The sequence below is a fragment of the Haemorhous mexicanus genome, chromosome 1 (assembly GCF_027477595.1).
Source record: "Haemorhous mexicanus isolate bHaeMex1 chromosome 1, bHaeMex1.pri, whole genome shotgun sequence".
Lineage (NCBI taxonomy): Eukaryota > Metazoa > Chordata > Aves > Passeriformes > Fringillidae > Haemorhous > Haemorhous mexicanus.
The window spans coordinates 127,058,934-127,131,022 of record NC_082341.1 but is presented as its reverse complement, the minus strand read 5'-3'; the positions used below and the strand labels follow the sequence as shown (position 1 = coordinate 127,131,022).

Below are 72,089 nucleotides of genomic sequence, written 5' to 3'. Positions count from 1 at the left end.
AGAAAGAATTAGAAATAATTTCATATATTTTCAGATAGATTAAATATAGGAAAAGAATGGATTGAAATGAAACCCTTCACTACCATAACACTTTTTTGGTCCTTGAAACTGCTGGGTGGGCAATATGAAACTCAATCAAGTGTGACTGGCAAGAGGTGTCAAGCCTTGTACTGGCATGTAAAACTAGCCAAGATTTGGAGAATATCATAACAGACTGGGAGTTGGGAAATGTGGTTTATGTCCTAACTGCTCTGCTTTCCACCTGTGTCACGTTGTAATATGAACAATTTTCTAATAATGTAATTTGCAGAACATTTTGGTTTCTCTTAAACTTAAAGTTGTCCTCCCTGCCCTCAAAAAAAGCCCCCAAAATCTAGGTAGCACCACGGATATTCTCAGGTATGATTATTTGGCCTTGAACGCTTCCAGGCATGGGGATATCCAAGTGACTGATACTGATGACTGATTGAAAACATCTGTTCAATGGCAGAGGAAATTGGTAACTGACAATTGTAAATTCAAGCATGATATAAACCTCTTAAGCCCTTTTTGCTCTACAGAACTTTTGGAATTCAAATGTGGTTCAACATCTTGCCTACGTGTGTCTGGTCCTGCAAAGTTTCATATTTATTCAAAGGTGAGTGATGTTCTGAGAACATCTTAGTTATTTATTTAATTTACCCTTTACCATTTATTCAAAAGGTAAAGATGTTCTAAGAACACACATTTGCAGTTGTTCAGGTGCCTTTTCAGTTGGTTACATGCATGTCCATCATTCCTCTATTCATCCAGATTTTGTCAGGTTAAATTTGGTGTTTTTTCCCCATATACTCATTCCGAGTGTCTAAAGAAATAAAATGATACAGCCCAATACATCTTTTTGGACAAGAGAAATTCTATACCTTGCGTGAGGCTAAATCAAGTGAATACCAATCTCAAGCCAATTATGTTAAGATGAATATCTTGGGTAACTGCAAGAGTTTAAACAAACATAGTAATTATTTCTCTTACTGGGGATACTGAGCATGTTTACAAACATGGTATGAGAGGTACGGCTTGCTATAAATGCTGGTTTTGGGGTTTTCTTAATTATTTTATGCCCATAATAATAAGAAACTCTTTTAAGACAATTAAAACATAAAGCAGAACTTGTTAATAAGTTAATAATTAGCTATAACTCTCTGCACTATGTCTCCATTACATGTATGTGAAGACAGTTCTAATATGAAAAGAATGATATCTGGGTCATTCACCAGATCCTTAAACACTTTTTTTTATTGCAGTATTTTTTCATTATGGTGAACAATTTGCTATATAAATATTCCCCACAGAAAGCTATTTAAGAATGAAATTTATGGCAATATCATTATCCCTTGGTATAGAGAATATGTTTACCTGTAGATACACAAAAGGAATTGATTATTTAGAATTATGTCAACATTTATCACTGAACCAAGTTAGTCTAAGACTAACTAAATACTTAAGCTCAGCCCAAGAACAGATAATACAAGGTAAGGGGCTTTGGACCTCACACCTTTGTAGATAAAGGGATTTCATGCACAAATCTAAATATACATTAATTTTGCCCCACAGTCATTTAAACTGTATAATAAATCATCTTTAGAGAATACAGAAAAGAAAACAACTGCTGTGATAAGAATGGAACTTATCAGTCTTTACCAACAATACAAAACAAGAGGCAGAGGCACTCTCCAAGGCAATAGATAGTATAAAAATTACAGAAATAGGCAAATAAAAAGACATAAACTATTGATTCACTCTTTTCTCCCATATAAAAACAAGAAAAAATGTTTTGAAATAAAAACAAGTTTTAGCTTTGGGATGTTTTCCATACCAAGGCATACAAACAGGCATGCAAGCAATCACTAGGTAAGTAAGGATTTATGCTGAGAGGTGTGAAGAGTAATAAATGCAAGTCTCACAGAGGGCACTCAAGTTTTAAAAATGTATTTCTTATAACTTGTATTTCCTACCCTAGAATCTGTTTAGTTGTAGTCAAAGAAAGACATAAAACAGTGTGAAAGACTGCTTTTGTAAAATTGTCCAGTGTCAGGTATTGAATAATAATTTTTGTTATGTCTTTTAACCTTAGCTGCAGCACGTGAAGAGGCAAAGTGGATTCACAGAGGGAGATTTTTCTAACAGTCCTTTAATTCCTCTTATGGAATGAATAAGATTTCAATGATGTTTTAGTATATATTTCATTAATATAAAAAGGGCAAGGGGCAAAGTCAAAGTTTCACTGTTTGATTGTCCTCTCCAATCAAAATGTTCAATAACTGCAATGAAGTGAATTCTGCTATCACTGCTCAGCATTGTTCATGGGACAATAAAAGGACCACAGATGATTGTGTTGCTTATTAAGACCAGCATTGCAAGCAATTCTGTCTTGGTGTCTAAACAGGGGTGAATTCACCTGCGGGCAACCTTGGCCTTTTGTCCTAGCAATTATATTATTATAAAATATGAGCTTTATAGATGAACTAAATCTCATCAAGAAACTTCACCCAGAAAAACCAGCACTGCTGTGCCTTGTTCAGAATTTTTGTATTCCAGAGCTGGTATCCAGGTGTGTACTTGAAAATTATCTTTGATTTTACATCTACAATAAGCATAACACAATTTAAAAGCATAGATGCCACAGAGCCTAATTTAGAAACTGCTGCTTTTATTAAATTTAGCTACTTTTCCCCGGCAGCTTTACATCAATATTGACTTCAAAGTGATAGTAGCTTTCATTAAATTGAATTAATTTCTCCTGTAATTTGAAAAGTAATGAGGCAGTTACTAAATGAAGCTGTTGACAAGAACAGAGGCTATTAAAAATTACATGGCAAAGTGTGAGTCATAAACAGTGATGGCTAGTGTTCGAGGGTGGTTTCTGGATAAAATTGCACAAAATCCACAAAATAAGGAATTTTTCAAAGTCATCTCCTCTGTGCAGCTAAGAAATATGCTTTCTACCTGATTAATTATATTTCTATTCTGTTTCAAACAGGTTCTAAAATGATGCCCTGCTCATTGTATCTGAGTATCTTCCAGTTGAGCATTAGCTGATACAATTAGTATCTGCTATCAGAAATTTCTGGTTTGTGTCATTTGTTCTTTTATTAGGGTTGGACTTGATTATCTTGGGTGTCTTTTCCAACTTTAACAATTCTACAGTTCTGTGATTCTTCCAAGAGAGAGAAGAAAAGTTTTCTAGAGAAGCTTTTTATGTTTTAGTGTGTTCTGTAAGCGCCTTTCACTTTCCAAAGGAAAAGTTTTTCAGTTTGCAGACAAGCACGTAAATATGATGTTCTATAAAACTGATTAAAAGCACAGCAAACAGTATAGGAAGAGTACAATGTACCTTCTGTATTCTTCAACGATTTACACATAGCAGCATTCACAATAACTGGAGCTTTCCAAATCCTAAAGCCTTTATTCCTGGAGTTCATTTTCCTGGATTCTGTAATACTTTTCAGAGCAGCAGTAATGGGAAACTGTCCTGTTTTACAGGAATACAAAGAATTGGCCGCTCAAAAAGAAATAATCTGAGCATGCTCTCCTTTGATCTTGAATCTTGAGCATGCTCTCCTTTGATCTTCTTCTGCTTTGTACATTGGTAATTTAATGCCGAAATTGACTTTATCTTTGCAAATGGTCACTTGATTTAGTATATCAGTCCAATATAATGGAACTTTGTACCAGTAGCTCATGATCAATTGAACCAAATGGAGGAGTTCCCCACTGGTACTCTTTGGATGTTTCACTTTGCAAATGGTGCAGACAACAGTGATCTGTGATCTGAGAACTGTGATCTGTTATCATTTCAAATCAAATGTCTGTATCACATTTTTGCCTGCAGGGAAGTTTCTGCCAGTTCCCAGTTCTATTTCTTACTATATATTAATAATGAGAAAATTTATGAAAAACTTTATGCACACATTGGAAACAGGCCATTCTAGATAGGTAGATGGCTTCAATCTTGTTTCCATCAAAATGTGCATCTTCAGAGCTACAGTAATACATTTCAGAGTATATAGAAAGACTCCAAGTGGAGCTATAAGGAAAATTCACATCAGAAATAACCCTTCTCTGCTCTCTGTCACTAATATAGGTGTGCCCTTTGTGAACATTCCTTTTATAAAAACTCAATTTATACATTGTCTAAACAATTCACTCTGTTTCTGAAGAGCCATCATTCTTCTATAATCAACTCTATGTGTGAAAAAGAATTTTTAGAGATTAAGAATATATATTTGCCCTTTTTGCATGGATAAAGAAGAAATCTATTATGGTCAAGAACTACTGTCTCCTGGCCAGGAATTCTGGGGTTTTTTTTGTGAAATTCTAGCGCTTTCTGTTTTGGTGGACAGAACATCATGGGCACCAATGGAGAATGTGCCTCATGTGAAGCAGTGCAAGAGCAGCAGTGGCCTGACCAGAACTGGTTTTGTTGCCCAAAAACTTTAGGGCAACACATCACCTCTCCTGTGACAGGTGATCAACATAACTGATGGAGATCAAAGTGGTGAATTAATTCCTTGTTTTGGTTTGCTTTCTTTTGTGGCTTTTGCTGCCCTTACTAAAATGTCTTTATCTCAACCCTCAAGTTGTCTCACTTTTGCTTTTTGGATTCTGTCCTTAATTCCACTGCAGGGGAGTGAGTAAGTGGCTGTGTGGTGCTATAGCTGCCGACTGGTGTTAAACACAACATACACAAAACAAATCTAAATTTAAAAAATCAAAGAAAAATAGATGCTTATTTAGATTTGCTTACTCTTTTTTGTGTTCCCATAAAAATATAAAGTAACAAAAAACCCCCACTGCTCAAAAGCAGTGAATGTTGAGTAAATCACTCAATTGCCCACATATGGATTCAAATACGTAATTTTCAACATTTCTTTTAGAAAATGTGAGTGTCAGTATCTTACTTTAAGAGTTTAAAGTGAGGTCAATGTCTTGCTCAAAAGCAAGGATCAGCTGGTGCTTTTCCATTAACTACTCTTAACGAAAATCTAAGAGAAGCAACTCACCACAACTGCCCCCACCCCAAGTATTCACATTACTGTTTAAAAGCCCAATTTAGTGATGTGACTGCCACCTCAGACCACTCAAAAATATTTGAACTAAAAGCAGTAAATGTCATACTATGAACTAACTCTGAAAACCTTGTCTGTTAAACAAGAAACTTGTTCATTACTTCTAAATGACCCTATATCACAAACAGGTCTTACTATAAGGTATTACATGCTTGGTATTTGTCTCTAAAAGATCTCTGAAACAGGCACTGAGCGCAGTAGTCAGTAAGTATCCTTATTTGCTGGGCTGCAAGGAGACTTACTTATGAAAAATGGTTCTGAATTACATGTTTCATAGGTGATAGCCAATTCTACTCCAACTATATGAATGCATATGGCAATATTATTGACTCTTCTTTCCCAAAGACCATGTTAAATGTTTAGTGTACAGCCCCATATCTGTAAAGGTCCATGGATCTGAGAGGAATTTCAATGATATTCCAGTAGCTGGCTTGTTCAGAAGCGCAAAGCAATAGAGCTGAACACAACTGAATGCCTGCTCAATGCACACTCTCCAACCTTATGGGTTAAAGTAGCAAAGAGGGGAAAAGAAAAACTAGTAGTAGTGTCAAATCTGTCTCCCAGTTACTTCACCACTTCAGTGCAATTTGGTGGTTTGCTTTATTTATTTACTGAAGTTTCATCAGTCTTAGAGGGGTTTAAGGACCGGAACATAAACATTATTTGAGAAACTTTACATTCCTTGAGAACTCAACAAGCATTTTAAAAACTCCACCTCTTCTGCTAGCTGAACATGGCATTGAAAGTGACTGGTTCTCTTGAAGAAGGGCCTGGTTGATACTTAATATTTTCACATTCCAAGAAGTGACTGCATCTCCCATAGCATAATGCATTCTGAAAAACCTGACTCTATGTCATATATATCCTCCCTTTTCTTTATTGTCATAAGTCACAGGAGGCTAGAGTGTAGATAGAATGAAGTGGAGAGAAAGGAAGGAAGTGTAGATTTATATATGGAACAAGTTTCCTAGTCTTGCATGAAGTACAAGAAGATAGTAGAAGGTAAATATTAATATTAGACTTGGTTCAGTTTCAGAACTAAAGCACTTTTCAAGGGATTCTGTTCAAAAGTTATATCCTGTAGAAGTTGTAGCAGATAGAATGGAAACATTTGATCTCCAAAAGCAAAGCACTTACTTTTACTGAGAAATCTTTACTAGGAAATTCTTTATGGCAGGGAAAAAAAAAAAAGTTTTAGAACTGATGCATTTTGAAACTGCTGCAGCTACACATGAGCTTGTTGCCTTTTTGTGGGCCTCCATATTAGCACAGTCTCTAGGGAACAACTGAAATCCTTTCATAGACAGCTTCAAGATCATTACACCTGTGGTCTGAGGCATAGGGGATGAAATCTATCATGGTGCAAGAAACTTTGCAGCCCCACTGTCACCATGCCCAGCCTGATAATGCCCTGCTCCTGGATGGGTTTCCAAGCACTGCCCTGCCCCCCAGGGAGCCCCACTGCCCTCAGCCTCCTGGATCAAGGGATCTTCTTGCTCACAGGTGGCTAACAGTCTAAAAGTCCAGAAGTGGATGATTTCCAGGTGGTTGGATTAAAGGGAGTGGTGAACACCAGTGGCAGTCTTTTGACCCACCACCAGGGTGTGATACCTTTTCTAACTGGAGGAGTTATGCTTGTCCAAGGGAAGGCGTGTCTTCAAATGACACACCTGATGGACATATTATCCCGTCCCAAGCTTCTTTAAAGGTATTGTTTTTGAAGTAATTGAAGATAATTTTAATTATGCCAAATTCAGGAATCTTATTCTCAGATAAGGATGGGAGAAATACATTAAGATGCTAGCAATTAAAATATATCAAGATAAGTGTTTTGTTGTAGCCCATAAAACTTTGCCCAGCCAAGATCCAGTCAAATGTCAATTTTCATTTCAATACCTTTTCTTCTTAAATAACAAGTAGTAGTTTATGAGGCAACTGTAGATTTTTCTCCTGTATAAAATTTAAGGTGTTTAAAAAGATTATTATAAAGGCTAGCACACTTTTTGCCCCTCAAACATTGTTAGTCTCATCTCACCCCATTGACAAATGATTTTGCCTTCATTCAAATTTGCCTATTCACCTTTACCTCTCATATTAATACATCTGGTTTTGCTGTGCATATACTTTGCAGCTCTAATTTTATTTTTACTGAGCCTGGCAACAACAAAATCAAAATTATATTAGATTGCTTATACATACAAATAGAAAGGAAACCCTGCCTGTGGGGACAGAAATAATCATCTGCTAATTTAAACTATCCCTTCAGGATCCTCCAAATATAGAGGAGGTTAAACAATAACATATGGACAAAAGACTGTGTGAGTGATGACATTTTAGAAAAAGCAAATGTTGGCATGGGAGTATAGTCAGTAATGGAAAACAAAATAGGAAAATAGGAAAATTTTATTTCAAAACTGATCGTGAACTTCTACTTATTTTTCAAGCAGGGCAATTTTTGGTTTTGCCCCTTGAAAATGGTGTATGCAATATACATTATTTTCCATCGTATGTCTGCATTAAATGATGGAGCAGGTTGCCTTCAGAGGTTGTGGAGCCTCCATCCTTGGAAATATTCAAAAGCTGTCATGGTCCTGGGCAACAGGTTCCAGATGGCCCTGCTTGAGCAGGGGACCAGAACACCTGCAGAGATTCCTTCTCAGCTCAGCCTTCTGTGATTCTGTGAAATGTGACATTAATTGTGCTTATACGAATTATAGTATTCCATGTAAAAAGTTGTTACTGAAATTTGACAACCATCTTGGCAGATGATAGTATAATATTTTTCCAGAGTTCAAATGGTTTGATTTCAAACAAGTAAATGCCAGGCCAATTGTTAGCACATTTTACTTACTATCTGGTTAGAAAATGGCTCTGCTTATCCATCCCAACAGAATGCAAATATTGTCTGTCCCAGATTGCAAGGCAAGATGTATTCTATTTGCCTGCTGTTTGAAGTGTGGCAGTTACCTTCTGTTAATTGGGAAGTTTTTCTTTATCTCTTCCACAACCAATCCTCCCTTGGGGGAGACATCTGCTATTAATAGGCTATTGAATGTCACTGCATGACTGATAAGAACTATAGCATCCCATTGCGAGATTCTCAGCCCAGAGGGAGGAGCCAAGCATTCCTACATGGATATAATCTGAGATTGTGGGACAGCAAAATCAGCCTTTCCACTGGATTTCCCAGAGGAATAGCTGCCTCTTCCACTGGACCTTCAGAGGAAGGCCGTACCCTTTCTACAGGATCCCTGCTCCAACAGAACCACACCTGCTCCTCCAGGAGGACTGCAGCCACAATTCCAATTGGACTGCTACCAACACCCTGACCAACAGTGTCAGGTTGTGTTCTGACTCCATCAGTGTTGTTTTGATTTACTGCATTGTTTATTTTATTTCTATTTTCTTCCTAACAAAGAACTGTTATTCCTGCTCCCATATCTTTGCCTGAGAGCTCCCCTTAATTTCAAATTTATAACAATTTGGAGGGAGGGGGTTTACATTTTTCATTTCAGGGGAGGCTCCTGCCTTCCTTAGAAGACACCTGTCTTTCCAAACCAAGACATGTCACACCTATTTTAATATAGAAATAATTCTCCCAATCTATAAAAGAGATACTTCCTTCTTTTCTCTATTTCTCTTATTCTCTTCCTACTCCTTAATATTTTAATATTTTCTGCATATTTACATATGCATATATATATATATATATATATATATATATATATATATACATACACTGGTTTTCTAAAAGGCTGATGGACACAAGAAAAAACATGACTAACACATTGTTTCATAATGTAGTTTAAATATGTTCATGATTTAGTAGCTATTTTCCCCCAGAATCATGTACTAAAACGATTAGATTTTCAAAATACCTCTGACTTTATCTACAAGTGCCTTCTACAGGGATAGATTTTTCTAAGGACTAGGTGAATTAAGTATTGTTTTAGTCTGATTTTATGTACCTACTTGTAATTTCTAACCCTGTACTCCAAAACCCAGATTTTTTAGAAAATTTGTCCATAAATGTACAGGTTGTATACCAACAAACATATATGAGTACCCATATATGTACATATTAATAAAAACCTACCATTGTTACTTCATTCAGGTTCAATTAGAACCATTTGTATCATTTGATTTTTGCCCTGATTAATAGAAAACAAGAGGTGTGTGTATTTTTCCCTCTGAGTGTTCCTGAAGCAAGAGGAACTAAGGAGCAAAGATTTGGGTTCTGCAATACCATATATATTCATAGGATGTAATCTATATTCCACCAAACAATAGCAAAGACTAAATCCACAAAACTAATTTAAAGAGCTTCTTGTTCAGTCTTCCCCCTAAATATTCACTAGATGCAGAGGAAAAAAAAATCAGAGCACTCCCCTGGGATTTGGCACATATTGGGGTCTGGCAAAATATTATCTAGAACTGGCTGACCAGGACACACCTATAAAAACAAATATCTATTAGTTTGTATGAGACTGCTCCAAACACCTGGTTTTTTACATTACCCATTATTTTCACTGTGCTTAGCTTAAACTCTGGCTCTGAGTTCAGCTTGAATAAATAGGTTGTGTGCGGGGGGCTCTGCAGGGGTTGCCAAAAGAGCCTCTCTCTCAGTCAAAGAAAATTAATGACAGCAAAATTACTCCATGGTGCAAGCTAGAGTTTCTGTCCCATCCATGCAGCAAATTCAATCCTCTCCTGCTTTGTTTCCTGAAACCCTCATGCTGGAAGATTTATACTCCACTGTATAACCATTTATTCATGAAACATTTATTTCAAAAACAGTAACTTTTTATAAACACCATGAATTTAAAGAGAGTTTTGTTTGTTTCCCTGCATTGCCATTTTGTGTTGCTGACCAGGAAATGAGCCTGGGAACAGGAAATCATGCATGCTATGTTGTATAAGTTTATGGAGGTGAAACCAATTTAGATGTCCTTTTAAAAAGCTTTGCCAGTGTTTATTTTCTGTGAGTTCTTAGAGACTGTAGCTTTAGAATTCTAAACTATACCATCAGCTCATGTAAATTAGCAAATTTTCCTTGAAGTCAAGATTGCCGGCCTGATCGACACCAGCTGAAAATTTGGCTTGAGCTTTTAAAAATCACTGTGAAAAAATGCTGGTGCTGTTTTTCTTGACTAAGATTGTTTTCCAAAGTGGAAAATGAAGCAAAAGCTTCGGAGCTAGAAGAGTTTCAGCTATGCAGCTCAAAGACAGCTGGGACAATGGGCCATTACAGGCAGTTGCTTCTTCCACATGACAGTAAAGTTAGCTGATTCTTTTTTTTACTAAATCTGTGTCCTTTAAACCAATAAATCCTGTTCATTATGCCAGGGCATTTATGCCCTAGCAGAAAGAGATCAAGGGAGCTGTCAGCTGTGTCCAGCACAGAGATTGTCTGAAAGCCAAAAGAACTGTAACTTCATCTCCAAACTTGGCATACCAAGTTTGAGACCAGCCCACACATGAGGAGGGAAAGCTCAAGGCTTATCTGAACAAGAAAGGCCTCTAGCAATGAGACCATTCCTGTTTCATTCCTTTTTTCAAAGTAAATTGTACCTTGCTTGGAAGAACATCTTCCTGTGTCTCTGTGCACTATTCTTCTTCACAGTAGTAGAGGGTAACAAGATTAGTCAGCTTGCTGTGCAAAAAAGCTGGCATACAGAAAGGCACACCCAACTGGATCATAGCAAAGCACCCCAAGACATGCAGGGATAAGACTGCTGAAGAAATGTGTGTAATGGAGAGAAAGGAGCAAGATCTAAGATTAAGCCTCTGCCTGGAATTACAAGCACTTCTACTCAGGCTGTCTGAAGTAAAATCAGAGTCAGTCATTCTTATGTGATAGAGAAGCAAAGTATTTCAGACAACTTGTACGCTTCTTTGTTAGTATTTTTTTCCTCTGAAATAATTTCATACTGTTTTAACGTTCTATAATTCATGCTACTTCCTCAAACATTTCTAAACCAACATGCTTCCCTTCCACTGTTCCTCATACAGCTGTTCTGGTGAAATCAGACAAATAAAACTTTTTCTAAATCAATTCATTCATCACACTCAAATCTCTCTACTTTTTTATGGACATAATGTAGAAAAAACATTTGCTTTTTACAGAGTTTTGTCATATCTCACGGTACTGCAACACTTCCCACTTTTCCATTGTCTTCTGAGTTGTGCCTATAGCTGATGCAGATACACATGAATAGACTGACACAATGCTTTAACTTTGAATATGTTTGTCAGTGATAACAAGACTGAGTAAAAGCCACCTGAAATAGCAAAACTGGCCATCACTTTCAGCCTACTGTTCCATTTTGTGAAGGACATGTTCTGAGGTGGGTGTTTTGGGCTCCTGATAGTGAAAATTTGGGGCACTGTTTAGAGCTAGATGAAGGCCACAGACATACATCCAGCTTGAAGGGTCATATGATGAGACTGAAAAGTTTTTTTTTTAGAAAATAATATGAAAATATGACTGCATATCTATATATCTATATATATATATATATTAAGACTAGTGTTTGCCAGTGTCTGTAGACTACCCCCACCTAAAGAATGAAAAGCATCAACTAATCCCTACTAATCCCTGCATTAAACTTCCTGATCCTGCGGCCACTGGTTGAGCAGATTAATCGCAGACTAGTAAAAGCACTAGAGGCAAGGCATAAAGAGGATACTCTCTGTCAATAGATCAACACTGTTTCCCTTAAGACTCTTGCAGAGATGATTAATGAATTATGGCCTTGATGAGCAGAGAGTGAGGTAGATTAAAACCTGGAAGAACAGCGGCACCCAGAGAGTCATGATCGGTGGCACAAAGTCTCATTGGAGGCCAGTGTTCTCCAGGCACCTATACTGGGTCCAAGCCTGCTCAACATCTTCATTAACAGTTGAGATGAAAGGGGACAGAATATTCTCAGCGAGTTTGCTGATGACACAATCTGGGAGGAGTGGCTGAAGTGCCAGGTCATATGTCACAGTCCTACAACTGAAGTGGAACAACTCTGCGCACCAGTATATAATGAGGGACACTCAGTTGAATGCAGCTTTGAAGAGAACCTGGGTGCTCTGGAGGACACCAAGTGGGACATGAGCCAGCAGTGTGCCCTGGTAGCAAAGAAGGCCAATGGTGTTCTCCTAGGCGGCATTAGGAGGAGTGTTGGCAGCAGACAGAGGGAGGTGATCCAGACCCTCTACTCAGCCCTGGAGAAGCCCCACCTGGAGCGATGGGTCCAGTTCTGGGCTACTCATCATAGGAGGGACATGGACACACTTAACAGAGTCCAACAAGAAGCCACACAGATGATTAAGACAGTTGAGCTTCTCTCCAATGAGGAAGGGCTGAGAGACCTCTTACTCTGCAGCCTGGAGAAGAGAAGGCTCAGAAGGATCTTGTGAATGTCCATAAATATCTGAAGGGAGGACAGAGCCAGGCTATTTTCAGTGGCGCCCGTGACAGGATCAGAGTTAACGGGCACACACTGAAACACAAGAGGTTTCCTCTGAACACCAGTAAAAAAATTTTTACTGTGAGGATGACTGAGATCTGGCACGGGGTGCCCATGGTGGCTGTGGTGCCCTTGGGGACACTCAAAAATTGTCTGGACATGGTGGTGGCCCTGCTAGAGCAGTGGGGCTGAACTGGGTGATCTCAAGAGGCACCTCTCCACATCAGCCATTCTGGGATTCTGTAATTATGCTCCACTTGAACGTCCCAGTGAAGTGGATTAGTGACCTTTATAAAGTTCTCTGCATATTAAAGCACCTAGTACCAACATAAGACATCATTCAGAACAGGCAATAATGCTGACCCTTCTTCTACTAAAAACATTTGAAACACCGACATAAAAATCATTACATCGTAATAAAATTTTGTCTAACAGTTTAAGTATTATTATTATTAGGGAAAGAAAAGCTACACTTATTCCAGTTTATGAGGATCCTCACAGATATTGGTGTGATTATTCTGTCAAGTGATTTACACCAGTTTAACTAAGAAGAAAACCCAACCTCTTATTAATCAAATTTACACCATCATATTAAGCAATAAAGAGCTTGATTGCTTCATAATACTTTTTGCTAAATTTCCTAGTGCTCAAAAACTGTCTGTTGTCATTATTATTACAATGCTGAAGATGCCTTTGTTAACATGCTTCCTTGTACATGCTCCTGCTATGGCAGGACTCCTTCCCTCCCTCCCTCTCTCTCTTCCTCTCTCTGTGATTTCACATGAGCATTTCTAGTGACAGAGCCCTGCAAGAAGTCTGCCATCCCTCTAGCCCTGCTGTGCAGAGTGATAGCACCACAGACATCCTCTCAAGATTTTCTCTTCTTTTGAAACTCACACCTTTGACTAGGAAGGAAAAGAGGCATTTATGTTCTTGCTGAGACACAAAGCAGCTGGGTTAGGTGGGAGGAGAGACACTGCCTCTATTTCACAGTCACTTCTGTCACTAGGCATGAGTTATGAGAGTTAGGTAGCAACTTCAATTGTGCAGATACTTTTTCTAACTCCGGGGTCAACCCAGAAGTTTTCCTGAATAACAAGTCCTTCACTAACACATATCAGTTAGGCAGTAGGTTGAAAGATGTTATTTCCTTTAAACTGGCTTTTGGGGAAAAAAAGCCTGCATGCCACACAGGCAGATTACTTTCCTTGCACTGTGAGGATAACCCACATATTACTACAACTTTTACAACCTTATACCAATGCATATTCTCTGGATTTTCACTCCTAACACACTGCTGCCTAGAAATATATATATCAGGAGAGTATTACTGGCCAAACTGGCAGAGATACACTGTGAACTAAAGATTGGAAACAACGAGCAAAGAGAAGAGTCGATTTGAACAGACTACATGAATATAAATTCAGTTTTAAGTTCTTGTAAATTATTTAAAATTGAATTACAGGTTGGCACCTCTGTATCTACAAATTTAAACAATTAAATATCTAACTCTAGAAATTAGAAGATTGTTCAGTTTAGACGACAGGATGATGTACTTGCTAACTAATCTAAGAAATTTGGGAATCCTTTTACGGCAAAATTATAAGACAAACAACGCCCCCACCCCATCTTCCACATCCATCACCTCCTGACTCTTAGAATAGTTCTTAAAGGTGGATGAGCCACAATAGCCTTTATTGCATCAGAGAACACTCAGAGCTGCAGCTCTGTATTATAAGCAGCTTCAAGGCATAAAGAAGTATTTCTGAAATACAATGAGGGATATTTCTTATTTCATCTTACAGCTATCACTAAATAACTTCAGACCCACATTTGTTAAAACTAATTGCAAATCAATTTCTTCTGCCAGTCTTACAAAACAAGGGAATGTAACTCAAATGGATACCCATTTAGGTGTTTTGTGGGCAGAAAGAATAAAGCTCACAGGAAAACTGTTTTCTGAGTGTTTGAGTACTTGTGAGTGAACTAGAAAATTTGCATCAGATTTTTGTGCATCAGTATACCTTACCAAGTTCTTATCCCCCTACCAGTCAAACCCCAGAAAATTCTCATTCTCAGCCCCCCTGACTTCAGTATTTGCCTAATTTTACAAACCAAAGAAAACCAAAAAACCTAATGAGCTTTCAGATGTTGCTTAAAGGTTATTTAGTAAACAGACAGTTTTAAAGTATTGAGATCAATCTTTATTAATATTTACTCTGTTTTATAATAGCATCTACCAGTTCTCATCATGGATCGTGCGATACCAGCTCATTGGTTCATCTTCTAACACATCAAAGTGCCCTGCTTTCCTAAAGAGGCATTTCTCATATTCTCAGATATCTCAGCTATTCTAGCTTTTACTGCAAATTTGTCTCACATTTCCTGTTAAACCTTCTTCCATGCCTTTGACTTATGTTAAATCAGAAGCTGGGTTGGAATCTCAGCCTTCTCAGGGGCCTTAGACTGACATTTTTATAGGAGTGGTTCTGAGTTACTGTTTGGGTGCCGTACTGATGTGAGAGAAATAAGAGCTTAATTCTTCTGAGAGACTTTGGTAGAGATGATGATTTTCCTCAAGAATATTTAGGTGTTCTGATTGGACTGTACTTCTCCAGGACTTGTAATGAAAACTACAAATTGAATTGAAGCATTAGCAGAAAAGAAAGAACAATACTTTTATTGAGTAGTGGATGCAACAGCACATCTCAGTCAAGGTGTGACTTCCTTATTTCTAGGACAAATCTTTACATATTACAAAATAGTAATAAAGTAGAAACTAATTGCCTTGTAACCTTAGAAAACTGCTTTGAAATGCTTTAAAAGCTACAAGAGAAGTATCCAAATTTAAATCCTTTTAATATTAGTGCCAAGCAAAAAAATCACAACATCTGCAGCATCTGCACATCATTGAACATGTTTGGTATAGCATGCACAAGCCCTCAGTCACTGGCAGAAGGGCATGTCTTTATTAATAAGCCACCTAACCCATCTGTCTAGCTATTCCTGTTATTTAAAAAGGCAAACCGATCTACTTTACCCTGCAGCTCTTATTGGATAAGAGAGAAGGGCTCAGAGTATTTCACAAAATTATTCCTTGGCTCAGTTTTATAGCTGTGCTGGAAGAGGACTATCACCTCCTGTACAGTAAGCACTAAATCAATTCATACAATGCACTTCTTTGTGTACTGAACTGAGCTAAATCCAAAATCTGAGACTAAGTCCTTTTGCATAAAATGATTGCTCTGTTTCTGTGTTCAGTGCAGCCTGCAGCCTCAAAGGTCTTGGAGTTGTTCTGACACAATGAAAGAAATACTTATTCAGAGGACATGATCTTCAGTAGGCAAACAACCACCAACAAGAAACAGATGGATTTCAACAGATAAATATGGAATGAAGATTGAACTGACTACAGGGAGATTTATTTAGCAACTGTTTCCAATTTATCTTTGAGATGTACAGTAGCAGCAATTTATAAGAAGTTAGAGCCAGCTTGCTATTTACATTGCATATAAACAAGCCTAAGTGAATAATTAGGCCACTGAAGTACTTGTTTTTCAAACTGTGTAGCCTGTTTGGAAGCCCTACTACCTCCTAGCACTTCTAATTCCTTGAGGATCCTAAAACTAATTAGCATTACTACACAGTGTAATGAGCTTCTCAGCTTGCAGATATGAGAGCAAATCTAAAGGCAAGTTCTTGTGTTTATTTTAATATCATACTCCTAATATGGATATTGTCATAGAAAATCATTCATTCAGAAATAACTGCAAACACATCAAATAAAGTTTTTTAAACTGCATAACCAGACCTCATATTGAATTTCAATATTATTGCTAATATTGTTATAAATACTTATGCTTTAAATTAAATTTGGAGATTTAAAGGCCCAAGAGTCACTGATATTGGCAACTGAAGTCTTTTCTGTGCCTGCTAAGACAAAGTGTTGTTTGGCCAGCGTGTCTCAGTTTTTAACCAACAGTTTTGCTGCCAACCCTCAGAGACTAACCCCATTGTTAGCAAAGACAAAACCAATATTGGACAGAGCACAGGGGGCAGATACTGAATTGAATAACTGGGGTGATTACTGCAGTAATTGATGCAGATAGTAACACATAGGAGCTTCATGGCCATTTTGGTTGCATGTTCTTGACTTTCCTCCTTCTGTCTCTTACAGTTTCCTTTGCCTTACTGTACACCAAGCTGGTCTGACTGGGGGCTTTGCTAGTTCTGAATATTTAACACTCATTTAGCACTTTTTACAAAATGCTATGATGGTTTAATGATGTAGGAATCTGTCTCCCAGCAAACAAGACAGCCCAGATCATTGAACAGCCAATGGCAAATTTCAGGTGTCACATTATCATCCTATGCTAACATGGAGCAGGAATCACATCTTATTGTATTTTCACTTGTCATGTCAATGACTTCTATCAATATCAATAATATAGTGACCATATATAAAATACTATCTCCATTATTTATTTCTGACAGCAAAGACAGGCTAAAGCTAAGACTGACAGCATGGCTTCTTTTCCTATATTCACAATGCATGTTTTTATAAAATCATATGCGATTGTCTGAGTGTTAAAGTGTGCTGTCATTTGTATATCTAAAGCTTTCTAAGATACATACTATATACTGAATGAAACAAAAAACTTCAGGCTTTTTACCCCTTGTATAATTCCCTAGAGTGCCACAGATTCTATAAAAACCCTTAAGCCATATAAGTGTGACTGTACAGTATTTCATTCAGTATTTATACACATTTCTGAACAGAATATTGCACTGTATGAATAATCTTTGTAACTTCCAAATATTTGTGTTTCTAAATCTTGCCCTTTGTATGACTGCAGAAATTGCAGGAAATAAACCCTCCCTTGTGTATTCACAGGAATCTGGGTTATCTGGCTTTTAAACCAAATTCAAAACATACTTCAAAAGCAATTGCCACACAGAAGACACTGTTAATATGAGTACCTTAGTTACATCTCTGCCATATGAAGTAAAGGGTCATGATAGCTATGTCCTGAACATATCTATCAATACATGCAAAAAAAGCTGATGTTATTTTCCTCTTTCAAATCCACTGAGAATCCATAGACAGCTGACATTTATATTCAACTTCTTCAGTTTAAAAGCTGTACACTTACACAAAGGTTCTCCCAACTTGTGTTTCAGGTTTGGTTTCAAAATCACTTCATTGAAAATTTTTAGATCAGACTGTCCTCTATGCAGAAATCAAGACACAACAAAGTCTGTGAACCCTTTAATAAAAATTCCTCAGCATCCACATTTTAGGAAATGCTTATTAAGTTTGCTTAGTTTATGTCCAGCTAGTACTATGAATATATGTCCCAAGTTAACTAAAGCCAAAAATTGCCTTTTCTGTATGTTTTTTTCATCAGCCAAGTTTTCTAATACTGTTAGTTATTCATTTGGGCTTTGTGTGAAGTAGTTGTGAGCATCTGGCCTACAGTTGCTTCTGCTGCAGAAAGAAATACCAAAGTGTAGCTCCCACTCCATAACTTTCTGGAAACGTCTCCTCATTGACTTATTTACAGTAAATACAGAAGAAAATTTCTCAAAAAGCTGGAGTTAGCTGGAATATTTAGATAAGAACAGGATAGTCATTGCATGGGGGAAAGCAACAGAACTCCAAAAATCTGGGCAATGGAGTATGTGAGGAGAAAGGGTGGTGAGCAACTTTCTTCTTGTCGCTCTGTTGATCAGTAGAGCTGCTCACAGCAATTATTCACCCATGGAATGTTGGAGCTATCTCTCTCCTCCCACCAAGCACTAATTGTATTGTTATGGCCCCAAGGGTCCACCCCTGCCCTATTGCAGAGGAACTTGCACTTTGGTTTCAATCCTGAAAAATGGTTAATGCCAGTATTGCAAAATCTATATAAAAGCTTCTTTCAATGGCCACCACTTGCAGAAAAAAATAGGGTTGTACATAAAAGACTCTTAATCTCCCTCATCAATTTGACCCTGGTCAAAACTTGAAAAAATGAGATTTATCCATAAGACTTCTGATGCAATTAATGAAAGCTTTGGGTCTAAACTGCCAGTTTACAGTTTTAGAACCTCAGATTATGTCTGCTTGCAATGTTTAGGTCAGAAAAACAAAGACATATATTTAGGGTGGCTATTACATTCTTTCTCTTGAATCAGGACCAAAAAAAAAAAAAAATCAGTGAAAAGTATTCTTACATTGTAAATTAATTTTATTCAAAACAGATTAAAAAAACTAACAAAGCTTGCCTAACTACATGAGGTAGTACATGTAGCAAAAGAGAAGGCAGAATATAGTATTCTGAAATATGAAGAATATGAATAAGTTTACAAGTTGGAGTGACATAAGTTCAACAACAGAAACAAAATATACCAAAAATAAAAGTTAACAGCTTTTCAGTCTTAAAGCACCAATACACTTTTCATAGAAAGAAACATAGTATCACCACTACATGTTCTTCATATACCATAATATGGTGAAATTAATGTATCAAGCTGTTCACCGTAAATGAATTCTTTAAAACTGTGAAGCAACAAATGACATAATTGTCACAGGGCTTCATACCACTATACTTCCTGGCCTGCAGGAGTATTTGCCAGGTCACAAGGAGCAAGGTTAGCCTTTGTTACCATTTTCTTTGGTTTTTTTGAACATTTACTCCCATATTAATGTTTAGCTTATTGAAAACATGCACAGCTCAAGGCTGTAAACTTGCAAAGCTTTTTGAACATGTCCAATTCTACATTTTCTCTGAACCAAAATTTGCATAAATTGAAGGAATCACATGGCAAAAATAAAGGATGTGTTTGTAAAGAACTTCAGGCTTATTCCTTCATTTCAGGTTACTGCACTTCTTATTACAAAGATTTTATGAGATCCTTCAAGGTTATATATGTCTGTTTCACACGCCCATCCCAAGACAGTGGAATATCTGTGAAGGATTGGGCCATAATGACTTATGGCTATTTGAAGGAAAGAGCTTAGCAGCATCCAATAAGTATTTTAAAAATAATAGACATGAATGGCCCAGTCCCTTAAGAATATTTTTTAGAGGAAAACATGTTAGCATGACCCAGGGCTTCTTCCTGTATTTTATAGGAATTTATCCCAATTTATTTCAAAATAGGTATTTGTACTTGTTATGATTAGTGTGAAATTGAGAACAATCTCACTCTTCATTGATGCTTTCATGGCTAATACTATTTTAAATCATCAAAAAGTTATATATGTATTTATTTTACTTTCATCAAAATATGGGGATGTCTTCTTTTATGCACATTGAAAATAAAAACTCAGGCCTCCCTCTGGTATAGTTTTAAGGTTACTGTTAGTGGCATATATAAAGCACCATATAATAATATATTCAGATGAAGAAAACAAAGAACATTTATGAGCTTTGAATTAACTGTATAGGAGTAACTGCTAAGAAAATATAGCAATATTTAACACAGGATTCAAAGTAATGTTATATATCATTATAGATTTTCAAATTAATTTTTCTCCCATGTTTATTTTTACAGATTTTTTTCATTAAGATTTATATGTAACTTAAATTTTTTGGTGGAAAGCAGTATACATCTTCTGTACAATAATGTTACAGCTTTATACAAATTTTAGGAATCACAAGAAATGGCCTGTATTAATCTTTTCCAAGTGCTCTGGTTTCACTTGCCTTTTATATGTTTTACTTGCTAGATTCAAACAACAGCAAATACTCTGAAAGCCTTGCTTCCTGGAGGATTCTGTAAACTGAAACATAAAAACAGTTTTTATGTTATTTTTAAGACCATAACAACTTTTAAAAATTTTCAATTGTTAATTATAGTATGCTGCAGCACTTCTTGTGACAACTACTCAATTTATCTATCTAGGTTTTCTTTAAAACAAATAAAAACTACATAAATTTCAGATTTTTTTTCCCAAACAGCTTAACAGGAACAAAATACAACATAGAAAAATTCAAGTAATCCTTTGTGATGAGGGACTGTGGTTTAAAAAATTGAAGCAAAATGCTAAAAGTGTTTTAGAAATAGAGAAAACATATATCTTATGCTTACTCTTCTAGCAACTGTATTTGGAGAGAGCTTGCAGACATAGGAGATCACTTGTTTGTCAGTTGTTTATACAACGAGTAATAGATTTCTACAGAGACTTAATGTCTAACAAAACCAAAGGGAACGCTTTCTGAATGGATTAGTACCTGGCTTCAAAAGAAAAAAAAACAAAAATACCCAATTCAAATGAAATGTTGATAGAATAAGTATTTTTGCCTTAAAAGTTGGACCAGCACGTCTTATTTAATGGTCCATTGTTTATTCTTTAGCCAGCCTGGCCTGAAGATTATCTGGTGAGGAAAGGGAAACGGAGGTGGAAGCAAGGAAAGGCACAATGGAAGAGGTTGGCTGCAGCAGCATTGGAATTCATCATCTTCTGCTTCACAGAAAACTTGTATGTGACTCTTTTCCAAACTTCTGACCTCCCAAACTTTACCAAAATGATCAATATGTAAATATATGTGTATTTATACATATTTTAAATTTATATTTATAGATAGTATCTAATACATATATTAAAGTCTAAGTAATGATCAAATTTGCAACATTCTTCCTGACTGCCGCTCTACTTGAGGAAACTTATATGAAGAGCATAAGTGTCAGTAAGGAAGCACTCTAAGGGAATTGGATAATCATAGAAAAAAGTCAAAAAATATATAAAATAAGTCATCAATTGAGCAAAGGAGATCTGTATTTTACAAGTTTCCAGAACTGTTGAAAGGTCTGAGAGAAAGAGAGAAGACATTCTCCTACCCACAATTAAAAACAAGACAAAAATACTCAATATTTTCCTACTTCTGAGTTTTCTACAGAAACTTTTTGAGGTTTTTCCCACTCAAATTTCTCAGAAAGACTACAGTCTGGTTAGGGAATCATGATTTTTAGTCTAAGAAACATTATTAGCTTTACAGGAGAAAAGGAATGGTACATGTTTTTAAGTAATTTCTCTTTCTTCTTTTAGAACCTGGAGAACCCTTTCAGGGATTAAATTAAATCTACAACATATAGCCATGTGTTACCATCACACAATGTACTAATATACCCAATACAAGTAATAAACTTTCACAGCATCTCCATGTCTTTCAGAAAAACACTGATAACAACAAATTATTTTAAAAAAGAACATCAAAAATATGTTTAAATTATTGTGAATTTTAATGTTTGTGAGTATTAAGTATGATTCAAGATCACTGGTTTGACACCATGTGAATCACTAATGAACCAGTGAACATTCATCATTAATGTTAATTTGTAAAAAATCCTTAAAGAAGTAACCGCAATTTTCTCATTAGATATTGAGTTAGCTGCAACAGAACCAGCAAAGCAAACAAGAGGTTTACTTGATTTCATAAGCACCTTTTCAGGGTAATGTTGCATGAGCTTAGAGGAGGCAGGCAGCTCCACTAGCACAGCTTCTCCGAAGTCATCGCAGCTGCTGTTGCGCAAGCTCTGTCAATCACCCCTTGTGTCCTGTTTGTTTGGCTCTGGCACTGCCCCAGGTACAAGCAGACACAATGCCAGACTGTGGACCTTATCAAGGCCAAGAGTAAAGTGTGACCTTTGCAAATGGGCTCTGTACCTTTCTGAATATATCCCATTCTGGAAGGAAGCCACGTAGACCTTTCTTCTGTCCACTGGCATCACATCAACGTAGCCGCCCTGGTTGCGGACCACACCCGCGTGCACCGCTGCCCGGCAGATACTGGAGATCTGAGGAGTGGAGACACAGATTAGCTTTGCACTCATCCTTTCATTTCACCATTTTTAGGAAAAAAGACACATAAAGGTATTTAAACCAAGTCTAGATAACATAAAATAATTATATTTATTGCATTACTAATTTTATTAGTCTTAAAATATTTACTTAAGGAATTCAGAAGAGATTTCAGATCACTTTCACCATGATGCAAAAATAATTTATTTCAGGCTACTTCAGTTCAAAGATCAGGAACGTGTTTGAATACTTTAGCCTTTCAAAATGAAAGGATCTATCAGCCAAAGCCTCAAACATTAGTGAAATGATCCATAATTAAAGGGAGCATCACAGTTTTCTATCCAGGCATGGGTAAATATTAAAAGCTAATTAGATGAATGGTATAATGGGAGCATCAGACAGAAGATAGAGGTCTAAACTGAAAGTTCTCTGTTAAGTTAACAGCACTCACAGCTGCTTGAAATGTCTATTTTCTGCTCACAAATTCCCCTTGTGAACCCATGAGGAATGCACAATAACCACAGAAGGATTTCTCAGTGACATTCTTGAAAACTTTAATTTAAATAATTGATTTAAACTTGCATACTCTATTACTCTTTCAGCATTTTAATAATTATCAGAAAAATGAATCTTCGTAGATATTCCAGAAAGTAGGCCTCGATCTTTAAAACATAGCATAGCAAAGTGCAGGTCCAGCTTCAGTGTATCTCCCCTTAAAAACAATGGTTTTTGGTGGGAAAAGTTTTCAATGCAATAGGTTTCTCCTCAAGCAAACTTTAAAAATGTAGCCAATACAAATAGCTGGTGAAACAGGCCACGATTTAAACAAAAACCTGCATTTCTTCCAGTTATAATTGGAATAATTTATATATGTTATCATAGCCATTTTGAATCTCAATGTTATATAAAATCAGGAATTTAGCAATGATTTTCCTACTTTTATTCTAAGCACAGGACTTGCCAGGTTCACTCATATATACTTTGTCTTTTAATGTTACAATATTTAAAGCAGTAAAGATCTGAATTTATGCAAATAATCTTTTGCAATGATGCTTTAGAATTTTTCTTTCCACCCCACTGGGTGCAGTTTTTGAACACGCCAGAAAGGATGCCATTAAGACCCCTCTGTACTTTTCCTCCTCCCAAGGCTGCAAAAAATTTTTTATACCCTGAACACCAATAGATGCCTTATTATTAAGATTATAGCATGCCTTGTTTATCCATACTGTGGAGTAACTAAAGAGTAGACTGATCATGTACAATTTCAAATACCCAGGGGGAATAATGGCCTCTGCAATACAGGATTACAGTCAGAAGAAATAAAAGATGATATTTACAAGCAATTAGATACACTGAGGAACTAAAAGAAAACTATTCATTCTATTCATTCCTAGCACAATAACACAGTAACTGAAAACTTTGTTTTCAGTTCCCACTGGAGATATAAAAAAAGGCTGGAGGTACAACTGGGGGAAAGAAAGATCAGCTTTTTCACCTCTATAATAGTAACCAAAATGTACCCTCAACCTTTACACCATGACATAGGGGTATACTTTCATAATTACATTTGAGGATGGCTAAGATGTGGTGGCTGTTCCAACATTATCTGGAAGTTTCTAGTCAAGTAAAAAGGAAAGGAAAAGGCAAGGGGTGGAGATTTTGAAAGAGCAGGCTGGCAGCTTGTTGGAAACAATCTCCAGCAAAGGATGGGGCCATTGTTAGGGCTGGCACCACAACTGGACCAGTGAAGTATGGCTGGGCTAATGCACAACATTTCAAAGGTGAAGGCACAACACTTGAATGGAAAATGTGAAAAAGGAGAGGTCAGAAGACTGGGGTTCATGAAGTCAGCTCAGAGGATATTTTCAGATGAAAAATAAACTGATATTCTCATGCTGCATTCCAGATGAGACTGGAGAACAAATTCACATAGTTTTGGAATAAATGAACAATTACATGAGTATAAATTCATAATTATGAACTAGTTTGTAGGAATAGCTATGAATAGCTATGAATGCTTAAAAACATATACAGAATATCTTTTTTTACAACGTATTATCTGTCCTTATCTCTCAATAACTTCTCATTGTCTTAGAATGAGCCTATTAGAATGCATCTAAATGGAATCAGATTCCAGTAGTGATGCCACAGTATTTCCTGTGCTCAGTGTTATGTCATCCAGATCACACTTCCTTGAACCACTAAGGCAAGCCTCCTGTTGATTTAAGCAAAACAGGATTTCACTATGTCTATAACAAATTTCAGCATATTATTTGTGGTTTACATCAGCATCCCTGCGTCACTTTCTGGAAAACTTCAGAGATTTGGGTTTGTTTCTTTAATTTTGATGAAGAAATTTCAAAGGATGCATAAGGCAGTATTTTTAAGTTAGTATGAACACTTCATACAGCATTATATGGTCGTGCTTTATTACTGTGCTGTGAACACTCCTAAGCTTGTTAGTATTTTTAACAGGTCATGGGATCTGAGTACCAAGTTAATTAATTTCCTCCTTCAGATACTCAACAAATACCAGTACCTATCACAGCATAGCATTACCCTACAAAGGCATTTAAACCACAAGTGTCTTTAACATACCATCATAGGAATATGGAGGTATTTAATAGCTTTCTGCATCATATTCTCTTTATTTTACCATAGCAGAGAATTATGAATACTTTTCAAATATTTCAGGGAATATTTCTAAATATGGTTACTGAAACAAAAATTTCTATGATCAAAGCCTTCAAATGGTTTAAAATTTTACAATTCCATCAAACTCTTTAGATAAAGAATATTTCCTGGTCTCTAGCCCCTGGAAGAAGTAAGGTAGTCACACTGAAAAATTCAAATCAATTCTGCTCTGCAGATACCTATTTATCTCCTTTACCATTATACTCTCTGTACTAAAAACTACTGAAAACATAATCCAGAACAGCACCCTTAGGGTAAAGGTCTACCCTGACAGCATCTGAAGTTGATAAAAAGACTTCCATATCTGGTTTTTCACCTGTATTTATATCCATGTTTTCCTAAAAGCAGTATGGCTGCACACATCTCTATACAATGGAGATGAATAATGAGAAAGTACACCTAAATAATTTTAAAGTATACCTCTATAATACTAATTAAAGTCGCCTGGGACTTCTCCAGCCAAAGAAAATACATATTATGAGATTTCCCTTGTCAAGGTTAAACACAAGCATGTCTTCTTTCTCCTACAACAGTCTCTTCTAACTCACTGGGAAACTTTGCCTGTAGCCCTTAATTGCAACCACAGAGCTGAAAGAAAATCATCTTCCACAAACTGGACTTGCACTGAATCTATTTTCACTGCCCCTTTTATGCACGTTAAGGATCCACTTCACAAATCAATTATCTATCCAAACTGGAAATACTATTCACACCCATGACACTAATTATGGACATGAGTATTTTCAGGACAAGACACTCAGGTAATCCAATGGACATCAGTGAGTTTCATAATGCTGAGGAGTAAATATTTCACACATTTCAAAGAACTGGAAAGTGGTGAAAATCATCATCTGACCCAGCTGGTTGCCATACTACTCTTTATGACATCCATAAGACAGTTAAACTAGAGTTTACTGCCAAAAATACACATTGCTTTCTCTGCCACTACATCCTGGCTCCTTCATAGAAACATGACAAAGAAGGGGCATAAATTAGAAATCTCTTTTCAGACTTTCTACCCACCTCAGAACTAAACATGCCATAGAAAAGACAGGGGAAAAAAAGTTGACTAGCAAACAGAATGAAAAAAAAAAGTCTGCTAAAATATTATGACAGTGTGAGATACTTTACACAAATATATCAAAACTCTTGTCACAAATACTCAGCTATTCACACAGATAAGAAATATTCAAAATAATGAGACTGTAGACATTTATTTTAAGAGCAATATTTTTGTATAGTCTGACAGAAGTTATGGTTGCATCAGGATTTAAAGTGCAAGGGTTTAAATGAGTACACACTGGTAATGTTGGACAAATATTGAAGAGTGGGAATTTTGATAAAAAAAATTTGAAGTATGGGTTCAGAGCCTAGTGAAGACAACAATGAGTTTCCAAATAATTTTCCATATCTTCAGCATCTGACTACTGCTAACTTTAATGGGAGCCTCTGAAAATTAATTTTTTGAAAGGAAAGGCATTTTTTAAAAAAATCATCATATGGAGGAAAACTGTATATCAATATTCTATCTTATATTTACATTATATTTTTTTCATAGAATTTTAGGTCTCATTTTATAACACAATGTAAATCCCCATACTTACATCAGAATAAATCCGTGTACCAACCACACGAGCGTAGTGTGGATTTGCCTGCACACAGTTGTGAGGACAATACACCCTGAAAGATCAAAAACAAAACCACACACAGTTGGGAAGAGTACCAGAGGATTATTATGTCATGTTCAATGACAGCATTATTAAGTATAAATCAAGTTGATTGTCTATACATATGGGTCCATAATCCTATTTTAAATCTGTCAGTTTTCAAGGCTTTGACCATACAGGTGAAAGCATTGCTGATGTGCTGAAGTACATATGAAGTGCTTAAAATCATCTGGTCTTCTTTCCTTTGGATAAGTAGATGGTGTTCTTGTTCAACATACGTGAGGCAAGTAGAAAAAGTCAGTGAGAAGACAGCCTATTCATTATTCTGTAATTTATCTAAGTGTCCTATACAAAATGCACAGTCTCAGAAGAGGCAGATCTGACTGATGACCTGCTTTGATATGATGACCTGATTTAGCAACTTCTAATGAAGCTGAGCATTGGCATATGTGGCTAGAATGAAAAACGTTGGAAAGTAGTGAGACTCCTAGCTGATTCTGGGAGGTCAGAAACCTACTAAAACAAACACTGTCTTTATTAACTGCATTTTGTTAACATTTGAGGAAAATTTTCTCTGTATTCATGTCTTCTATACCTTCAAAATGCACAGGAAAGCCATGTGGGAACCTTAGTACAAAAGGTGTCAGCATTTTATTTGCTAACTGTGACATGCTACAAGAACCATTAGCCGACTCTATGTCTACTCTGAGCTATTTCATTTGAAAAATTGAGCCACCCTACATGGGGCAGCTCTGAGCAAGTGCTCTTCTCTAAAATGTTATCCAGGCTCCAATAAATATTTGGGAAGTCAAATCACTTGGGCATGCTAGAGTCTTGCCAGATGGGTAACTAAAACATGCTGATAAGACTCAGGAAAGGTATTTTTGTCAGAAGGAAGCAAGAAATTGAAGAAGCCTGTTGAAGGCCTGCTGATTTATGAGTTGGGAGTAAAAGGGAAAAATGAGGTTGTGTAATCAATGCCATGGCTGACTACTGCTTCTAATTCCTAAGACTACATTTTCAGAATTAAAAGCATGCACGGAATCTTGAATGAATCATTGCTGTTGTGAAGTTCCTTCAGCTGGCACATCGGAATTATGTCATTTTAAACCTTGTACTTATTCTTTAATCTTCCTAAAGACAAAACCTGTTTTTCTGTTAATGAAGCTAGCTTTAGTTTTCAGTAATGAAGAGAAAAAGATAGGAGAATGTACCCATCCATTCCTGTGTTCCAGTCCTTAGCTTACTTCTCCACATCTTCTAGCTAGAAAGCCAGGAGTCATAGCCAAACACCAAGTAAGTCCATGGACCCAAGTGCTACATGAAGGGATGTTTTCCTAGCAGTTTTGGCTTTGTACTTGTTTCCTGTGTTGGCTGTAGGATTGCTATGAAAGTAATCCTGTGGATATCTCCAGCTTAATTTGTGGTAAATCATGCTGCAGCGTATTTACCTTTGACTCATCTATGGTTTTAAAACCTGTTACCAAACTCCTTTGTCAAAATATTGCGGTACAGGCGCCTTTCAAAGAGTTAAAAGACAGGCTTCAAAGAAATGGCACAGATATTTAAAGCCAACCTGCAGACCAGGCCTTACCTTAAGGAGATATATTTCAAATTTCTTTTAAAATCCAGTTTCTCCAGAACTCCCAAGCAAATTGGAAACTTCTATGATAATTATCTGAATTTTATCCTTCTATTGTATCTATTTTACAGGTAAATTAAATTGAAATAAAGTATACTTTGCCCAAGGTGCATATATATAATAATTGACAATGAAAAATAAAAATGTAGTTTTATTCACCGTTTTTAGTGTAAGGATTTCACTAAGATTAGCAACAGGATCGTAATGAGTGAAAGAAAAAGAGATTTTCGTAACGAAAAATCCTACAGATCATCTTTACCTACCTTGCCTTCTACTGAGACCAAAGACTAAAATATCACTTGAACATTTTTTACTTCATTTTTACAGCTACTGCTTTCACCCTTCTCGACAACTTAAGATGACCTAAAATAATTAGTAAATGGCAGAAAATAGAGCAGCATTTTAAATTAATACCATTTTATGAATTTTACCTTGGACAGTGTGAGGCTGGTTTTTGAAATGGGCACAGTTGTTCCACTGTGGTTTCACAGGTGATAGCCTGAACTGAAGAAAATTAAACACAAACAAGTAAATGCTTACTATCCAGAAAAAACAGGGTAGCACTGAGCTTGTAATAAGTAAATACTAACCTGTTACTTTAGAGACAGTGAAGGAGTTGGCAGATTGGTATTTTCTGAAGAAGAAATATTAGAAATTATCAGTAAATAACATATTTCAGTGATTTCTTTTAGCTAGAATAATTTTTATTAGAAAATATGGAAGTCAACCCAAGAGAATGTCCCCAAACAGTTTTTACTCATTGCATCCCCTTCTCCCCAGCTGGAAATATATTTATTGCAATGACACATCTACTTTGTGCTCCCAGTGAAAGTGTTTCAAAAACAGGAACGTGTGTTAAACTCTTTCAGGAGTGTAGTTTGCAAAGAGAGCTTGTGATAGGAGCCAATTAAGCAATATATTGGTCCCTCATAATGTAGCAAATGGTTGCTCAGAAGCTTTCATCTACCAGAGGAGCTCATTCAACTTTTGCTAAAAGTTCATTCCTATAAACAACTTTGACACCAAATAGAGTTTCTCCTCACAGCCTTCCTGAAATGTTTCATTAAATTTCACTTTTGGATCTTGCATCTCCTGTTATCATAAGCATCATTAAAAACCTAGTATAACATGCATGAGTTTTTTATTTCCCAGTAATTATATGGCAGTCAGATGCACCTGCTTCTTCTTGTTATAAAAAATCAGGTACATAGATTATGTGGTCTGATTACAAACTGATGAACATTTCTATTTTATTCCCCTCATCATCTATTCTCCTTCTCTTTTGACTCCTGGGATATGCCTCTGATTGTGGTATTTTTCATCTGTAACAAAGAAGCTGAGGACGCCTTTGGCACCCATAAAGTTACTTATTAAAAAAAAAAAAAACAACAAACCAAGGAAATTATTCCCTATTCACCTTTAGAGCAAATTGCTCCTGTGGACCTCACTGTTGGCCTGCATCAGTTTATTTACTTGTATCACCCAGCGATTGCATATTGCTCATTTATTGGATTCCAATTAGCTTTCACTGATGTAACTCATACTTCTGTTGCCTTAGCACTGTCAAACACTGATGAAGGAAAATGTATTCTATTGTTCACTAGCTTGTTGAGATATTCAGAACAGCAGCCTACCCTAAGAAAATCCAGCAGCTGAAAAAACATTGGTATTAGCTATCCTGATAAGAAATCAAAGGAGCCGAAGATTAGGACACTTGCTGTATGCTGCTCTGACACTTTTCTGTATTCTCTATTCTGTTTTGCAATACACAGTAGAGGTGAGATCCACTTTATTTCATCTATTCTTGAATAGATGAAATAGCAGTTTATGCAAGGCTGCATCTAAAGACACTGGTGAGAGTCAGGCATCCCCTGCCTTATTGATGGGCCTTTTGAAGGTTTGAAACTTTGGCAAACAATCTTTATTTGTCCCACGGTCAAAATAACTTCCCCTGAGTTCCAATTCTCAAAGGATAGGTGCTAAATACACTCTGCAGGCTGGACAACCATACAGTTTATTCTCATATAACATAGAAACTCAGAGATTTCAACTGATGGGAAATCAATTGGTTCCAGTTTAAAGAGATTTTTACAGCTTATCTACTCTTACATTTGTAAGCAAGCTGGCTCCTCATATGTTAGCACTGATATACTCAAGATCTACTTCTCTCTTTGTATCCAAGCAAGTAAAAAAGATAAATGTTTGTCTGTATCTTCATTTTTAGGCAGGTAAATCAAACCAGAGTCCGGTCACCAGATGATCCAAAGAAACTGATTGATATCAATGCCTGAAGTGCTACCCAGATAGTCCAAATTACAGGCCACTTAATTTGGTCTACCATGACAATGTTCCTCTCTATGCTGGCTTAGACATATCTGTTGAAAAGGGAAATGCTGACAGGTGTCATCATTTGTTTGCACAGCACAGAGTGAGAGCATGGCCACTGATGATTACCTGTCTCCTTGACTCTTGGGTTTGCATGTGAACCAAAAATATCACTCAGAAAAATCCTGTTTTCTTTCAGCTCAATATTACCCCTTTGAGCTACACACGTCCCACTATTACACATGTACTAACTATAGACAGAAATAAGGACATCAATGTAAAGCTCTGAAGAATACATTATGATATAGTGAAGTATAATTTGCAAATACCAGTAATATATTAGATTCAAATATAATAATATTGATCTTTTTTCATATATGAAACAGCCAAGCATTCTCCATTTCTATGTGTTGCTTTTCTGGGATTTTCTCAAGCATTTCTATAAGTATTTGGAGCTGTTTTCACATACCAGTCTTAGGGAAGGCACCTCAGCAGTGCAGTACACCTCCAAACTAAGTTTCCACAGTATAGAATATTATTCCATCACTGGCCAATGTAGAAATCGTGCAAAATATTTGTGAAAAATGTCATATGTAAACTGTGGAACTGTGATGAAATTACCAAAGTATACAGGAAGAGATATATTTTCTTCTTGTTCCATATGCACACTACAAGAGGGTCATTTACAAACATGAACTTGTAATATTATTGCTTTGTTAACTGTCATAGACTGCTCTGTCCATGTCCAAAACACATAAAATAATCTGCCAGTATGTGCTAGTTTTGACATTAAATATATATTCTTACCAATTATTTAACTGAATACTCTCTACATTGTTTAATTACAAACACTAACTAACTGCCCAAGTCATTCTGTAAATTATTTAACCTTGTTCCACATTATTATTTAGTCAACTCTCTGTCCACCATTAAACACTGGCTAAAATTTCAGAATGGATACAATATCTCTATATCCACATGCCTTTTTAAAGCATTTTCATATTCTTTATGACAAAAAGCATAGCAAAATGTTATTAAAAATGTGATAGATTCTGTATGAAACAAAAATAAACAAATGAAAACCTTTTCATACATTTTAGTGTTAAGAAAAAACTTACCCAATTGACTGGACACCATTTCTGTAAGACTTGATAAAGTAATTTTTCCTCCCTTGCCTAGTCACATCGACCCAACCACCTTCATTGTCTAGGATGCCATAATGTATGGCAGCTTTACAAATACTGGATTGCTGAAAAACAGAGCAGGAAGAGCAGATCTATGTCAGACAAAAAGCAGGTTTTAATTACAATGTGTCATTAAAAACTTGGTAGAGATTCTTTGATGTTCGACTTGGTCCATGTAGGTGTTATTTCAAGCAAATCAGCCACCACTTTGCCTTACTCAGAGATAAACTATTCTCATTTACAGTACACTTGTTCACAGTACATGTCATTTCCTATACTCTTTTTCCATTCTACAGAGTAAATTATATACTCTCAGCTAGTATTTGGGTTACAGACAAGCAGGTCCATCTTACTGAAACAAGCATACTTTATACAAGCATACCCACAAATTGCTGTACTCCTTCTTTAGTTCCACCTTCACAAATTTGAATGTAAATATGTGGACACAAAAATTCTACTTCTGTGTATGTATAAGTATGAAGTTCATTTGTACAGTACACACAGAATAGCAGATGCAAATTTATGTAATCTGATGCTTTCTTAAACATTTGGGGTATGCTTTTAGTTTTGGTGAATGCAGACAGCCTCAAAGTCCATTCTTAATACAATTTTAACTAGTATGCCAACAGAAAAGACATTTCATCAAACACTCTACTGGAACAAAATCTAATTTAAAAGTATTTACCATTTCATAATGTACACTTCCAATAACTTTGGCTTTGCTATCCAAACAGCCAGCAGGACATTCATACCTAAGAGAATTAAAAACAACTTGGTTTTAAATCCTGGGATTACAAAAAGGGGAAATATTCCAGCTCATGTACAAATATAGCCTTTCAGAAAAATCTCAAAATGACAACTGTAAAATTTACCATACCTATTGCAAGTTGTTCCTTTGCACTGATCTCTTAGCCTTACTTCACATGAAACAATCTGAGCTAAAACAAGCAAAAAGCAAATTCACTGTAATGAATTTGATACTAGATAATTCAATTTTGTTGACCACTTGCAAATCAGGTAAATTCCTTACACATTTGCTGCGTGCTTATCACTTCATTTTTCTCACTGTCATCAGTGCCTGTGGAGGCTGAAGGTTGATGTGTTCTTGGCCGGCTTTGCACAGTTGCATCCTGGGCTTTGGATCGCTGACGTTCAATCTCATTGGTTTCCTCTTCTGGTTCATGGGGGGAATAAGGTCTTTCTGAATCCTCTGTTTCAGAAAATGGGCAAAAAAATAAAAAATCCCTCAGAAGAAAAATAAAAACAGTGGAATGTAAATCCCTTATCATGTTTTGGTAAAACAGCTTTGTTCTCATAAAACGGTGGCCAAAAGGAAGAAAGCAAGGAAAAGTCTTCACTGCTTCATAAGATGGAGAACTCAAGATTAATGAAACACCTCAAGTATGTTTGTGATAGTGAGAAAAGATATTCTTTTTTCCCCCAGCATGTGAAGCACAATTGAAGTATGAAACTGCTCTTAATGGTTCTGTTTTCATATCTTCATGCCATCAGAAAAACAACTGGACAAGGACAATCTCTGTCACAAATGGGCAAAGTTTTACCAAGTTCATAGATAGCATGCAATTAAAGCTTATTTCATAGTAACATTCACCTGAAAATCAGACTCTTCTATTCATACATAGTGAAACACTCATAACTGTAACTACATTTCTTACTTAGAACCATAAGAAAGCTATTTGGGCACACACATGCAGCTTTCATATGGTCCATATGAAATCTCAGAAATTATTAACAAAAATTGCTAAATGAGCTGTTCACAGAGTAGAACAAAAAGAAGTAGCAGCTTCATAATACACTGTGTTTCAGTGCTATAACTGCTATTCCAAAAATTTTAAGTTAAGTTAATAATCATCCTAGCTGACATTTTCTTTAATTACTAATGTCTTCTAGCTTTGTTCTTGGTTTTTCACACACACCACATGTCTATGTCACTAAGATATTTATTCCCTATAAACAAATTACTGCATAGCCTTCCAGTGTAATTATGGAAAGGCATATAAAGAGCACACAATGAGTCTCCATCTTTGTGTACATAAACCCCTGAATCAGCACTTATCAGCAGGAGTTCAGTGCACTCCATTCTCTCTGGTGAAACTCAGCCTCACGTATCACAAGTACATATTCCCATGCAGCTTAGTAAAGTAGAGCCTAACTGGTCTTAGGGCACACGCATAATATATTTTATTCTACTATGTTAAAGCACAGTGGGGAAAGAAATCAAAAGGAAAGTTACATTACTATTCCTGTTTATAGTTGCAAAGGTGAAACAGTACATACCTCTATAACAAAGGTTTTCTCTACAACCTCCTCCAAAACTAGGGGGACATGCAGAACAGGGGCGGCCGGGTTTATAGGGAGCATGACCCCACCAGTTACCCCTTTACAGAAAAAAATAGCAAAACATGCCTTAAACAATGAGGATATAAACATCGTAATATTAAACAGCACCTAATATATCAAGAAATAAATTATGAAAACCAGCAGGCACATAGATGATAATATTCCTCCGATATTCCCAAGTTACAAGTAATAGAATGAGAGGAAATGGCCTAAAGTTGCACTAGGGGAGGTTTAGACTGGAAATTAGGAAGCATTCTCAGGAAGGGGTTGCCAAGCACTGGAACAGGCTGCCCAGGGAAGTGGTGGAGTCACCATCCCTGGAGATATTTCAAAGATGTGTAGATGTGGCACTCAAGGACATGGTTTAGTGGTGGACTTGCCAGCATTAGCTTACTGGCTGGAGTCAATGGTCTTAAAGGTCTTTCACAATCCAAATGATTCTATGATTCTACACCAAATACACAGGACTTAGCTGAAAAGTCCATGAAGAAAAAAAATTAAGAACTGACATAAACCACTGTAAGATCTTTTCAGACTGGCATAGCACCATAAGACTATATTCCCCCACTTCACGAGAATGGGCTCCACTCTCTCCTAGATGGAATATCCTACAAAACTTGATCTTAACCATGGGCTTCCTTTTACACATTCCTTTAAGTCACAGTGGTGAGATATATTTATTTTTCAGAAAAATATCACACTATAATAAATGTCTCTGATGCTGTATATGTACTAAAACACAGGCCAGAAAACTGAAGCACCAGAAAACTCACAAGAATATTTGTGCAGCCGAAGGCTGTTTGGGAACAATGCTCTACTTTGTAACGGTACAAAAACCAGAAAATCCAGACTGATTTCCTTGCAGATTATTTCCTGGACTATTATAAAGTATCTTGCCCCCTCAAGATATTTCTGGGTGTCAATCTACTTACTTAGGAGAATAATTGCATACAAGATAAACTGCTTTTGGCCAAATCTGCCCCCAGATGTTCATGTTATGACACAAATTAATTGCACAACCGATTCTGCTACTCGTAGCCCAAACAACCTATGGAAAAGAAAAGAGGAAAACCAAAGATGATCAACTTAAAATCAAAACTATCTCCAATATACAAAACTCAAATTACCAAAGTGATGTACTCCCCTCTGTTATAAATGGCTTGAAGTGGCCTAATTACAGGTGTCAGAAGACCATTAAGTTATACCTTTATTAGAGAGAAAAGTTTTACCTTGATGGTAAAGATATGGCTCTTATTTTATACAAATGCTCTAAGCAATATATTTGAAAGTGTAGCAAAACATTTACAAAACATGATCTGAAGATCTGATTCTTGGAATCACAATCAATTGATAATTGTGAGCTGGAAGTTATGGTCCTGTGTGCTGGAGTTCCCAGTACAACCTAAAGACCCAGAGGGGTTTGGATTGGTTGGACTGAGACAACAGATACTTTTCAGCAGTAAAAGGAGGTAGGAAAGGGTAAAAATATTAACAGAAATACTCAGACATTGAATAGACCCAAGTAATGGATTCTAAATGAGTATGCTTTTATGTCATTGCAAGGTGGCTGTGTTCATTTATTCACCTTTCATGGCAGATCTCAAAAATAATCAAAATTACAAAGTCTGGAATTTTAAAATGATAAAAATATGACAGGTGTTGAAAATCTATTTACGCAAGGTAAGCCAAACCTGTAGATCCAGCAGGATTTAAGAGCTGAAAGAGATAACCATAGTGAAGAACTAGTACTACAAAAAAGCTGTATATATGTATTGATCTTGCATGGAATAGTAAATGTAATTACAGGTTATAGATACAGTAATTAGGAATATAGAGGTAACCTTATTTTAAAATTAGATACCATTGTAAATTATGCTAGTAAACAGAAAAGAAGTGTTTAAAAATTAATAATTTTTAAGTTTTCCAATGTTATATCAAAAATTATATGTGGACCATAATATAATCTGAAGATCATGTATTTCCCATTCATTGAAAGCATGACTAGTACCCCTCAACAAAAACTCGGGCTAGATACACAGAATTCATAAATAAGAAGTGAATTATCACTAATTTTAAAATCTTCCTGAAGTTAAAACAAGGTCTTTAAGACTACTGTTTGATCTGAGGAATTCACCTAAGAAAACTTTTTGTTTTTAAAATGAGCTGTTTCTTCAACATATTATAGGAAGGGCTATCCAGATTATGCAAAATGCACTGAGCAGTAATACTCAGTTTAACACTGGGGCTTGTGAGCTTTTTCCTCAATCCTGCTGATATTTATGAGGATGAAATCTAAAGATTTGTATGACAATCTTACTTTGTCATTGATACCCAGGGCTTGTGACTATGGAGTCTAAACAAAACCTTTTTGTGCTTTCATGCTGTGGAATATACTGCAGGTTTAGTTGCTCTGTCAGACAGCAACCTAGCTGGAAGTCTCTACCACTCTTTTCCATAGCTGATTAAAATCAAGCACACCTACATACCTGTGTGTAATGTGTACAAACAGGACCAGAGCATCTATATGGACAATATGGATTGCATTCATGAGGATGGGGATATGTGAAATCTCTCACTTCATCATACCATGCTTGGACATGAAATGTTGGAGGTCTGTACCTAGGAAAGCCAGTAGCAGTGTATTAGATCATTCAAAAGTTGTAGATTCTGACGTTTTTTTCCTTTTAATAACATGCAAATTTTTGTCACATTTTTTAAAATCTCATATATTGCAAAAAATAGTATCTTAAACTACCTTCCCCAATGTGCCCCCAGATTTTGTCCAATTGATGGAAGAAGGCTTGCTGGTCCATGCTCCCACAGACAGGTTTCAGCCCATGACTCTGCAGATCTCTCCAGTTCTGTGTCCCATGTCTGAAATTTAAAAGAAAACAAAGGGAAATCTTCTTAAAAATATCTGGTGTGTATCTTATTATTAAAAAAAAAAAAAAGAATAATTGTAATTTTTTTTAATTTTTGAAGTTTCTTTTACTGCGGCAGAAGACTGAAAAGTAAGAATTGAAAAATGTACGCTGCATTTGTGTTTTGTAAGAAAGAAAAATGCTTTCACCAAGAGAAAAAAAGTTTTAATCCCTTCTCAGCATTCCCTTTAGAAACCACGTGCAGCCATGCTGCAGTGAATAAAGCATAAATATGAAACTGAAAGGCTTAGTTCAACTTTCCAAGCTAAATTAAGTGCATTTTTTATCTTGTGAGATTGTTTTGCAGTAATGGGCATTTTTCTTAACTGAAAGGGTATTATCCAACCTGCTTTCAAACAAGACTTTATTTCCTTTAAACTAATAGTTTATGTGAAATGAATAAGATTTCCTTTTCCTTTTCTATAACTACCTTTTGTTGAAATAATACACAATTCCAATGCAAATTATGAAAACTAGAGTAAGGTTGTCATTCACTGATTTTATGCATAGGTTAGCAAAAAAAGGGAAATTCATGATAGTAAAGAGGCATGCTTAGAAGAAGTTAAAAAAAAATATTATGAATTGTTGTTTATCGTTAATTTTTATTATTTAAGGAAGATGGAAGAATAAGCTTGCAGCTGAAAGGCAAATCTAAGTTTCTTTCTTTCAAAAGCATACTAAGACAAACTCACCTTGAGAAAAGTCATACCATATAGTCAATATAGTGCAGTAGAGTTTTTACTGCACTAAGCTAGTTTGCTCTAAGTGGTCCATCGCTCTAGTTCAAAGTATCCATAATTTTGCTTGGCTTTTGGAATTTCCTGATAGCTACAGAAATAATTTCCAGATACCTGACTAATACCAACAGTCAGATTAGGAAACTAGAATGCCTCCAGGAAAGAAGAACATGTTGATAGAACCTGAAGTATTTCATCATATGTTCAGACTAAATTTCATTAAGTGAGACTATGCTATCTAAATAACAGTAATTCAGTATTTCCAGATCCAAATTCCCATGCAGACACTGGAGATCATGTCTACTAATTTTTGGCACAGATAAAAGGCAGAAAACTTCTTAACATAGCCAAAGATTGCACAAATATAACAGACAAATTCCACATGCTAAAATTTATTTTTCCACTAATTTTGACATGCAGTTTTCAAATTATTAATCAGATAACTCATAAAAAACAAGTATGTCCTTGGTTATGCAAGACCATTATTATGTAAAGACTTTATTCACTGAATTTAATCCTAGAATATCTGTTCTTGCTTCTCTTCTTCAGAAATCTGTTATGCATTGGATTGCATTTTGTCTGTTATTATTAATATTATCAGCAAGTAAACAATTTACAGGGTATATTTTGATTCCCAAAATGCAACATTTATTTTGACAGAAATACTTAAACAGTATAATAATGACAGAATAAATCTTTTAACCCACCTATGAATACAAAGACCACTGACTTTAGAAAACTGTACTAATTTTCCATTCACTCTCCTGGGCCATTATTTCTTAACCTCCACAAAAAAATATTTTAATCTTAAATAATGAAGTTTTATATGACACTTTGTATAACTCTTTTCATCTTCCCTGTAGTTGTCACGCCACCATAAAATGTTCTTATCCCTGTTGTACCCATTGTAAAAATACGTGAAGATTAACACACTTCCTCCACACAAGTACTTTGTTCTTACAGGCTGTAGTAGAGTTGCTTCATCTTCCACCACAAAATCATAAGACCATATTTTAAAATAGAAGCCACTATCAATTTTCCTTTGTTGCATATGTTGTATGGTATTAAGTCACCTCAAAATCTTACAATCTGTAGATGTAGCTCTGAGGATGAACAGTCATAAAGTTTGTACATTTCAGTTAGTACATTTCCCAAATAATTGCTATTAAGAATGGTTTTGCACACTGGAATCTAAAATGCAAATTTAGAATAAATTAGACTTACAATAGAACAAAATTTTAGCACTTGCTCAGTTTGAACTTTCCTACCTCCAAAGATATCTCCAATTTCTGACTGCTCTTATGACCTTCAGAAAGCGAGAAGATATTCTCTTGTAAAGCATCGCCCCCATCTTCCACTTTTAAAACATCAGTCATGGAATTGTACTACTGTTCTATTTTTCTCACCACACAAGCTTAAAAATATTTTATGCAGCTATTTTAACTGAAACAATTATATTTTTTTTAAAGTTTAGAGCTAGGCAATCAATAGTAGCTGTCTGAATCAGCTCTTCAAGCCTGTGAAGTAATTACCTTTAAGAAAAATTTCTTTAAAGAGTGTTGAAAGCTATGCATGACAGAACCATCCAGAACTCTGAAAGCACAGCTTTTCAATGAAAAACTGAAATTCATCGTTAATCCTCCTGACAGATGAACACCCACACTCCAAGTACTGTTGAAATTGGATACGGTCTTGAAATAAAGTTCCGTCTTCTTTAACTGTTTCTCTGCCTTCATCCACAGTATAAGATATTGTCTTTACTCCCTTTACCTTACCTAGCCAGAGAAAAGCACACTTCCAACTTTCTAGGCGTCATCATAACTCACTTTCCTTGAAGCAGCTTCATTTATGAGTGCCAAGACATAACTTAATTTCTTTCTCATTTTAATCACTTAAGTAAATATCAAAAGTTTTACATATTCAGATGTCAAAAAAAAAATATTAGTCAAGTGTAAATTACACTATAGGGGGAAAGAACTCATTAAGTGCAGTGTTCATTTTTCTATGGGCTCATTTTCTCATCATAGCCTCCACTTCCTGAAATGGCTTCAACAGAAGTTAAAATTAAAAAAAAAAACCAAGAACAAAAAAACCCACCTCTCTACTAAGGAATATAAATTTTATAAAACATTCTTGAAGAATGTCCAAATGTCTCAGTTCCAAAGAATTTCCTAGAGATTAGGGTCACTTTCTTGATTACCAGAGACTTCAAAGAAAAAAATGTGAATAAAACACTGCTAATCTCCTACAGCCAGTAGACAAAAAAGAGATACAAGTGCTAGAAGTCATAGTTACGTGTGTCTCCAAGACCTACCAAGACAGAAGCCATAAAACACAAATCCAAATCAATATAGAAATAAAAAGGTTTCCCGATCTCCAGGATCACTATAATGATCTTTAATAAAAACAGGGAAATACAAGGACCACTTTCTCCAGGCTCAAGGATGAGGCATCCTGATGAGCAAGAAATCAGACAAAGGGAGCAAGAAACCTGTGTGGATAAATAAGGAGCTCCTGTCATTACTCAACCACAGCCAGGAAATACACAGGAGATAGAAGCAGGGTCAGGCCAGGGTTGCCAGAGTAAATAAAAAATGAGAGAAGGAAAGCCAAGGCCCTTCAAGAATCTCGTGAAGGACAACAAGGACAAAACAGAGGACTTGTTCAAATACATCAAAAACAAAGGAAAAACTAAGCATACTGTAGGCCTGTTACTAAATGGAGGGGGGCCCTGCTAGCAGGACACAGAGAAGGCAGTTATTGAACACCTTCTTTGGACGGGGTTTCACTGACCAGACCAGCCCTCAGGGATCTCTGATCTAGGAGACCAGAGTAATGGAATGATAGCAGGAAGAAATTCCCTCTGTCAAGTAGGATTGGGTCAGAGAACACCAATCCAAACTTGACATCAACAAGTCTATGGGCCCTAACAGGATGCATCCACAACTGCTGAGAGACCTGGCAGACACAATAGTGTGTCTGAAAGATGGTGGAGATCAGAGTGGTGCCAGAGGACTGAAAAAATGCAAATGCCACCCCAGTCTTCAAAAAGCACAAGAATGAGGACCCAGGAAATTACCACAGAGGCAGCCCCACCTCAATCCCTTGAAAGGTAATGGAGCGTCCCATTTTGGAGGCCATCTCTACCAAAGTGAAGGACAAGGTGTTCAGGAGTAGTAAGCACAGATTCACAAAAGTTAAATCATGCTTGATCAACTCAATTTCCCTCTACCTGGCTAGACAAGGGGAGAGCAGTGGATATTGTTTACCACGACTTCAGCAATGCTCTTTACACTGTCTCACACAACATCTTCATAGGCAAACTCAGAAACTGTGGACTTGAGTAAACAGTGAGGCAAGTTGAGACCTGGCTGAGCAGCAGATCTCTGAGGGCTGTAATCAGTGGCACAGGGTCTTTTTGGAGGCCTGTCTCTAGTGGTGTCCCCCAAGGTTTAATAATGGACCCAATATTGTTTAACTTTTTTATGAATTACTTGGATGAAGGGGCAGATGTCTCCTCAGGAGTTTCATTGATGACACAAAGCAGGGAGCAGTGGGCAATGGCTCAGAGAGCTGTGCAGCCCTTCAGAAGGACCTGGACAGGGTGAAGAGCCAGGCAGAGAAGAGCCATCTGAAATTCAGCAAAGGCAAATGCAGGGTCCTGCACCTGGGGAAAAAGCCCAGGTATGAGGCTGGCAAGAGGCTGGAGCCAGGCTCTTCTCAGTAGTGCCAGGCAATAGGACAAGAGGCAACAGGCAGAAACTGATGCATAGGAAGTTCCACCCAAACATACAGAAGAACTTCAATGTGTGGGTGACTGAGCATTGGAACAGGTTGCCCAGAGATGTTGCTCAGTCCCCCCCCAACACTGGAGATATTCAAGAATCATTTGGATGCTGTCCTTTGCCATGTGATCGAGAATAACCCTGCTTGAGTAGGGAGGCTGGACCAGGTGACCCACAGTGGTCCCTTCCAACCTTACCAATTCTGTGATTCTATAAATGGTATCCTAATCCCTGATGCAACCACCTGGAAAACTTTAATTTATATCTGACTACTCCAGAAATGCAAACATTATGCACAGGTGCTAGTAACATGAATTCATATGAAATTTCTAAAACAAATTAAAACTTGTAGAAGAAATCTGTAAGCCTGCAACGCCATATCACAGCTTACTCCTAGAAAATTAGCTTAAAGGTATTTTTAAAGGCCAATTCTTCAGTTACATGTAGGTGGAATTTGAAGAATTCTGAAGATTTTCTACAGAATTATCAACATGCTTCAGAGATGGGATCAAGAACAGGAAGGAGCCACTTTACATTTTTGATACCACACTGAATTTTGTTCTTCTCTTTCAGTAATTAAAATAGAAGATCCAAATTTCTTTCTTAAACTAATTATTCTAATTGAAGTTATATGAAAAAAAGCTGTGCATCTTAATTCTAAAGATAAGACTCTTTATTTTAAAGTATTTTCATACTAATCCTGTCAAATTAGTTCTAAATATAATGCATTTTGCACACCAGGTCGGCTAAATTAAACAAACAGGTAAAAACATCTGCCTAAGTACTTAAAACACACCTCTTTACTGGAATACAAATTTTATTCTTGTGCTTTTAATAGCATTCCCTTGTTTCACTTACATGATGGCAAGCTTTGGGCTTCAAACAATGAAAGAATCTCCATACGCAAAGAAAGATAAACACCTAAGTTTTCATGTTCATTCAGATCAAATAACACAATTAATAACTTCAAATATATACAAAACTAATTAGTGACCTTTAAAATGCCAAGACTCTTGGGATTTTAAAAGAAGCCAGAATAAAAATGGAAGAACATGAAGAGTCACAGCAATCAATTTATTTTACATCCTACCAGAAGCAAACATTTCTCAAATTTTAACCACAATGTCATTAATGATATTAAATTCTGGCTACTGAAATACATATTGAGCTGACCTGAATTAAGCTTTAAGCTTAACTCAAGTTCTTCCACAATACTCAGAAACAGTCAGTATTTTACAGATTTCAACTAAGGACACTTTTAAAACAACTCTTTGAAAGAAATGGTGAAGTTGAAAAGAAATCTCTGCATAGCTATAGGCAAGGATCCTTTTGTTTGCCAAAGGATGAATTAAATCTTCAAACACTGTTACTTAAAAATATAGGAAATTTCTTTCCATAAAAAGGGAGACTATAATTTTTTGAAAAACAGGTGTGCACAGCATGAATGTCAGGTTCTCAGCATCAATTCCTTTGCTCTACAAATCTGCGTGAATGGCACCACAACACTTGACAACACAGGCATTTCTTTCATCAGTATCCTATTAAAACTAGTTCACCATCAAAGACACACAGATATGGCACTATCAGTGTTTCACAAATGTTCTCAAACACTACCCTGGCAAGCCAAAACCCAGCTGCTACTAAATGGTAGCAGCAGTTACTGCCTCCAGCTGCTGAGTCTTCTACCCCAGAAGAGTGTGCCACACTTTGCAAAATATGGTTCTTAAGACTGCTTCTGGTTTACATTTAAATAAGCCACAACTAATGCCAGTTTAGCTTTACATACTGGACTACAAATTTTGGAATTTAACCTCTGTCAACACAGGATTCAGGTACAGTGTGGAAATGTTATGCTAAACCAATGTTCTGCTTATTGGAGGAGCTGCTGTTTCAATGAGACTACCACATCTTAAATTAAAATTCATCAGCAGCCAAACAAATTATATGAGGTGGGATTAATGTACACTGAATTTAAGCAGCCTCAAAGCAGATACCTACATCTGAGCTAATTATCTAAATAACTTTTGCAGTTACATAGACAAATAAGCATCTATAGAAGGAGATAATTTTAGCCACCCACTTTTAACTGAGATAAACTGTGTGTTGGAGGTTCTCATTTTTCTCTGGCTCAAATGCAGACATCTACACCACAGACATCAAAAGCTTTGTGAGATGAATCCCACCATTTGTGTTGTGCGAGTGTTAAATCAAAAATGTACATTCTCATCCAAGGCACACCAGCAGGAGTCCACCTATTACACCAAAAGCATTGCAACAGAACTGCAAAGGCCAGTAGCTCAAAAAACATTTTCCAGCAAAAATAGTTTTAAAAAACCCTCAACAGGGGTAACATTTTAATTGGATATATTTTCACATATGTTGGAAGGCAGAAAAAAATCATATGGACTGGGACTATACGGAAATTAAAGAAGAGCTAAAAGTCAAGCTCAGTAAAGATGGAAAAGTAAGTACAGTGGGCACCACTGAAAGTAAACATTTACCATGGCATAGTATAAATACCTCATTGCTGTATACATTCTAAATATAGGGAAAGAGTGGTAAAGTAAATACCACGGTACAGTATGGGTATTTATTTACTTTTTAAATGAATCCACTGTATTAAGACTAATGACACTGAGAAGGGAAAAAAAAGTAAAGATGAAACATAGAATGAGAAATGCCATGAGCAAATATTCCAGAAATACAGTTGAAAACTAGAAACCAACTGCATGGCACCAACACAGAAAAACAGAAAGGTACATTTAAAAATTACTTCAAGAGACTGATCTGGAGTGTAGTCTATCTAGCCTTTTCCACTGAGTCAAATATATGTATATTATCCACATTTTTATAATTTGAAATAGTAACAGTACTTTCAGAATAACACTGACTTTTATTTCTTTCTGGATTTTTATGATTGTAAGAGTAAAGAGGATCTCCTTGGTATGCAACCTAAACCTTCTGCCCTGCAATGCTAGCTGATGTTTTATTGTCATATAAAAAGAAATCTCTCTCTTTCCTGTAACTACCTTTATTTATTTCCCTGATTAACCAAATTCAGCTGCTTCATTCCTTCAATCATCCCATAAATCACATATTCTGTCTTCACAATCAATCTTATTAATCTCCTTCATTCTCTCTAGAATGGGTAGACCATTCTTTAAAAATTACCAGTAATGGACATTTCCATTTCAGACATATTCTCATCAGTTTCACACATGGACAACTCCTTTTAGAGATTGATGTCACATATTTTTTTTTAAGTCAGTGCAACTGCTGCATCTTTATATTGCAGTTTTACCTCTACATTTTATGCCTTGTATTTCACCAGTTTGATTTCTTCCTCCTTCCATACCTTGCAGTTAAGTTTCATCACGTTCATCCCCGGCCATTATTTCTACTTCTCAAATTCTAATTTTGATCATGTTCTTTAAAACAGCCCTCTCCTATTCCCACTATATATATATATATATATATATATATATATATATATACACACATATACATATATATATATATATGTGTATGTGTGTGTGTGTGTGTGTGTGTGTGTGTGTGTGTGTGTGTATATATACACACACACACACTGCAGTTTTCAGGTGTACTCCTTGCTACAAGTCATAAGTGTTCAACCAAAACAGAAGATGCTCCAACACCTTCAATCTTCAGGCTCTTGAAAAGGAGGTTCTGTCAATTTTCTCTCACAAATACATCAGGGTAGAGAGTGTCAAGAACTTTCCAGAGTCAAAATATGGCACCTAATACTTCTCTAACTATTGGGTGATTAAAAAAGTAAAAATGGATTGGTTTGACATGATCTCTTCTTGATGAACAGGCATTGGCAGTTTTCATCAGCTTGTCTTTAAGTCGTGCTTCAGCGAGACAATTTCATCAGTACAAAGATACTGAAGGGAGTCCATGAAAACTAATCATAATTAGCACATCTGAAAAGCAAATAATTTTCACTCAACTGAGATGCTTACCTGCAGTCATTTGAGTCAGAAAAAAAATGTGGTCTCCCCACAGAGCAGCATGACCACAAAAACTCAGGCAAAAAAACCAGGCAAAATTTCCTTTGAAATTAAAAACCCAACAATACTAATTAGTACTGGTATATTCTCTGAGCACAAAGAAAGAATAGCTAAAAACTGCCAAACTTTCCTTTACCAAGAAAGTTAAGACAGGCATTTTCTGCTGGAAAACTACTACCTGGCTAGAAGAGAAATGGTAAGGAACTTACATGCTACCATGTGGCAGACTGGAGTTTACAGAGCTTTAAACTGGGCAGAAATCCCTGAATAGACTTTGAGGTTTCAGCTACTCTTTTGGAAAAGAGTAAAAAGCAGGAAAACCGTGGCTTTTGCCTGGAAACAGGAAAGTGGTATATGGCCAAAAATATTGTTCCCAAACACTGAAAAAATTGCACCAATATTTAGAAGCATCTCCTTATTACAGCTTCATGTGTTTGAGCTCCTTGTGTTGAAGAAGTAAAACCAGGAATAGGAACCAGCAGCCATGACTAATCACGTTTAATTCTCTGTGTACTCTAAGCACGTTAAAAAACTGTGCTGGAATATTCAGCTTTCCAAGGTGTTCTGAAACAGTGCATTTTCTTTGCTACTTTTTAAAAGGAGTGCATTGAGACTGTCTATTAGGACATGACTAAGAATCATCTATTCACTTCTATATTCTAACAGGAAGAGAAGAGAAGCAACAGCATGAAAGCTGATTTTGATTTCTCTAGTTTGTCCATTGTCAAATTATGAATTGCACACATTCATTACAAATAGTATTCATGAATATTTATAGCTAATCACAAACTGACCAGAGAACAGGTCCTCACCTCAAATCCTAGTAGTGATTACCAGGTTAAACTCACTGTAACTGATTGCTTTCATACAGCAGTTTTAGACATGTTACAGAACGTCCTGGACTTTGAACAGGAATTAGCTATGGTATCTCAAATATGTGTCAAACTAAATGCTTTTAAAAGATGACCACTGTGTTCTGACATAAGTGAATTGAACTTACTGCCAAAAAGCATTCGTTGATCATATGTGACCTGGCATTTCTCTCAGAAATATTTTTAAATAAATTCTCAAAAAAACATTGGAAAATGTATTAAAGGAATCCCTGACCACTTGAAGATCCAACAGGGAATCCAGGAGAAATCTATTGTGATATTTGTCAGGGAGCCAAATTCTGGATTTAACAGCCTCATTTTAAGAAACTGTTACCTTCTTTCATAATAAAGTGAAATTTGTCCATCTTTATATTGCCAGAGGATAGTCTTTTGCTTGAATCACTCTTTTTCTATGATAGTGACTCATGCAAACTCTAAGGCTGATTATATTTACATAGAACAGGATAACTTCATATCTAGCATGTCAACGAAATAATGTTAGGAAATAAGTATCTTTTTCTCAATTAAAAAGAAAAAAATTAGTTGAGGAAGATTCCAAGGCAAATATCATGAAAACAGCAGGCAACAGGGAGTTACTTTTATAAATCTCATTGATTCTTTCTGTGTTCTGCCCATATTTTATATTTCAGCTTAGTTCTGCTACTACTGATTAATATTTAATGATCTTCTTTAATTTGGGGACAAAAAACTTCTCTGACAGCAAAAATTAAAGATGAACAGTGTCTGTCCTGTGCTGCTAATTATTTTATTTTGGGAGGGCTCCCTTAAACTTTGAGACAGTGAGCCTTTTTGCTACTTTCCACTTTCAGTTTCTTTACTTGGAGTTGCTTAGTTGTTGTTGGCATTACATCAATAGAAGTCATAGCACTTTTTTTCCTTGGCCACTTCACATTGCAGAATCCTTTGCTAAAACTGCCAGGGAGAATAAGAGGATAAGTCAACGTCACTGTGTTCTTTGATGCAGAGTCAGTAGCCTTTGAGCACAGGCAAAGGAGCTGAAGCACTTCCACCAATCTTTGAAGTGAAGCAGAAAAGTGGAAAACCAGAGGGAAAGAGGGCAGGCTCACTCTGAATAGAGCTGCTCTGTTCTTGGCACCTAAAGTGCTCTTCAGCCACTTAGGCAATTCCACAAACCAAAGCCCTCTGCTCAAAAGGAACAGGAATTGTTTTTAATCAAGCATCCCTGAAGAGTTTTGGCAAGATGGGTAACATACACTAAACAGAGACATCAAAATGTTTTGTCAGAAAGATCTAGGAAATTTACAAGGGCACTTCAGAACAGAAAAATTCACCCAAACATGTTTATGCATTACAAGGTCTTTTTTTATGTTTCGATTCTCCTAGGAATACAACAAAAATTAAAAAATCTCATCTAGGAACTTACAGATACACAAAGAGAAGAGCTGCTACTCCCTGATTAAACTGATCATAGAACCTAAATGCATCACAAAATAGCAAGAAAATTTATTTTGATCCCTATTCAGTCCCTATGATGCCATGAATAAACTTTCACTATCATGCAAGAGTTCTATGCATTAGTGGGTTCATATAATCCAAAGTCCAATGGTTTCTATTTAACTATAACAGAAGATTGCCTACAGGAATTTTTTTTGAAAAACTAAATAAGCAATACTTCGTAATTTTTTTCTTCTGAAGTCTTCCTGAAGCTACTGAAATGGAGAGGCAAATCTTCAAGCCTCCCAAAATATAAAGCCCTTCACAGAAGTTATGAATTAGTCATGGTTTTGAAAGGAATATGGTATTAGCACTTTCAACACATCACTACCAAGGTTTTCAAATTAAGACTTTCAGAGATATACCAAACATTATATCAAACTAAGAAAAAAATATTTCTTTCCCTCCCCCACCCCGTGAACAAAATATGGGTCCAACACTGCTGCCAGACACACATCCAGAATTTTCCTGAAGAACCACACACCTATATGGTACAGCTATACATAAAATATTCACAGCTACACACAGCTATAAACAAAATATGTTCAGCTATATGTACAGCTATACATAAATAAATATTCTAATCTGAACTGTTTTAAAAGCACCTCTAGAACTTTGTACATTCCTCACAAGTCTTCCAAAGTAAAACTTTATAGAAACAAGTTACAGGCTTTGCAATGACATCCCTGGTATTTATTGGCAGGATCTGGCCAAAAGACCAGAGATAAGGAAAAAAGCAAAGACTTCCTTGCCCTAGAAGACACTGGTGTCTCCAATTACAGTAATTACAAAATGCAGTGCATGGCTTGGGGCCAAGAAATACCAGGTTGAAATGCTCTGCTATCTATCAAGCTGAAACCTGAATACTCTTAAGTATAGAAAAGGACAGAATGAGGATCTCACATTATTCATTTGACTTCTTTCTTTGGAAAAATATGTATGAAATCAAGGAATGAATACTAAAAAGAATGATTTAAAATAGAGTGCATATAAATTCATTAAGCAAAATTACTTTTGTGAATATTATTCTTGGTGAATTATTTTATTTTGCAAACTACAACTGTTTGAAATATAGAGTAATTAACAACTTCCACTATCCAAATAATAATTACTATTTTATAGTCTTGACTGCAATAACCATGAAGGAAATCAGTTTTCATTAATATATTCAGGTTTACTAAGGTGCAAGGTTACCAATGAAATTATTGCGAAAAAAGTTTTTCCAATTTCAGTTCATGATACACAACTAATGCTTCCAACTAAAACCCAAAACGTATTAGGAGTTTGGGACATTTTTCAAGTTTTATTAAGCCTTTACAATCTAGCACGAATTTATTAATATGCAGCAAACCCTTTCTAACTGAATAAGAGTACTTCACATGAATCCACCACAAACCATATGACAAAGCATGATGGTTTCCATTTTTTCCTTAAAGGACAGGTCTTTGGCAATAGAGGCTGGGCAGGCACGGGCAGCTCCAGCACAGCAGAGGACCAGGCAAGGACACCAGAGCACTGCAGAGCAGCAAAGCCACAGCCCCCCTGCTCTGGTCAGACTGAACAGGGCCAGCAGCCCTTGGCCACAGCTCCCAGTACTTGCTCAAGTGTCTCTTCCACATGGGTGTACCCCAAGTGCACACACGGTGTGAAGGGCACACTGGTGGCAACAGCCCAGGAGGGACATGCTGAAAGCACGACACAATGCTCTAAGCTCTGTTCAGGTGCTTTATAAGGGGACAAGGGAAATCTCACACCTCTCCCCTCTCTTTCCTGTGCTGTTAAATTCATGTGCGCAGCAAAAAGAAAATGGTCCTTACACCTTTCTTTAAAAGGAAGCGATCCAAATAAGAAAATATACAACCTGTATTTGCCATGCATTTTTATAACACACTGTTCATCATAACCTCAAAAACAGATTTTTCTTTTTCTATTTAAGTCATAATGTCAACAACCCAAAAACTCTCTCAGCTTTGAAGGAGGTCTAGGAAAGAATGATCTAACATGCAGTCATAAGGTCATATAAGGCCACTGCAGAGGAGTTTAATGAATTTTTGCAATACTGTCCCCTACAGAGGAGCTTATGCACATTCTCACACCAGAATTCTTCCACACAGGAAAAGAGACAGAAGGTGAAGTGGAAGATCCAAATCAGCCTTAAGAAACAACAGCCAAAACTGAAAATACTGACAGCATCAAATTGCCAGGACCAGACAATATCCTTCAAGAACCTGGAAGAACTTGCTCATTAAACTTCTGATTACTGTGCTGTACATTACCTCCCTTGTTACCACATTAACAAAAACCAGCACATGGTTAATATTTTAAAAAGCTTCTAGAAGATCCTGAGAAACCACAGACTAAAAACTGACTTCCACTGGAATGAATTCATAGGGTAAGTTAAAAAAATATAAAATATACAGATAATTATTCCCACATATATCACACCTTGAAGGTGTCAACATGCAAGTGCAGTGAAGTTTTCCACAGAGTTCCTAAGTTACTTAAAAATAACAAACACACAAAATTAAGCTATCATAAGGTAAAGGAAGAAGTGATAAATGACAGAAAAGGGATTTAGGAGCATAAAATAATTTTCAGATTCCCTGCAAGATGTGTCCATAGTCTCTGCAACAGACCTTCTCCACAAAAGCCCAAGTTAAGAGAATGCAATATATTTAAGATAGGTAAAAACAAGATAGGAAAAACAAAAGATAAAGACAAGAGACTCATTAATGCTAAGTGATTGGACAACAAAATTTTTTATAGCATTCAATGTGAATGAATACAAAGTAACAAGGGCATTGCTGGAGATAACAGTCAACTATATATTCACAGTGGTGTAGTAAATGACCTCTTAGCACATTAGAAAGATCTTGAAGTCATTGTGAATAGCTCTATGAAACATGTCAGCTGCAGGACACTAAGTCAAAAAGTAAAAGAATGTTAGAAATTATTAGGAAGTGAAGAAAATAAATACAACTATAACAATTTGCAGTATGCCGTAACGATCCACAGTTTGGTTTGTCCCTTTTGCATTAAAAGGAAAACAGGAGAACCATCTCAAAATGGAACAGCTTTTCATTTCGAAAACTTCTCAAGTAAAGGAATTAGGATTCTTCAGCTGAAAGCCTTGTCATCACTGAGGAAATTATTATTTCTCACAATAAAGAAAAATAAGGCATCAAACAGAAGAGGTTCAAAGGAAAACAAATGTACTTTTTCACCCACTGGATAATTAAATGTATAGAGCTCTGCAAATCGATGCCATGGATTCAAAAAACACAAATAGACTCAGAAGCTTTCAGATCCATAAAGAAAATTCCATGTGAGAGTATTTCATCTGATGCAAAAAGTACAACAGCAGATTGAGGAAGTCCCTAAGCTGCTGTTTGCTGGAAGCTGGGGTGTTTCATTGCAAAAGTTTCTCTTTTCACATGCTTTATTCTTATCCTCTTATCTTGGGAATCCATTACTGCTCACCACCAGAGCCACAGTACTTGGGAAGATGAACTTTTCATCCAGTAAGTTCAGCCAGACAACCATGAGAACATTTTGTTCATTAGACCTAGCTACTGTGAATCTTACTGCACTGTAACTTTAGGTCTCTGAACTATGACAGCTCAGTAATGTTTGCTTTTTCAAAGCATATGGAAAGAGTGTACAGCTCAGTGATGCAACTTTTTCATTTTCCATGGGGTTTTTTGGTTTTGGTTTTGTTTGGTTGGGGGTTTTTTGGTGGTCTTTTTTGTTGTTGTTGTTGTTGGGTTTGGGTTTTTGGGTTTTTTTATTTTGTTTTGTTTTTAATTGAACCAAGATCTTATGCTGCAGGCCTTATCTCAAAGGTAAGGCTGGACTTTGTAGGTGAGTAATAAAACCAATACCTCCTACCCAATGTGGTTCTCCATCCCACCCATTCCTCAGTTATGCATTCCAATGTTCTTTTATCAGCACTGGTACTCATCTGATTCCGCCACACATGGAGATAGTGTATGACTCAGAATGAAAAAAACCCACTAAAATTACATTTTTTTAAATCAAATCTGATTCTTTAAGTACTTGGCTCAGTCTCATCATCAACTCAGGTGCATTCTATCAGTAGGAACAGGAGCAGGACAGAGGCACTTCAGCCAGAGCTGCCTTTTAGTCTGGAACATCTTAGGTAACCTAACAGTGCAGTGAGAGCATGCAGCCCTCACATACTTCTCCCAGCTCCAAGCACTCTTGGATATCTTAAATTTCTCAACTATACCACAGATTTATAGAGATACAGGTTTAACAGGGAGGCACCTGGACCTTGCTTATCTCCATTCAGGTTCAGTGAGACATAAAATGTCACTTCCTCAAACAGAACTAGCTCTATTCAGAAGGAGAGAGTTTACTAATACAAAGGGCAGTTTACAGTGTGCCAATAGCAGGAGACATGTATGCCAGCATGTCTATATTAATAAACCACAGCAAAAGAAGACAAAAAGCATTTCAGCTGCACTCATTTATCTTGCTAAACATCAGACAAGCATTTAGATAGATGGTTTCCCTCTTCTGGAGCACTAATAATTACCTTTGTTAAGACATTGAAAGGAAAATCTCTAAGAGTACCATAAAAATGTATGTGCAAACAATCAGCAGTCCTGCCCTCTCCTCGTTCTGTTCAAGCAGCATGTGGTTCCCACTGTCTTATGAACCCTCCTGTCTCCATTCCCAGTATCAACTCTCACCTGCCTCCTCCAGATACAGTCTTCCTCCCCACTTACTAACAGGTTTAGACTTTTCAAATAGCCTCTCTTAGCAAATGTCTGTGCTCTTAACCTCCTTCCATAAACTTCTGATCCCAATCACAGTCATGGGTCTTAGATTAACCATATCTATACCTCAAATGCTCTTTCTCTCCATCACAATCTTTTTCAACACCTTCTTGACCACTCAGGCTCTCTCCATACCCTTCTCATACCCTCTACAGGTATCTATCCCTCTGACCACACACTTTACAAAGACCCTTTGCCTTCACAGGTCTCCAACCCTTGCCTATCCTAATCCCTCATTCCCTAGGATATTATGCCAAAATTGAATCCCACCCTCTTGAAAGCTGCTGCCCTGTTCTGAGTAACATCCTTGATGTTAAAACTGGGTAATTGCTTTTCCATGCTACTTGTACTCTCTGGCTCAGGCATCATTGGAGAGCACAGAAAAAACAACAAAACCAAAAAAACTTGTTCCAGATGTAGACCTAACACAGCGTTTAAGCCCAAGTGTGTGCAGTGCTGGAGGAATCTTTGAATAAAGCAGTCAAAAACCTTACTTCTGTGAGTATATCCAAATTCTCCTTTCCAAGATATATGACAGGCAAATGTAGTATGGCATTAGGAATGGAAAAAGCGACATAACTACAAATATCTACGCTTTCAGAGAATCTCAAGAAAAAGGCCTGCAGTATTTTAACAAGGGAAAGTAACAGTCTTCACAATTCTTCCTTTACAAAAAGACTTAATAGCTTGTTCTTGAGCTTTCCAGAAAAAGTGACTGGGAACAAAATGTTAACCTCTATTATAGCAAGGTATGAAAAAGTCACAACAGAAAACAAGGTTTACGAATATGTGCAGACAATTGTAACTGAATGGGATAAAGAGGTTTCAGGTATTATCATCCCTTTGTTTGGAGATGATATGTGGCCATATATCCTGTGATTCCATTAACTAATTCTCTGATGGCTCTTAGTCTAATACAATAACACTCACATAGGTAAACTTAAGTTAAACTGCCTTTAATGGGGGGTGGACTAGAGAACCTTTAAAGGTCCCCTCCAACCCAAACCATCTTATGACTCTACTGATGCTTTAAGCAAGCATGGTTTCTCCAGGACCCATATATGCTCAGTTCAAACAGTTCTCCAACCTGAAAGACACCCCTCCAGTCTAGGAAAGATATTTTTATCTGGAAATGTGTTAATATAAACCTCTGTCATGGAAAGTGACAAGAAACCTGTATAATATTTGATATAAACAACTCACCCTATACCAATGCTCTTTCTCAGGTGCATGAACAGGTAAGTCAAAAATATACCATGTGGACACAAGAAAAAGATGCAGAAAAAAGAAAAGTTGCCCATTTATGTTAAACCCCTAGACTTCTTAAAAGTTCTAATGACCTGATTTCATCTACTTAGCAAGGAGAGATAGAATTAGCCTTGAACTATGGCATAAAAACAAAGTTCAGAAACATGGAACTTAATGCCACTAATAACAGTCCAAATATAGAGACTTCTTAAGGAAAAAAAATAAAAAGAAATTACATTATTAACTTGAACACAGAAATATACAGCCCTCCAGTAACATGTGCCAACTTAAACAGAAGACTTTCTTGTTGTAAGATCCTCATTTTGTTCAGAAATGCCATCCAACCTAGAAGCATGGGAAAGAATACATGCATGCTATCTTGAAACTTCATTGCTCAGTACCCTTCTCAGATGATAACTTTTTAGGCCACAATTACAACCAACTTTATTGAGTGCTGCAATTTTGGAAATTGGCCCCTAACACTGAGGAACTGCCACTTAAATTTAGCAGAGCTATGAGAGATTAAACACATTAATATTAGTAGAGCATGACACTTGATCTACAAACAGGCATTTTTATCTCACAGTTCATACCTGTACAAAAAAAAAAAAAAAGACAAACAAGTGACACGTTCTTTAAATGAGAAAACAAGCAAGCTAAGACTGAAAGTATGCTGTTTTATAAAGTGATAGCAACTATTCTAAGAACATTTTTTTCTGCATGTCACTATCCGTTTTTCCTTACCATATATTCCATATTGGAAGCTGGTGGATACACCTGACCCCGTAATTTATTATGAAGATCCAAGATACTTTGCATATCACTGTCTGTGATAGCCCTTTTCCCTCTCTGCTTGGCGATCCACCACTCACCATCTTCATCCATGTACTTTTCCAAAAGTTCCTCTAAGAGCGTGGCATTGGGAAGAACCATTGCAGAAACTGCTTGAGCTATGAATAGCAAGGTAGTTACTCTGAGCCATTCCTGTACTACATACTTCATGATGAATGATCTCAAAATGCTCAGGAGTTAGCTCCAACACAAAGTCTTTCTTCCAGGTTTGCTGGCTGTAAATGCATAAGAGAGAGTAAAGTAATTTGTAGACTGAAGGACTGGCTTGTATGGACTTATTAAGCAACAAAATCTCGAGTTCATACAGATTTTGTAACTGTTCTGCTAGGGGGAGAAAGCAGCATGCTGCATTTTTTACTCTAAAAGTACACACTTGATTTGGGAAGATAACTTATCTTCACCCTTATGAGCTTCTGTTTGTTCAAGTGGTTTTATATATTACACTGACATGCACATTTCAGTGCCTGCATGCAAAAAGCATGCTTTTCATATCTACTTAAAAGGAGCCAGACATCAATGAAGATTAGACTGTAGATAAGGTCTTCCAGTATTGGAACTTCACAAAAGAAGGTTAAAGGCTTGCAGTCATTGCCAAAGTGTGAAATCCACAATGAACTTGATACAAAGTATCCTCTCTTAGTGCATTTCAAAATATGATCTTGATTAAAGCTTTTGTTTTACGATTTCCAAAACCCCGAGGAAACTAAAGGTATTCAACACGGACACGAAAAAGGGGAGACGGCTTTTTTCTAGTCACCAAGCAAAGGAAAGCACTATAACTCGCAGAAAAAGTAGCACCACTTCCAAGAATGCGATATTCTAACAACGCCTACTACACGACTGAGCGCTTTAGGCAGGAAACCCGAGGTCGCTCCTTCCCCCTGGGCGAGCACGCGCGAATCCCGCCACACCGGACCCAGCGGCCGGGAGGGAAACACAAAGAGGCGCTCGGGCAGAGCCGAGCGCTCCCCAGCGCGCCGCCCGCGCCCGGCCCCGCTCTCCCTGGGGCAGCCGACCCGGCCGGAGCGCCCCCGGCCGCCGGGCCTGCCGCCGCCGCCCGTCCTCCCGCCGCCGCGTGGAGGATGCTGCGGGGAGGATGCTGCCCCCCGCCAGTGCCCTTACCGCTCCAGCGGCGGCTGCCTGCTCTCCCCGCAGCCAGCTCCGCTCCGCCGCCCGCCTCCTCGCCACGCCCGCCTGGGGCAGGGGGGCGCGGGCACGGCCTCGCCCCGCCGGCTGCGTGGAGCAGCGCTGGGAGCGGCGCGGCGGGCGCGGACGTGTCCAGGAGCGGAGCCGCGGCGCGGGGCTGCCGCCGAGCTCAGCCACCTCCGTAGCCTCCCCCGCCCGCCTCCGGGTCGCCACCACCGCCCCGCGTATGCTCCACGCTTCTCCCCACGGCTCCCGCCCCGCCGGGCATTTATCGCAGGCGGCGGTGACGTGCGGCGGACACCCCTCCCCGGCATCCCGCGGGGCGGGACGGCCGCGCTCCGGGCACCGCGCCCGCCCCTGGCCCCGGCCCCCGCACCCTCGCCCCGGTACCAGCATCGGCGCCCGGGGGCGGCGGAACCCGCAACAGCTCCCGCGGCGATACCTGGAGTCCGGCGGGCAGCAAGGGCTGGCTGGCACCGCAGCCTCGAGCAGAAGCTGGCCGCGGTCCTGCAAAAGCGATCGCCCCGAAAAGTCGAGGGGGGCCCCGTCCCCAACCGCCTCCATCCTTGGCAGCAGGCAAGAGGATGCTAAGCCGGCCTGCTCCTGCTGAGACACAGGAAAGAGTAAAGGCTGTGAGCTCCGCAAAAGTCCAGGACATGTGAATATGGCTGGAGGAATATGAACAGGAATTTTATTGTGGATTCAAACCAGCCACATGGACTGTTCTTTACGAAGTAGAATTCAAAAGTTTGTAAGCACTCATTGGTGTGCCAAGCAAGAATAGGCATCAGATACATACTTTTTGTTGTATCGGAGTCTTCTAGACTGAAATTTTTTGCAAGCTGATGGGGTTGACATTTCATTTACTCAGTATAATTTGTTACATTGAGCTAACGGCCGGATTGACCAACTTCCAGTCTTCACAGGACTGCTGTATCAGCTTCCAAAAGTTTTCTGTATTTTCATTTTCAGAAACTGAGAAGCTGAGGTTAAAATTCATCAGAATCCAGCTGGCTTCAGACCAGCTCTATAAATGCTTCCAAATTTCATGGGCCCAAGAGAAACAATGCCATGCAAGTAACACACTGCTGCTTCTTGTGCTCTCTCTTTCTCAGTTTTACTTATAATTTCCCGAAGGACTTTGAAACTAAGTGCAGGATGCTATACGTAGTCTTTTACTTACACACTTCTACTTGCACACTTACACACACATTCACACATGCTCCATATTGGTTGATCTCTATAGCTTTTTTTCTTGCAGTCCTGGAATTAGATTTCTGTGCTCAAGTATTGGACGCTAAACTTTTTGTTATAGCAAAACTGTGTGAGGTAAAATGCCACTCTGCAGCTGCATACACAGACTAGATGCAAGTTTTTTCAGTGTTCATGCACCAGGATAACTTATCACTTGTCATTTTGGGTACAGAAGAATGAGCCATGTACTTACTTACATATTTCTGGCCGTGCAGAAGAGTTTAAAGAAACAGGAAGGAAACAAAATATTAGAAGCATTTGCTGGAGTCTATATGTTACTTCTGTTGTTTTTTTTTTTTTTTTTAATATTCACATCACTTTTGTGTTGCTATATCTTGTTTCCATCCCCTTTAGGCCTCTGGAGGCCAAGATGCAGATTCTGTTCTGTGTACAGGCACAAGTGTTATTTCATTATAAAGCAGCAGAATAGCTGTATTATTAGACTCAGTAATGCTTGCTTACAAGAAACTGAAAAAATTTAAGAGAGTGAGGATATTTATGGGGTTCATATCAAGTGGAAATTGCAGAAGTTGCCCCTTTCCATCAGCACTGGATTCTTGCTGGGCTTCAAAGAGAATATAGGTCAATTATTTATTGTCTTTGATTTCAAGTGTTCATCATACTTTTCCTGAAAGCACTTGATCGTATTTGGTCTTTGTCAAATTGAAGACATTGTTTTATGATGTAAGTTTCAGATTCATTAAAATAAATAGTAGTGCAGAAAGAGATTGGCCTCATTGAAATTGTTTTTTTTCTTTTTGTTAGTTATCAATTAATTTTTTTCAGCAAATGAATATACCCTTTTCACTCTATGACTGGGCCCTTTGATTAATGGCTGTATGGTTTGTGGCCGCATAAAAGTGTTATTATTTTCACAAACAATATTTTGACACATCCACTAATTTTTGTGTATTAATATAATTAAACATTGCTGGATTTCTTTTCTTAATCAGAATGGGAGTGACCCTATTCTCTTTTGTTTTTCTGGATTAGTTTAAACCTCTGCCACTGGATACATAACTGCCACCCACAATTTAAAATTATTATAATAAACAGTTAAGCACCATTATATCTCTTGAAACTAAGAGTAAGTATCCTCCCTTACCAAAGGCACATGCAGACAGTGCATGTGCAAACAGATGAACTGAGTAACTGTTTTCTGAATAGCTGTCACAGCAGCAACAAAAATTGCAATCAAAAACCCACTTGAAAGAAATTAGTAAGAGGTCACCAGGTACGTGCTGCACAAACACAGACAATATGGCACTAAGAAAATCCTGGAAAAGAAGATTTTAGCCTGAACTTTGGCTAAAAGAGATTTAAAGTGTGAGGGGAAAAAGTATCTTCTGCGGACTCAGGGAGCATCTTCCTGCATTTGATGAGAGCAAGTTCCAGCAGTCATTGTACATAAACAAGGGCATGAATAAAAGATACTTTACTTCACCATCAATTTGCTTTCCTAATAGAAAGAATATGTGGAGCATGCAAATATGGATAATTGGGCTAAGAAAGTGACACTGCCAATTAAGGAAGACAAAAAAAGACTGTAATACATATAAATAATATTTAAGAAATCTGCTGAATTATAAGAGCTAGAATTTAATTTAAAACAGAAGGAAGAATCTGAATCCAGGCCATTTTTCTGTTGATTTTAAGTATCTTTAGATTATCCACCTTGTGATATTCTGCTTGATGTTATAACATCACAGCACTGTATTGACTAAAATAGCCACTGAAAAGTCTGATCCATTACAGCAATTTGGGAACATCTTGTTTTTTTACCCAAAAATTAGACTCACGTAAAGTGTTTAGTTGTTACATGGTCTTGACAGTGACTAAAAAGGCAACTAATAATCTTGGGAACATTTTTTTGCCAGAAAAACCTGCTGTACACCTGAAGTTTAACACCTGGAGGTGTACATTACTGAGTTTACCACAAACCTTCTGTCAGACACATAAACTCCAGTGACTCCCAAATCAGGACCTCCATCTGCCTGTCTGTACTAACACTGTGGCCAATTGTTTCAGACTCATACGAAAATGGCAAAGCAGGAGACATTTCAAGAGAGATGTCTGCACAGTGAGAGACTAATTTTCAGATTTAGTCTCTTCCAAATGTGGAGCAGGTTCTTGAATGCTCCTTTGCTGAGATCTAATATGCTTGCCTTTGCTGAGATCTAATATGTTGCTGAGTGGTCTGAATTGATTTTGCTTTTGGTGACTCTTGTTTAATCTGTTTTTTGGGTTTTTTTCACTATTTTTCACAATACATAGAGCTAGAGAAGGTAAATATATCCATGAGAAAGTTGCTGACTAAAGTGGATGAACTCTGCTCAAAGCCTTGCTTTAAGCTTTTGCCCAAACTGTCCAAAATTGTTTTGTTTTGTTGTTTTTGTGGGGTTTTTATGGTTGGGTTTTTTGTTTTTTTTTTTTTTTTTTAATTTTCTGCTCAGATTAAAAAAAAAACAAAAGACTTCTGGGGAGGACAACAAAAAAAGTAAAGAGATTATGGGTGTCAGTATCCCTGCTCTTCTGGGTGTGGTTACAATACTGTGCAAGATTATTCCAGTGCTGCAAAATCTTTTCATAGATGGATTATTTCAGCCACAAATATGTTGGAAAAATCATTGCGAGGACTTTGTGAACTGACTTCTCCTTGAGAAGCACAGCTTTATTGGTAATTCAAAGACAGAACTTGGGTGGAAAAAACCAAACACACACACACACACACACACACACACAGAGTGGGAAAACAAACAAACAAACAAACAAACACAACAAAACAATGAGGAAAAGCTTTCCTTTGGGATTTTACCAGAAAAAAAAGATTCATTGAGATCTTGTACCACCTATCAGCAGTTGTACAAATGCCTGGACAAATTGCATTCACCAGGGAGCATTTCCATGCATTTTCCTTTAACATTCATACCTTTTCCTTCCAGTATTACTGTACATTCCCTAGTGAAGTTTGTGCTACATGATGGTCATTTAAGTGTCTTTAGACATTTTAGCATCATAGAGAAAATTTTGTATCCATTGCTTTTGGTGGTATACCAGCAGAGTTCCCAAAGATCCTATTTACCATCCATCTCTCAGAAGAATATTTAAAAGAACAGCATCTAACAGATACTTGTAGCACATCACAGTTCCTGGCCATCAGGAAAAGTAGCCATATCACGTACTCTCCATTGCTAAGATAAAGAGCAAGATTGGCAGAAATGTTTTTGTGTACCACCCTCACTAGCTATTTCAAAGAAGCAACTGAAAAAATATTCATAAAAATCTGTAAAAGTAAATAGTCAAATATAAATTGCTATATAAAAATATATATAGCAATATAGATTGCTATATAAAGATTTATAAATCTATGAAATAAAGTCATGCAATGATTCCTAGAACAATTATTTGAACTTAAGTTTTTATACTTTTTATGAATAGCTGGAATTAAGCTTTTACTTTTTTGTTACTAGTTTTAAAAATTCATTTTAAAATTTTAATACAGGGATTGCATGAGGACAGAACTATTATTTTATATCATTGTATTAATTTGAAAAAGCCATTCTTATGTATTTACAGGGATTGGAAGCAATTATTTCTACTAAGGGGAGCTTCTACTCTGCTTCTAATTGAGACTAAGAACTGTTTATTTTTTTAGTTTGATTCTGTCTAAGATCAAGAATGAACAAAAGTTATCATCAATTAACATTCTTCAACTGGTATGAAATCCAATAAAGATTTTAACCAATGGGGAAATGTCAGAGCTGCAGGCCTCTGGGGAGCTGGTGTGAATGGAAGGCAGGATATCATTAAAAAGAAAAATGCCATGATTTAAATTACTCTGAAGATACATTTTAAAAGAAAGATACAGGAAATTGTTCTGATTTCTGAACTGTAGTTTATTATATAACTGGTTAATTTACTCCACTTGCCTCTTAAGTGCATCAAGATCAAAAAGTATTTTGTTTACCAAACAAAAAGCTCTTGAAATAAAGAACAATTGGTCTCCTTTGAAATAGTCTGACATTTGATTTTAGTACACAGAATCATTATTTCAATATTGCTGTTCATAAAATAAAACAAAAGACACATGCTGCCTTTTCCTTTACACAGTATCACAAGAGATAATCAGCCAAGGAGTAGGTTTCCATTTCCACCCCTCTCTAAAAGAATTTGAGCCTGATTGCCCATGATTAATTTCCCCAACCTGTACATTAGAGTGAGTCAGAACAGCATTCTCTCTGTCACTTCTATTTCACAAAATAATCAAGTATACTTTGAGCCAGAAGGATGTGTAGCAACACTTCTATAACCCAGTGATGAGAGCACTTCTGGTAAAATGAAGTCACACAGAAAACCAATATTTACATTTAATCTATATGAAATAAAGAACTAATTGTGGCAGGTTTATGGTACCATATATATTCTTATCGATGTAGTCTCACATTTATACTCACTCTCAAGCTCACCACTATATGCTTTTTTTGTTTTGGGGGAATAGGGTACTTATGAGCAAGTTGTTTTTTCTTCCTAGACAGATACACCCAGACAGTTCGAATAAATTCAAGCCTTAAGCGCAGAAACACTTTGTTCTAAATCCCTTTGCCACTGATTGATTTGGAATAAAACTGAGAACTTTGTTGGAGGTTATGGTCTCCAGCTATTTGTGCTGTAAAATTAACTGAATTAAGTGTTGCTCTTGTGCACAGTGCTGCTGCAGAGACAAGACTTGAGCATTTTGCCCAAAACTAACTTGTACTTCAAGAGAGAAGTTTTGTCAGGATAAGTTTGGAACAAAACCTAATATTAGATTGCATTATTTTTCTTATATTTTATATTAAATGTGAAGGGAGCTATAGCTCAACCCAGTGAACAGTTCTACAAGAGCAACTTGCCAGGAAGAGATGTGACCTCTCTGGGGAGACTTCCAGCATGACCTGTACAGCTCTAACTGTGCACAGCTATGGCACACACAGGCTGTAAGTATCAGCCTCTCACGTGTTACCCATGGTGATGTAACACCTCACAGGTTTTGCACCTCATCTCTACTCTATGTTGGAAACAGTTGGGAGAATTGGAGGAGAAATAACTGGTGATCTTTACTGTGTGGGAAAAATGATATAGGCATCTGTGCTGAGCTGCTTCATCCTCTGAACAAACTAGAGGTCCCCACTGACCATGAAGAAGATGCTGTGGGTATCTAGAAGCCACCATCTTAGGATTTCAAATATTATTTTGCCAGCAAATTCCAGGCTGACCTTTACTGTGCAGCTGCATGTGAATTATGCATTTTACTATCTGGAAGGAAGGTGAAGATGCATTGGTGTCAGACTTGATGTCCTATTTTATTTTGTGTGTGCGCTTCGTCCTTCACGGTAGCAGTAAGGCAGATGGTTACAAACAATAACTTCATGTGAATTTGTCAGATTTCAGCAGCACTATCACCCTGTCTCTGGCAAAAGCAGCAGTTACACAGCACTGGTAGGACCAGCACTGTGAGGTAGCTTGAACTGATATCAGTGCTCCAAACCCTGCAGGTTCAGAGCTCTTGTAAGTAAGCTGGGAGAGATGCATGGGTGAGGTGATGAGAAGTATAGGAACTAGCACTGCTCAGCCCCAGAGCTAGAAACAGTGCAAGGCATAAATGTTTCCTGCTGACAGAAATGCTTGGGTCTGTCTTGTCCCTGTTACGTACATACTTATAGAATCGAGGAATGATTGGCTGGGGAAGGTCCTTAAGAACGAGCCAACTGTTAATGTTGCACTGCCAAGTCCACCACTAGAACATGTCCCTAAGTGTCATTTGTTTGGTTTTTAAATCAAACACATATGGAAAAGGACCTGGGGAACTACTTCTACATGGGCTGCTCTTTACTTGCAGTTTCCTGCAGCATAATCACAGGATTTCAGATGTCTTGACTAGTCAGGAGTCATCTTTCTGTAATGAACTAATTTTTACCCTGGGAGAGACTCTGCCTTGTCTGTGCCCATATCTTGGATTCATCATCATCATCCTGGTTCTTAAAATCTGTGTGCCATGGTGAGGATAGGAAGTGGAGAAGAGCCAGCCTACTTGCTTGGGTCAAACTTCATACGACTGAAAGAGAACAAGAAATTAGGCTGACAGTGACACCAGCAGAAGCTCTTCATGTGAGAAACTTGTTCAGGTGCAGAACATATACAGAATTCATAATACAGAATCATCTGCATTAACAGCTATAAGATCTCACACCATCCAGGCCACCCTAGTAAGTGTCTGTTTGGCAGCAACCTTCCAGAGATATCATACATCCAGCACATCTCTGTAGGTGCAGATATTCATTATCAGATCAGGCAGTAAAAACCAGTATGATTCACAAGTCTCAAAACTTGCTTGGTCTTAATCACATGTCTTTTCAATGTGGGCAAAATCAGTAAGAATATTTAATTCTGATTTTATATTGGCATGAATAAGCATGATAATTCTACTATTATGGGTTGTCAGTAATCCTTTTTTTTAATATATATAAAGCACTCATACCCTGCTGTGCAAAACAGTGTCTTTATAAATTATACCAGTATGGGCAGTTATGGTCAACATATTAAGAATTAATTTATGTCATCCTACATATCACCTCAGTTTTCAATACCAACTCATTCTAAATGATAAAATATCAACATGATGTTTAAAACAAAGATTTTAATATTATTAATCTTTGTTATTATTGTATTCCCTGTAAATTTCCAGATAAGTATAATTAAATATAAGTTTCCAAAAGCCCATGAAAAGAAAGGAATGGTTTAAAAATTGATTCATAAAGGAAGTTTTAATTAGAATTATGAAGGACAATGAAAGCAATGAACTTTGTCAGTAGGAATATGGCTCTTTCATAAAGGAATATGGCTCTTTCAAAGCAGAGCTTTGAAGAAGGTGGTCATTAGCATATTTCTATATTTTGCCCGGGAGCACTTCAGCCAGACTTATTCAAGTTTCATTAATATTTTAAAATTTGTGGCAAAAAATGTAACTTTAATTATGGGGTTGGATTATTTGAAAATTAAAATACTGCCTTCAGCTGTACTAAAAGAGCACTCAAAAGAGACCTTGTGAGAATCTTATTTCTCCTTAAATCCCACAAGATGGAATCAATTTCTATTTTAATTAATAGCTTATTTGCCAGTCATTTACAATTCAGTGCATAGCCTTGACTGTTAGCACCTCTAAATACTCATTCCTCATGCTGGGTACATTATTTTCCAGCATCAGAAAAAAGTGTCTGCTGCAGTGTCTTTTCTGAGGCAATGATGGGTTTGGGAATTAATCCATGTAGCACATTTGGTTGTCTCAAGGAGATACAGATATGAGCATGGAAGACTAAAACCATTGCAAGGATACCATGGTGTGGATGGGCTGCCACCCTCAGCAGCAGCAGCTGCAACTTTCAGTTTTGTGCCTCCAGTGAAGGTGTTCCAGGAAGAACCATTCTTCCCTCATTTCTCCTTTAAACTAAACAGTGTCAAATGTTAATAGAAGGAAATCAGCCAGTTCTCCACTCTACTTCCTTCTGTCCCAGTCCCACACTTCCCCCTCCCTCCACATGTCTGCTGTGTCTTCCACCTACAAGCAACCAGGGTCTGTACTCTCAGAGCAAGACTCTTTATTTTATGCCTCTTCAACTTTGTTACTGCATTTCCCTACCTGTCTGATATTGGGACTACTGACTACTCCTCAGGACCAATGTCTTTACAATTCCTTAACTTCCTACCTCACCACTCAGAATAACTGTGCAATTATTTCTAAATAGATATGTCATTTATTTACCACCTTTTTTGCCTGTATAGCAAGTCTGTGCATTAAAAAAATCCTCGATTCATTAACAGTATGGGCCTGGGTATTTTTCAGGTGGCTGAAAAATATAAAAGGATGTCTATTAGAGAGCTGCTTTAACCCTAGAAATCTCCCATTTCATCAGTCTTCCATATTCTGATGTTCTGCATCCCATAATCCAAACTTCCTCTTTCTTCAAACCCACTGTTAAAACAGAGCACCACAGCCAAGGGTTGGGGAAAATTCTGCATCCACAGCTGCTGCAGTGGAAGGCAAATTCACACAGCTACTGCTACAGCTACAGCAACAAGAGGGTATGTGAGGATTTGAGTTGCTGCTTTGAAGGAATAGAACCTTTAAAGGAGTGCAGGATATACACATCAAAATACTGACCTGTTTATGTTATAAAACATAATTAGTTGCTTACAGAATGTGGGGCCCCAGCAGAGGAAGTTCAAGCAAGCAGTGTAGTACAAGCTTTGCAAAGAAGCTTTCAGGTTTGCAAAGTCTATTGGCGCTTTCCAAAACGGCGTCGCCAACGTCAGCCCGGTAGGTGCCACTGCAAACACCACCAGGGTAAACACTGAAAGGTCAGCTCCCCTTTTGTGCCAGTTGTGTGTGCCTGTTCTTCAGCCTTTTTGCTCTAAACAGACCGATATCTGTATGTGTGCAAGTATTAAAACATACATTCTTACACTGGTGCCAGTGTCTGTTTTTCTTAAAGAAGGAGTATTCATATGTGCAAACAAGACTGTTACAGAGGGTATGGACTGCAATATTTACACACCACAGATCCTTCTTGCTTTGAAAAAAGGGGAAAAGGGACAGGTCTTTCCTGATGAGGAGAGTTTTGGGATCTTGGCATCTTTGCAGTAGTACCTGACCAATCTAAGGAAAATTTTTGTGAGGCATGTGGTCTTTTGCTAATGATCCTCTAAAGGATGCTATAAAATTCAGTGCAGCCAAGTGGAAGCAACCTGACAACATTTACTCGAAGCCTGTTTCCTTTGGGAAAGAAATTTGATGTGGCTTTATTGTAATTAGTTTGTACTATTTGAGAGAGGAGACGTGAAATGTTCAAACTGCGGTAGGACTCATGGTCTAGGTCTTGCAGGAGACAGAGATTTGAAACATCATCCTTTTTCACATCATCCTTTTGGCACACATCAAAGAGGATGCTGAAGTGTCTGTGGCTGTCACAGTATGATTGTGCTATGGAGATGTGTACCTGGAAATGTCATGGAGTGGGACATTTGGGCTGCTTGGGAAAGACATCATTGTCTGCTGCTGTTATCACCCGATGTACAACTTCCCCACATGTGAGTGCATGGCTAAAGGGGGAAAGTTTGATTTCTTAATTTCCTCTGTGCAAATCATATTGGCTCAGTAATGGAGGAAAAAAAGGAGCTATCCCTCACATATTGTTGATAGTCTGTATGTCCTTTGTAGTTAGAAAATCAAAACACTGCTGTGTTTGTGTCCTTTGGTATTGCTTGTCAGTCTCGTAATAGAATAGCACAAAATTTCTGGTCTCTGGTCTGTTATTAGGAAAGTGACATTTTAATGCTTGGGGTTTTGTACTATATTCTGCAAGAGGTGTACAGCAGTTTGGTTTGGGCTGTGCTTTTTTTAAGTCTCATTATAACACTTTGAAAAATAGTAAAAATGATAAATGCTGCCACTTATGTGCAAAGTTGTCAGTGTGCATATTAAGAAGGTTTTCTTAAAAGGTGCTTATGCCTGGGGTAAATACTTCTCAGAAAATTCTCAGAAGTTGAAAGTTTTTTTGGAAGATTGTGAAAACTGATCCTTGTGGTTTTGGTGAAAACTTGTGGATGACATTTTTTATGTATTGCGGCCTTTTTCTCCTAAATATTTCCTATCACGTGAATTTACAATGGAATTACTATGTATGAATGATAGCGTATCATGTACTCAAAATATTACTATCATAATAAAAATCCACACAGCATTAATGTGGTGACCCACCTGCCTCTGGGCAGATTTTAACTCTACATGTTTTCTCACCTCAGCCACTTTTCCCTCCACAATCACTTCCTGACATTGGGACCACCCGCTCATTGACATATGATAAGGTTTTGAAAAATGACCTGTCAGCAAGACTCAACATCTATACTTAACTAATCATGGTAAAAATAACTGAAATTTCTAAGGTTCCCAAAATACACTTTAGAAAAAAATATTCTGAGGGAGCTATATAATGCATTATTTCCAGATGTATAACAAATATCACGCTTCTTTAAAAAAATGCTAAGAAAGCAGTTTCTTCCAACATTTAAGACAGTTTAAGGTACAAAGGCATGTAAAGTAAACAGCATTAAGTGCAGAAAGAGGTTTTGGAATGGTAATGTCTATAGGGATTTCTGTAAGGAAACTAAAGCCCAAAGTCCTCCTAATTATAAAGCTCATAAGAAGTAGCTTTAATTATAATGTATATATTTTCATGTGTAGAAGAGTTATTTAAAATATCTTAGTGAAAATATTTCTATTATATTTCACATTTCCCACAACCAACTCCTTATTCAACTTTCCTACCCTTCCAGGCTGCTGCTCTCAGTACAGTGCCTTTGTCAGTTCATAGAGATACCTCCATGCCTGCACACAGCCTTTTCTTCTGCATGAGATGCTACTCCCAAATCTCTTTGGGAAGCCTTGATTCTTTCTTGGACTGCAGATATTCTTCAAACTGTGCTTTGGACCTCTGGTGGTTCAACATTTTCTGTAATCTCACAGTACATTTGGTAACACAAGCCAAGGCAAGCTGCACACTTCCTCCTGGAACTGCATCTCCTAGGAAGTGGAAAGTATCGCTGTCCTGGAGAACCCTCAGGACAGCCAGCTGCCAGTTCAGATCTTGTAAGCAACCATCTATCCTTGATAGAGTCTAAAATAAGTCTAACCAGGACTGATGCATTTTGAAGCCTTTCCAGAGGGCTTGTATAAATAACTCATAAGCAGTTACATACAATCTACTGAATACAAAGAATCCACTAAGTTTTACTGGAATGTATTGATTGTTTTGTGTGTGCAGCATTCAATACTATACCCTATACTTTGTGCACTTACAACCATCTTTTTTCACATTCCATATTTTTCTCCAGTTAGCCCTTTTAAAATATTTCCCACTTCTTCTCTCACCACAATATTGTTCCAGCCAGTTCTTGCCTGCTAGAATGAATTTTCTCAGTCTCTTTCATTCCACAGTTTGTTATACAAGCCTGAACTCTTCCCTGTCACCTTTCTTATGTTCACTGTCTTTTTCTTTTCATTCTTGGAACAGAGCAGACATCTGTTTCTTTGTCTCTGTTCCTTCAACTCCTCAACAGTTGTTTTCCCTTTCTTTGACTTCATTTTTTCATCTTCTCTCCATCTGTCTTTTCCTCTTACTCCACCAGCCTGACATGGTGGGTCAGGCTACACCATTGGATGAGACCCAGGAAAATCTGTCTTCTCTTGCTATAAATGCCAAATATAGCAATGATAGATGACAGCTGGGTCCTGTTGCACAGATCGGATTTTCAGAAAAAGTTTGATTATTAAATGGCAAGTGCCTGTATTTTCTTTTTTTTTCAATGTCTGCTTTTATCTTTACCCTTCAAGTAGCAATACAGTACAATATCAATTTAATATCACTGCTACAAATTACTTAATAGAGCAGAAGTTGCATAGTATGTAGGGAGGGTATGGAGCTGAACCAGCAACTGGGGTGAAACAGCTCTCCTTGGATGCACTAGGTTCACTATAATCTAATTGTCAGACTAACACACATCCCAAATGACCTGTCTTGGAGGTACAACCACATTTCTCTGAGCACATGCTCTATCCTTTATTGATTATCACTTTAAGAGTGAAGCAAGAGGATTTTACACCCATCATTAACAAAGGTATGCATGACTAGGGCCACTCAACCTCCAACTAAACATAAAAAAATAGTATAAGAGTAAGTTAGAATGGGGAGAAGTTAGGGAAGACTCCATAGTAACTTCTGGGATCAGTTGATGGGCTGAACCTGTCTTCTCCCTCACTGGGATGCCTATTGGGTAAGAACCATATTCTATGCTTGCTAAATTATGACCTTGAGCTAACTTTTATTGGTGATTAGAGAATGTCTTTGAATACATTTTTGCAGTCAGATATTATCACCTTTTCAAACCTTTTCAGATTTTCAGATTTTAAAATTTTCAAACCTTAACCTGTCACACTTTTCTGCTACAGGGTGTACATAAATAAAGTATGTTATTCCATGCACAGTGAGTGTTCATGGAAGTCACGAACAGTGGGTGGCACACTCAACTACAAGTGGAGACCATGGGTGGTGCCTCTTCTGCTGTGACCCTGAACATATTAGTCAAACCACCCTCTGATCCACCAGCAGTGTGCCCTTAGTGGGACACGGACAGACTGGTCAGCCACAAGGGTCTCAGCTTTCCTGGGATGCTCCAAGACCAAACAAATGAAAAATATTTTAGGAAAGCACCCTGCCCTTGCATGTGACAGTCCCATCTCTTCAGTCTCTCACTTGGCTACAGAATTTGATATGGATCCTAACTTCAATGTCCTTGATTGATTGATTGATTTCTTGACTAATTTATTAATTTATGGTTAATAAACTTACTGTGGAATATCAGTGAGTCAAGAACTCCAGCAAGCATTTTACTTCTCTGGAAGGAGCTGAAAAATGTAGTCTACCTTGGGTATTCACATTTTTTCTCTTCATCATCTGAAAGTATCTTCAGTGATCATACACAGAAAGTGACAAACTAATATGCTTGTTATATTATTTCTACTGTTTTGAGTTCCAGGTATGCCATTTAATTGCAACCATTTCAAATCTGATTTGTCTTTGAAGAAAATCTCTAGATGTCTTACCAAGCTCAGAAAACATGATTTAGAAAAAAAGAAATTATTTGGTAAGCATTTCAATCCACTAAAAGAAACACAAATGTGGCGCAGGTAAATTGATGAGCTGATTAAAAAGAAGTTGATGAAAACAATCAATAAACCCAATAAAATTACATTATTTGTAAGCCAAGATCTCCTTGTGAGGAATATTATTTTAATTAACCTCATTGCTTTTCCCTATTAAAAGAAAATCTGTAATAATATTTTGTTAGCGAAATGATCTTCCTTACTTAAAAGACTATCCTAGATCTCTGCAGATCTAGTTTCAGACAGATACTTGATTTTTGGGAATTAGTTGGACTCGTCAGAAAACTATTAATAGAATCTAGACTTACAGTTTGCCAATTTTTAACCAATTTAATGGAGAACCCTAATTTGCATCATCATCTTTTCATACGTATAACAAAAAATATTTTACTCTATGTCAGGGCTGTACTATAGTTGGTAATTCTTTGTAGTTGAAAATAAGTGAAACACTCTTGTCTCCATCTCTTTTCCTTCCTGGACTGCTGAATTCAACACCTACTTTGTATTTATTAGTTAGTGCTCCTTCTCTGTCTTTTTATTCTTTCTGCTGTCTTTTATATGCCTTTTTAATTAAATCTTATTCTATCCTTTCATTACTTATTAATGTTTTCACTGGCAAGCATCATTTTCACTCTCCTCACACAGCCGAGGCAATTTATTTCAATAACCTTATTTAGACCTAGTTATCAGCAATAACACAAATAATCCATTTGTTAATTATGTGAATTGAAGTGACAATTTCAGAACACATATTCCTAACACAAGGTCAAATGGTCATACCTGGAATGTGGCTTCTGCTTCATTAGCAAATGTGCTGACTATTAATGTGACAGCATCTGATAGAAATTATTTACAACTTCTTGCTAGGAACACTTAAGGTAGGTAGCTTAGTAAAGATGGTTTTCCTAGATGTCCATTGTGAAGGAGACTTTGAACATCAAAGTTTAACTTCTCATTTTGGCCAGCCCTCTAAAGCAGCCTACACTGACTCTACAGGAGCTCAGACTCCTAATCTAGGTGCCTGAAGTCAGGCAGTGCAAAAAACCTGTTCTCAGTGTCTCTGAAAAATCACCAGATCTCATTTAGCAAAGTATTGACACAGACACTTTAACTATATCTCTTCTTTCAGCTGTGTTCTCATGGAGTAGTTTTCTGGGGATACTTCTAAATTTCTGTTATCTGTAAACCTCAATCCACATTTTGTCCTGACTGCTTCATTTCTTGTAAATTTGCCTTCATGAATAATGGTTTGAAGAAAAGGCTCTCCTTTTTTGTTTTGTCTTGGTTTCTTAGCTTCTTTATCCTTCCAGAACAGTAGATTGTATTATCTACAATTTCCTTCAGAAAACATTTAACAAATAAAATGTGAAAGCACCTCTATTTTGTATACTTCCTTTGGTTTTCTGATAGCTTCTGTATGCAGTGAGCAATCTAAGCAGCATAATTTCTTATTTTTGGTATGGGCAAAGACATAGCTTACTTCTAGCCCTTCATTGTGCCATGATGAAGAAGACTAAAAGTAAAAGATTACTTGGCTTCAGTCATGTGGCCTAGTAAAGGCTGCAGGAAATCTCGGAGAGCTAACATCAGTCTGAAAGAAAGGAGAGCACACAAGATAATTTGCAAGTAAGAATCTCTTGCTTTCAGAGGGTCTGCAACACAAGCCTGATGGGTCATTTGTGGAAGGCATAGACACACTTCTGCCAAACAAACACTGAGCTCAAGTGCCATCAGCAGCTTTACATTGTAATCCAAACCAAAACAGTCTGTAAAGTGCAAAAGTAGCTCACACCAGTGAAAAGTTGCTGAGTAGTAAGTGGATGGGTATACAAAAGGAAATGAATTGGAAAACAAACTATTTCAGTGCTTGCACGAAGGGAAAGGTGAACTTTTTCAGAGAGGTTATTGGAGCTTTGAACTATCCTTTCCATCTGACTCAATGATCTGTTTCAAGCTTCTCTTCTTCTGTAGCTTACTGGCTCT

At 37.2% G+C, this 72,089-nt stretch overlaps 1 protein-coding gene across 2 annotated transcripts; it reads right to left on the bottom strand.

Annotated features, from left to right (window-relative positions):
• Positions 1–18,777: 18,777 nt before the first annotated feature.
• Positions 18,778–56,231, bottom strand: CRISPLD1 (cysteine rich secretory protein LCCL domain containing 1). 2 transcript variants are annotated; one of them, XM_059862524.1, is made up of 15 exons: positions 56,075–56,231; positions 54,845–55,167; positions 36,984–37,102; positions 36,715–36,847; positions 35,161–35,276; positions 34,166–34,266; positions 32,898–33,077; positions 32,745–32,805; positions 32,553–32,619; positions 31,802–31,932; positions 28,949–28,992; positions 28,790–28,862; positions 26,654–26,729; positions 22,221–22,351; positions 18,778–20,336 (listed from the first exon to the last, which is right to left on the bottom strand). In XM_059862524.1, exons 2-15 carry the CDS (start codon positions 55,100–55,102, stop codon positions 20,285–20,287), a joined length of 1,542 nt encoding a protein of 513 aa, XP_059718507.1. In that variant the 5' UTR covers positions 55,103–55,167; positions 56,075–56,231; the 3' UTR covers positions 18,778–20,284. The 2 variants fall into 2 exon arrangements, with proteins under 2 accessions (XP_059718507.1, XP_059718515.1); XM_059862532.1 differs by lacking the exon at positions 56,075–56,231 and having other exon boundaries at positions 54,973–55,115.
• Positions 56,232–72,089: the final 15,858 nt, after the last annotated feature.

Excerpts from the sequence above, each read along its gene's own strand:
- CRISPLD1 (XM_059862524.1), bottom strand. The coding sequence starts at position 55,102 with ATGAAGTATGTAGTACAGGAATGGCTCAGAGTAACTACCTTGCTATTC. Across the intron at positions 31,933-32,552 it reads GAAGTGTACATTATGAAATG|CAATCCAGTATTTGTAAAGC; the intron begins GTAAATACTTTT and ends TCTGTTTTTCAG. Across the intron at positions 28,993-31,801 it reads AATGGTGTCCAGTCAATTGG|AAAATACCAATCTGCCAACT; the intron begins GTAAGTTTTTTC and ends TTTCTTCTTCAG.